This window comes from Pelophylax lessonae (assembly GCF_965119305.1).
Source record: "Pelophylax lessonae genome assembly, chromosome: 9".
Classification (NCBI taxonomy): domain Eukaryota; kingdom Metazoa; phylum Chordata; class Amphibia; order Anura; family Ranidae; genus Pelophylax; species Pelophylax lessonae.
In genome coordinates this window covers 99,988,637-100,060,725 of record NC_138776.1, presented here as the reverse complement: position 1 = coordinate 100,060,725, position 72,089 = coordinate 99,988,637, and the positions used below count along the sequence as shown (strand labels likewise).

The following is a 72,089-nucleotide window of genomic DNA, read 5'->3' as shown; positions in this document are numbered from 1 at the left end:
TCGGTACGGCGTTGCATGACCACGCAATTGTCAGTTAAATTTGCACAGTGCCGAATCGCAAAAAGTGGCCCAGACGTAAAGCAGGAAAATCATCCGGTGGTAAAGTGGTTAATATGTAAAGTCTGGAGGAAAGAAGGGAAGAGGGAGACTGAAACCTTTAAATACATCAAGGGGGTGAAAATGGTTCAAGAGGGCAGGATATTTAGTATGAAACCAAAATCAACACAGGCACATGACCTCAAACTAAACGGAGGAAAGTTCAAAATCTAGAATCTTAGAAAATATTATTTTAAAGAAAGAGTAGTTGATGCTTAGAATAAACTTCCAGCAAAAGTAGTGGGTCAATCAACAGTAAGTGACTTCAAACATGCTTGGGACAAACATAGATCTATACTAAAAAAAGTTAACCAAAAATAACATTTCTATGTTTACCAAGGGGTTAAAACACATTTTCACCCTTACCAACCCACATTTCCGAATAGAAAAGCCCTTTCGGGTCTCCACATCCTTGGCTCTCTTAATACTAAGGCTGATGATCCTTTGGTATGAGCACAGGACTATGGCATGTGGGTTACTAATTAAGCTAAAGAATATCATGGGGTGTTAAGACATCATGCTCTTGGGTCCCATCACCAAATGTAAATGTCCCTGATGAAATATCATAAATGGAGCATACTTGTAAAATATTAAAGCCAAACTTTACCCAACCCTGTCTGTACTCCCCACTGCAAAGTTTATCTGCTCATTTAGGTCTAAGGAAGAGTAAAAGCACATTTAACCAGAACCTCTGTTCTCCCAGGAAACAGCAGTGGACTGACACCTCATGTTCAATGCAGGGCTTTGGATCCTATATTTGGTTTGATGACACCAGGACCTTAGACCATAAGAGCATAGGGTAGAAGATGCTATGGGGACCAGGATAGCAGTGCAGTGGAGGATCTTGTGTGGAAATCTACTTTGTCTGGTCCCCTAGACCACTGTTTCACAACCTTTTTTTCAGTCAAGGCACCCTTTAAAATTATGGACAGTCTCGAGGCACCTCATTCTAAAATGTAAATAATGTAATTCTAATAGTTTTACATAATGCAGCAACATCTACATATGTAGGATACCCAACATTAGAGGTGTTGTTTTATTCCAAAGCAAATTTTCTTTTGCACACTGGTACTGACTAGTTTTCCTATGGTTCTTTTCCCCTCAATTTCTCTCCATCAGTCAGTTAATGTGACCCCGGTGCTGTAGGAGAGAGGCAGAGGAGGGTCAAACAAGGATGCTGTGAAGGCAACAGACATCCTCCTTATCAACTGATGACATCATTGATTGTTAGGATGCCAGTGTCTAGAAAGTTGTAATGGTGCATAATGAAAACATGTGGCTTTGTGAAACTAAAAGGCAGGATTCATCTACTTGCTGGCTTGCATACAATTATCGATCAATTTTTAGGCATTTTGTCAAGGCACCCCTGAAGAAGCCTCAAGGCACCCCGGTTGAAAAAGAATAACCAAATAATAGATGAAAAAAACGCACATTCACCTACCAATTCTTGGAGTGAGTATTTGCACTATATCACATTTGATTTTTGTGATTTTTATACTGATTTTATTATTTTGATTTACATAATCATTTACTGGTTGAAAAAGGCTGCCCTAGACCTAAACAAGCAGTAAACCCATTGCATGCAGAAGCAGCCCCAATGCAAGGGAGAATTTTTAAATTACTTGGAATTGTGATTTAACCCTTATCATATTGATCTTATTGATGTTTATACTAAACAAAGTTTTAGATTAAGTTCAGAGTAGAAAAGTTTTAGATGAAGAGTTAAGAAGAAGCTCTGACAGTGTTATCATTGCTTTTTGTGTCTAATAGGGAAGATTTTCTTAATTTCCTGTTACAGTGGTTACCAAGAACAAAAACATTAATCTAAATGTACTGTACTAGTCAATAGCCATAAAAGGTATAGGTCCACTTTATGTGCACTAAATGTCTTTGGTAACCCAGTTATAACCTGATAAAAGTAGTGGTGGCATTTTCACTGGGCTGCATGTAGCCTGTAGATCAGAGCTGTGAGACCCTACTACATGCTGCCTGCATAAAACTAGAGATGTACTGTATACAAGACCAGTCAGCATTCACATGGAAAGAGATCACTAGTAACTGTTTTTTCACAGATTCACACAGAAGCTTTGAGCCATGCAACATAAAATTTTAGCATATTTCCAAGACTGGGTGCCAAAGGTGCCGCATACAGCCTCTCAAAGAAATCAATGACTGTATGTGGTTATACACTGGTACTATCGATGTACGATCCTGGATGTAGTCAGTCTGCTTCAAATGTGGTACTGTATGCATTCTCATATTTATGCAAATAACAGTGTATACCCAAGTACAGCCATGTACAACCATTGATTGCTATGATTGGCTGTACGCACCACCTGAGGCTCGTGGGAAGGGAATATGCCCAAATTTTAAGTTGCATGGCACCAGGCGCTTGTATGCACACATAATAACAAAAAAAAGTTTCTTTCATCTTTTGTTCATCCTGAAAGAGCAGATCACTTGATCACTTTTCTGGCTCAGCGCATCACAGACCTACAGATGGGCGTGTCCACATTGATGGGCATGTGTGTCACTACTGGAGGTGACATTTGCCACTGAGCATTCTTTTTTCCAAGGTAAACAAACACAAGTGCATACCAGGCTGCAAATGCCACTTCCGCAAATATGATGTACATGCCCATAGATGTGGCTGGGGAAGCCACTGTCAATAAGGGAGGGGGAATGGGTGAGGAGCATGGCTACACATTGAGCACAAAAGGTACAGGCACGCTGTGCGCTTTTACAGCCTGTCAGTATCTAAAAAGAGATAACATGAGATGCAAATTGACAACGCTAATACGGATCGGCTTTCATGCTAGTGTTCTGGACATTTTATAGATAGGCCACTCCTATCCTCATATTAATTAAATGTTCCAAATTAATAATAACTACTGCAATAGGTAACAGACACAAAAAGATACACTCCATATATTTCCAAAATAACTGTTCTGTTTTATTTGACGCAACCGAAGGCTTTTTATACACATGATTATGTAGGTATCACATTATTATTACAATTTTACTTTTATGGTAACAAGGGTCGTAACATAGGCAGGCTTATTCTGTTTAGGACTCGAAAGAATGCAAACATGTAATGAAAACATTATTAGTGTCTTGTGCAAAATTAGTGCAGTGTGCAATACATACAAAATAAAATACAATATTATACAGGATGTACAAATTTCCTTTACAATCTCCCCTCTTTTGATCAATATTTTGATCACTAACCATACCTGTTATCATCTTTAACCTGGAACCACACACTTAGGTGGAGGTAGTCCTGGCCAAAGAGGCAAACTCCATTGTGGAGAATAATAGCTGAGAGCAGCTTTTTCATTACAAAATGACTTTTCATTGTAAAAAACGATTGATAAAAAATATTTGCAGAGTTATTGGCTGTACACTCCTGTGGCCAGAATGGCCTTCTAACACTTAACTGTGGACATGCTTGCTGACTTATTAGCATAGGTAAACACAGACAATTCTACATAAAATGGAAGAGGCATAGAAGACAATATGACTTAAACATGACTGAACTACTTTTTAAATCTATAAAAATATTAAAAATATATATATATATATTCCTTACAATTAAAGCATTTGAATAAATAGTACCCCAAACTGTAATTCCAAGAGGAAAGCAAATCAAACATAGAAATACTTTCATTTAGTCATTTTTGCAGCGTTGGTTGTGGATCCAGGTAACTTTTCCTTCAAGTTGTGTAAATTGTTTTGCTTTTTTTTTAACTTTTTTTTTTTTTTTAAAGAAATTTTTATTGATTTTCAAAATAGTGCAAGTAACAAGTTAACACAGTAGGCGTACTTACAGGAATAACCCGAGCGAACATAAGACATGGGATAGAGCAGGGGCTGTAAATACTACCATAAAAATGTCTACAAAGCTAAAATGGGACATTGGGGAGGGGAAGAGGGGGAGAGGAAGAATAGGGGGGAGAGAAGAGGCGGAGGAGAGGAGGAAGGAAGAAGAAGGCAAAGGAAAAAGGAAAAAAGGAAAAATGAAGGGGGGGGGGGGGAGGGTGAGAGAGTCATGGAGTACGCTTGGCGAACCCATGGTCAAGGTAGGGCGATTGATTCAGGACCCCTCTCGGATGGGGAGAATGGGACATAGGTGAGGGGGGACACCCCAAGATAAATGCGTGATAGTTATGGCAGGAGCTCAGTGGTGAGCAGCCTGGATAAGAAGAGGAAAAGGAGGGGGGGAAGAGGGGGGAGTAAGTGGAAGGAAAAGGGTGAGGGAGGGAAGAGGAGAGGAGGGGAGGGGGAGGAGGATACCGAGTGATCTAGTATACATAACCGTACATGTTAGCAAGCATCTGAACTAGGCAAAATACATGGCAAATAACCTGAATAATCATGGCAATACAGTAGGGAGAGGCAAGGCAGGCGACAGTTGTGGAGGTGAAGAGTTTCCTTTGTTGGAGGAGGATGGAGTAGAGTTGCTCAGGCTGCGAGGAATGTGTGGTCAGCTTTTAATCAGGAAGTAGGGAACTGGCAGGATCAACTGGTTAATATAGAAATAGCACAAGCCCAAATAACATATTTATATAAAAATTGCAGGTAAAATCTTTAAAAAGACAGATGTATTACATTTTATTTTTAGGTTTACAAACAAAAAAAGGGTAAGATTCCTCTCATGATCTATCCCAATGAGAGTGTTTGCTAGGACAGGAAATGAGGAGAAGTTTCCTTGACAAAGACACAAACAACAATAATAACTCAATAGAAGTCCTAAACCTTTCCCATGCTATCGACAGCTAGAAAAAAAATTTTACACTTTACACCTGTCCACCAAAGGATATAAGAATGAGGGTGTGCTCGAGACAAGTTAAATATATGTATCAAAGGGCATTTTCATTTTTTTATTTAAAGATTTTGTGCAATTTTAACTCTGGAAGATAAAAGGCAGAATATGTGGTGGGATGTTGTTTGTCTAAATGACCACTTTTCTTCTGAGGAAACACACTTTAGTTTGTTTTTTTTTGTGTTTTTTATTTTTTTTTGAAAAAGCTTTTAATATATCTTAAGAAATTTATTTTTATGAAATTCCAAATATCAGCACTTCTATTAAATTGTCAGAGTTAAAATAAATAATATTAGTCTATGTTCTTTAGGGGAGCATAACAATGCTTCCTTTTGCAAGAAAATGATTTAGATACACTTTTTAACCACTTTGAGCTTATATTGTTTGATGACTTGAGCTGGTCATAGACGTGAGATGACATTCACAAAGTCATGCAGTTTTTCTTTAAAATACATGACCCGGTCACTATTGTCCCCCTGACAAGCTGGAACTGACACCATCCTCCAGCACCTCCCCCTGCATGGAAATAAAACAATTCAAACTAAAGAAGCCGAGCCATGCTTGTATTTAAAAACCCCATGGGAAACCCAGGTGTCAGAGTTGGTTATTTAAACCATGTGCACCCAACCACACTTATATGTACATGGGCTTATGGTATTCGCTTAATCTATCCAAATGCCTGATAATGGTCTAATGTTAAGAAACCATACCAGTTCTTTGCACCAACAGCCTCATAAGCATGCATGCTCAAGCAAACAAGCATGTCTTCTACAGGTACATACTCACCTGTTTCTGGAGCACTTCAAGTATATTTGTTATTCGCAGGGAAAGATAGGTTTTGATAGGAAAATATCAAATCACCTTTTCTCCCAGTTAAAGCCTGTGGATCTCCCTGCTACTCAGAAGAATTTTAGATCATCTAATGTCTTTAGGCATTTAAAGCGGAGTTCCACCCTGGATTTTTTTTTTTTTTTAAATACCCCCGGGACAGTCAGGGCTAGTGCATTCCACAATGGCTAGCCTCTGATCTGTCCCGGGTTGCACTTACTCAGATGTGGGCAGCTTGAAGCCAGCGCGAGCCTTCTTCGGTCCCACGATGCCCTGCGCCGGCCCCGCTGTCAGTTCCGGGCGCGCGCGTCATCCCTCCACAGCTTCTGGGCATGCCCAGAAGCTGTTTAGAAGGGGATGACGCGCGCGCCCCGGAACTGACGTCGGGGCGGGTGCAGGCGCAATGATTCCTGGGAGCTATGACGTTCAGCTCCCAGGAATCATTGCAGAGCCAGGAAGTGACAACGGGCCGCGGTCGAGGAAGGAGGAAGAAGGAAGTAAGGTAAGTATATTTTCTTCGCTACGAGGTAAGTAAAAAAAAAAAAATGCGATTAGCCATTTGTTTTTCAGGTGACCCGGAGCGAGAAGATGGAGGTAAGTATACAATTAGGGTGGAACTCCACTTTAAAGTCCAGTCAATCCAAAACTTTATTTTGATGGGTTCTGTTGGGTTGTATCACTTTATGTCCTCTTTTATCCTTGAACGACACCAGTGGGTGGATCTCCCTACCAAGGCAATTACCTAAGTATCACTTTTATGCAGTCATTTTTTTAACTAATTTAGCAGCAAAATTCTGTCAAGGTTTATAATGGTTCATAATTGTCATGGCTGTGGAACATCACAGGGCCTTTTGTGAATGGATCTTGCTGTTGGAATCCTCTGAACCTGATTCACGTTAGTAGGAACCTGACATTTTTTATTTACTAGATTTGGCTTTAAACTTGGCAGCTGATTTGGCAAAGCCTTAGACCTGGCCAATTTTAAGACAATTTAAAGTGAACTTACCATCAGATATATTTTTCAAATTAAGTTCATGCTAAATATTGTGTAAATGTAAAACTTACAACTATTTAGTAACACTTACAACTATGTATTAACTCAATCAGAGATCATGATACTTTCCCTGTCAATTCATCTGCTTTATCTGCAAAGCCATCTTTGTTCAGGTATCATTCAGGGTTATTATATACAGTATTTTCTGGTTTGAGATCCTGGCTCTAAGATGACACAGTTGTCCAAATCCTGGTACCTGTACACTCCTTGGTTGAGTTCACAAATTTCTGACACATATAGCCCCTCCTGCAGTCTTTTACTTTGTGTATTGCTACACAGTTACAGTGTTGCAAGTTGATCACTGGGGAAGACTGAAGAAATGCTCCTCCTGCTTGCAGAAAATTTATTACATCATCTCAGTTTAGGCAAAATCACTTGCTTGGAACTCAAGAATACTTTATAATCATAAAAGGTTCAGCTTTACGCAAATTATACCATTGCTGTATATGAAATGCCAGTAATTTAATAATGAAATTACAAATTTATAAGAGGCGTAATTGTGCTAATAGAGAGGCACCCCATCCATTTACAAACATTCCCAAAAAACAAACCTTATTATGTAGGACTTTACTAGTACCAGAGAGGAATGGCCACATTACATTGTATAAAAATATATATGTATAGTAAATAAATTACAAACTTAATCCATTCTTAACACAGCTGTCCTTATTTAAACCTCAGTAGTTCCTACCATTTAGCCTTTAGCCTGTAGCCTGAAATTCTGCTCATTGGGTTTTGTTTTAATATTTGATAAAAAAAATATATGTTTCTAAGTATTTTAATAAACCTTTTGAAAGCTGTGAAAAAATAAAAATGATTTACTCAATTAGAGGGTTCGTTTTCTAATGCTCTCATTTTATTCTGTAAAACATTCTATGCCATAAGTAAAATTGTAAAGTATTGATTTTCAAAAGCTGAAAAATAATGTAAAAGTTAGCTACATTTCTTCTTTTTTGTCTGTCCCGTCTAAATCCAGAAATAGCATAACAACCACGAAAGCCATAACAATATCTAAAGAGCTGGTATTTCTGTTAAAGACGCACTTGAAACCTGAAGAGCATTTGCAGAATGGAAGTCAATTAACACCATTTGGGGAATTTTTAATTGCTCTATAAAGTATAGAGTAAATAATTAGCCCCAGCTCATCCGATCCCTTGAATTTCACTTGACAGCTGTAATTTATGACTGGCAAAGTGTTTCCTATACCTCTTTATTCAGCTTCTCAACTTATTGCAGTAATTACTTAACAATAATCTTATCTTCTAATGAGTTTAGCAGTAAATGACTCATTATGTCATTTAACTGTTAATTACTAATAATTGTATTTTAAACAGCTTTAATGGTAACCAAAAGTCTACTCTCCAAAGTACAAAAACAATGCAAAAACAAGAACATTACAATAAAAGTGTAGTAACATTTTCTGAAATTAAATAATGTATTCCTTCTTTAAAAGAGAAGACTGAAATAATTAGACATTGCAAATTGGAAACTATTTAATTTAGGCAGCTTAAAAGGAATCTATTTTGGTAAATGTATATATATATATATATATATATATATATATATATATATATATATATATATATATATACACACACACAGTATCTCACAAAATTGAGTACACTCCTCACATTTTTGTAACATTTTTTATATATCTTTTCATTTGAAAACACTAAAGAAATGGCACATTGCTACAATGTAAAGTAGTGAGTGTACAGCTTGTATAACAGTGTATATTTGCTGTTCCCTCAAAATAACTGAACGCACAGCCATTAATGTCTAAACCACTGGCAACAAAAATGAGTACACCCCTAAGTGGAAATGTCCAAATAGGGCCCACTTAGCCATTTTCCCTCCCCGGAGTCATGTGACTCATTAGTGTTACAAGGTCTCAGGTGAATGGGGAGCAGGTGTGTTAAATTTGGTGTTATCGCTCTCATTCTCTCATACTGGTCACTGGAAGTTCAACATGGCACATTATGGCAAAGAACTCTCTGAGGATCTGAAAAAAAGAATTGTTCCTCTACATAAAGATGGCCTAGGCTATAAGAAGATTGGCAAGATCCTGAAACTGAGCTGTAGCACAGTGGCCAAGACCATACAGTGGTTTAACAGGACAGGTTCCACTCAGAACAGGCCTCGCCATGGTCAACAAAAGAAGTTGAGTGCACGTGATAACCACGTCATAAGCGTCATAACCAGAAGTTGTCTTTAGGAAATAGACATATAAGTGCTGCCAGCATTGCTGCAGAGGTTAAAGGGGTGAGGGGTCAGCTTGTCAGTGCTCAAACCATAGGCCACACACTGCATCAAATTGGTCTGCATGGCTGTCATCCCATAAGGAAGCCTCTTCTAAAGATGATGCACAAGAAAGCCTGCAAACAGTTTGCTGAAGACAAGCAGAGTAAGGACATGGATTACTGGAACCATGTCCTGTGATCTGATGAGACTAAGATAAACTTATTTGGTTCAGATGGTATCAAGCGTGTGTGGCGGCAACCAGGTGAGGAGTACAAAGACAATTGTGTCTTGCCTACAGTCAAGCATGGTGGTGGGAGTGTCATGGTCTGGGGCTGCATGAGTGCTGCCAGCACTGGGGAGCTACAGTTCATTGAGGAAATCATGAACGCCAACATGTACTGTGACATACTGAAGTAGAGCTCTCCCTTCAGAGACTGTGCCATGGGCAATATTCCAACATGATAACGACCCCAAACACACCTTCAAGACGACCACTGCTTGCTAAAGAAGCTGAGGGTAAAGGTGATGGACTGGCCAAGCAGGTCTCCAGACCTAAACACTATTGACCACATGTGGGGCATCCTCAAATGGAAAGTGGAGGAGCACAAGGTCTCTAACATCCACCAGCTCCATAATGTGGTCATGGAGGAGTGGAGGAGGACTCAAGTGGCAACCTGTGAAGCTCTGGTGAACTCCATGCTAAAAATGCTTAAGGCAGTGCTGGAAAATAATGGTGGCCACACAAAATATTGATTTTTTTCACTTAGTACTCAGTTTTGTTTTCCAGCGGTTTACATAGTAATGGCTGTGTGTTGGGTTATTTTGAAGGGACAGCAAATTGACATTGTTATACAAGCTTTACACACATTACTTTACAGTGTAGCAAAGTTAATTTCTTCAGTGTTGTCACATAAAAAGATATAATAAAATATTTACAAAAATGTAGCCTGTACAGAACAAAATAGATTTTTGTGTGCTTAATTCTTTAGCCATCTAAGCTATCCAGAGTTGTATAAAGTACTCGAAACCCATACTTGAGTAAAAGTACAAGTGCTCGATCAAAAAGTGACTTGAGTAGAAGTGGAAGTGCTCGATCAAAAAGTGACTTGAGTAGAAGTACTAAAGTATTCAACATTTTTTGTACTTAAGTATTGCAAGTAGTTTTTTTTAAAAATTTTGCTACTCAAGTACTGAAAGTAAAAGTACCAGTAGTTTTGAAAAAAAATTGCTACTCAAGTACTGAAAGTAAAAGTACAAGTACTGTGTTATGTAGTTATTAAAGAAAGAAGTCAAAAGTTTGAACATCATATTGTTTTTTATTATTTCAAATGCAGCTTTTATTTATACATACAGTAGCATTTATTTTCGTATGCGCTGATAATACACATGTTTTGAGCTTCATGAAACCTGCCATCTACTGTTCTGGCAGTGGTAATTTTTATAATTGTAACTAGTAACTATGCAGCACAAAAAAAAAAAATATTGGAGTAGAAGTATTGAAATCATTGAAAAAATGTAGTGAAGTAAAAGTGGAAGTAGGAGAAAAAAATTCTACTCTAGGAAAGTGCAGATACCGCCTTTCGGTACTTAAGTACAGTAGTGAAGTAGTTCTACTTAGTTACTATACATCTCTGAAGCTATCTAACTCTGTAAACAGATGTTCTTTTCTATAAAAACAGTTTAATGTGTATGTACCACCCCCCCACCCCCCACCACCACCACTTACCTAAATCGCAGGGTACTTATCCCAGCAGCTTTCTGCTTTGGTTACATTTGGCTTTGTACTTTCATATATAGTACCTGCCTTGTTCCCCTTACCTAAATAACCCATTCCAGATCCATGCTTACCTGAATCTTAAAGTTGCAGTCTACTTTAATATGGATGCCTCTTGATCAAATAAATTCTTCTTTCCCTTGGTCATAACTGCACAAGTGATCCCTTATAGACTTCTTTGGGATCATCTTCCAAGCATCTCCAGGTGGCCCCAAAGAAGTCTGTGAAGCCATCACTTGGCATCAAGGAGATTCCAGTAGTGGGATGTCAACATTGCAGCAGGACATGGCTGTAGGTTCAGAGATTATATTGGATGGCTTAATGACTGATGTGATGCTTGGCAAGCTGTGCAGCTCAATGCTGCCCATTAAAGCAAACCTGTCTTGAGCAAGACATTGAGTCTGCTATCACTGACCTGTCCTGAAAATGCTAGTTGTCATGCTGACCCTCGTACTTCAATACAATGAGTTGCTGAGCCAAAAAAATATGCAGACATAAACATCTGAATGTCCTCCGATTTTGTTGATCTACTTACCTTTTCTGGGTCATTGACTCAGAAACTAAAGTCAGTAGCTTAGCTTAACTGCCAATCAGCCAGCATTTCCAGAAGAAGGTCGCCAATGGTAACCTCTATAATTTTCTCTCATGACTAGTTTACTTTAAAGTATACATCCCTTTTATACTTTTAAGCATGTTCTTACAGAATAGTGGAGGTAGGATTGGTGGCTATTAATATTTAAAGTGCACTTATCCTTTAAAAAGGGGTTTGTAGTGACCAGTAGCCCTGTAAAGATTTTGTTACCAGACCCAGTTATATATAGTTACACCCCGGTCTGCCTATAAGAGCTTACATCAAATTTAATGTAACATTTAGCACTAAGCCTTTTTCCTCAGACACTATCCATATCATGCATTCATGTAATTTTAGATGTATTCACATAATATTCAATGAAATGGCCAATTGACCCTAGGTGCTGTTAGGCAATAGATCCATCTCTTCCAATAAAATTCTACAATTTCACAGGGTTAATTCATGGCTCCAAGAGATCACAGAAAAAGATGAAGACGTTACCTTTGAACACCATTTCACATCAAGCTCTTGCTTTTCACATAAGTAATTGCCTTTTATTCACAGCTATTTTGCAAAACACAGACAGGCAGTTGGTTTTATTAAGCGAATATCAGGCAGGTTACACAATCTGCGTCTGGTGAGTGAGATTTATGGAAGTTCTAATAAATATTTATAGGCTTTCCCTTGCAAAGAGCATCTGCCTTAGGACTTATTGTTGTTCTTTAAAGCCTCTTTGCCACCATGAAATGCAGCAAGTACATCTAATTTAATTACTGTTATTGTGAATGCACGACCTGCACTGCACCAGTCAGCATTAATGGACAAAGAGCGCCTCTCATTCCTCCAGGCTCTGCCTTAGGCTAGACTGGTTTTTCTTTTTTGCTTGACTGTGTGTTCTGTCCTCTAACAAATTAAATTTGTCCCATCGAAACCAAGACAATTTAGCACCAATGAGCCCCAATTGGACAGGGACTGTGTGATTAATGTGAGTCGTAATAGATTTGACACCAGGAGAAAAAAAAAAAATCGAATTCAGCTGCTCTACTACATCAGGTGCTGAATGTTATTTTTTTCCTTTTTACTATGTTTTTTTTTTCTATGCTGCCTCAAAGAAAAGGAGATTGATGACTTTTACGTGTTTTATTAGTTCCCTATCTAATTTGCTTCCTATTTTTTCACTCTGCTGCTGTTTGGTGCTTCTTGTGCTGAATGATTTTGTGATGTCAAAGAAATATATTGAAAAAAATACAAGTATTGCGTAGCATAGCTTCTTGTTCGTTCTCAGGTGAGTTGCAGGGAGCTCTGCTGCAAATACTAAAGTAAAATGATAGTGTATTATCATTAAATCTTCTTTTTTAGTTTAAAGTTTAACTTAGAATTAGTTCTGGTATAGGTTTCCTTGTTGTTGGCTTGTTGTACCACATCATTGTTCATGATTGTTTATGTCAGACATTACAGGCAACATCCCTGCTGGGATAAAATCACCTAACTGATAAGCCATTTAGCAACTTTATTTCTTCATTTTGTGTAAATCTCTTTTTAATAAAAAAAACATTGGAAAAGAAAATAATTCAATAGACAACCAATAAAGTACTAAATTGTACAAATAAATGTCAAACAACGATGTTACAATGGGGATTATCAAAGCCATCGTATTCTGTTCATACCACAACTAAACAATACTAAAGTGACTGTCCACGACTATCTCCACCTGGAGGGGAAAGATGGAGACATTCGAAATGCATGAAGTGCAGTGGTTGAGATGGTCCATTCATTATAGGTATAGTATGATACCGCAATTCGGGATTATTATTCATATATGGTTCCAAAATGAGAAGAAAATAAAAGCAGCAGTGGATCCTATAAAATGGCTTCTGAAAAATTAAACAAAAATTGCCAAATCTAAACTGAAGAACACCGTGTTTCCATTCTTAAACTAGGCTAAAGGTAGTTCTGTAGCCCACATCAAAGCGGTCAGAAGAAAATCAGATAAAAGTTAGAAAGTGGAGAAAAAGGTGGGAAAAAAGGGGAATGAGAGAGAAAAGAAGGAAGAAGATATACAGCCAATCACCACATTCCAGACTGCCGACCCCTCTCCATCCCACCCCTTGACTGGAGCTATCTAATCCATGGGTTTCAAACCTTTTCAAACCGATGTTGTTGGTCACGAAGGATGCTAGCCAATTTGTCATTAATCATGATCCAGGAGGATTTTGTTTTTTCTGTAATGCTAAATTTATCACTGGGGTTGTCCATGCTCGTGCTATGGTTAGCTGCCAGAAAAATAAAAAGGTGAGAAACCTGAGATTTTTAGGTAATTTATTCAATAGATCAGATCAGAAAAATATGTAGTCTTAAAGTTTTTTGGGAATATTCAATCCGGTCACCAAATATACCAAATTAAATATCCTTGTCCAAAACTGTTGTATTTTTTGGCATGTCCACCAATGTTAATTGAATTCTTATGTCTCTACTGTGACCGGTACCATGCTCGGAGACGAGGGGAAAAAAAAAAAGTTATTTGGTCAGAAACAGTCTGTGTAGTTTGAAGCTGTGCTTTCTCCTCCATAGCCTGCTTGAACCGCTACTGCAACCCAAGTATTCCTGTTTAGTAGTAAAGCTAAACTAAATCACATCAAAGTTGGCCATATCAGCATTCTATTACGTCTAAGTGAGCTAGTGACTTGCACTGAGATAATGAGGTATTCATCACTGAGACATTTATGCTACCTATTGTGTTATTGTACAGCAAAACTATTTATTTTTCAAAGCAAATATATTCACCTGTTATGTGGCAGATTGTTATTTATTTCACGCCCAATAGAGGCCAATCTTTTCCAGCAGTTTGCCAGCAATGGATTTCAGGCTATCCCAAAATGGCTACTGCAATTTCTTTTTCTATTGGATATCTCCTGAAAAGGGGAGACCCATGTGCCCACCTGCAGAGTGTGTGATATCAGAAGGAGCAATGTTCTGCAACACAGTCTGAGAAGAAGGAGATTGGCAAGAACATTTCTGAAAGAAGGCAGCCAAGGGAGGCTTTAGAAAGACATCTTGCTGGATCCTGTTTGTTCAGTGTCTAGAAGACAGCACAGAGAAGATGGGGCAGATTCCACCTGTTTTTCTGGCTACCTAGGAGGAATGGGGAGAGAGGTCTGGATTGTAAGTGCAATATGGTTCTTCACATGCAAATTGCTTGTACTACAGTGACTGCTATGATTAAAGCCCTATAGGTTTTAAACGTGTTAGCTGGTTTCTCTCTTGTGTTTTAGGTTGACAGAACAACAGAAGTAGAGTAGCTGCAAGAGTTCTGGAAACTTTTTATGCAATATTCAAACAGTAGGACAATGAAGTGCCAATCTAGAAAATTCCTGTCCTCTTTGTGGCTTATGTCTTTTGTTCATAGTAATTTTAAGGACCGGGCACTTTGTTGAGAAGTATTTTGAACGATCAACTTGGACCTGTAAAAAATGACATCCACTACAGAAACAGCAACATTTGCAAATGACACAATGCATCCACTGCTGCCATACCATATTAGTAGACTGCTACTCTGATGGTAGACAGCATTCAAAACCAACTTGTACTTAAAGTAGAACTAAACTCTCTAAATCAACATTAACAATTTTTAAAGCGGAGTTCCAGCCTGGGGGAAAAAAGATCCCCGCAGCTACAAATGCTGAAAAATTAACTAAATAGCATTTTTTGGTGCTCAGGTGCAGTTTAGTTTTGCTTTAGTACAGGTTCACTTAAGTAATGTTCCGGCTCATACCTTTATCAGAATCTACGTGTCTGGAAAAAAATGGCTTTGGGTTAGGCCATTTGATGCACACAAAAGTAAAGAGTCCTCAGGAAGGAGCCAAAGTACAGTAAACAGTAAAAAAAGGTCCTTGAAGCTTTTTGCCCTGAATGGTGCCTAATCTGAGGTGCACATGACACTCCCCCTATAATTCAGAGCTTGGCACCTCATCAGCCAGTTACCATGCTCAAGCACTGCTATGTCAGAGATGAGGGGCATGCTTATCCCCATGCATATTCTGCCTTGCATACAGTTTTCAGGGAACAACAGTAGTAGATTTGGAAGACGCAGGAGTATTGTAGATGTAGGTACAGTATCTCACAAAAGTGAGTACACCCCTCACATTTTTGTAAACATTTTATTATATCTTTTCATGTGACGGCGCTGAAGAAATTACACATTTTGCTACAATGTAAAGTAGTGAGTTTACAGCATGTATAACAGTGTAAATTTGCTGTCCCTTCAAAATAACTCAACACACAGCTATTAATGTCTGAACCACTGGCAACAAATGTTAATACACCCCTAAGTGAAAATGTGCAAATTGGGCCCAAAGTGTCAATATTTTGTGTGGCCAACATTATTTTCCAGCACTGCCTTAACCTTCTTGGGCATGGAGTTCACCAGTGCTTCACGGGTTGAACTGGAGTCCTCCTCCACTCCTCCATGATGACATCACGAAGCTGGGGGATGTTAGAGTCCTTGCAGTCCTCCACCTTCCATTTGAGGATGCCCCGCAAATGCTCAAAAGGATTTAGGTCTGAAGACATGCCTGACCAGTCCATCACCTTTACCCTCAGTTTCTTTAGCAAGGCAGTGGTCGTCTTGGAAGGGGGTTTGGGGTCGTTATCATGTTGGAATACTGCCCTGCAACCCAGCCTCCAAAAGGAGGGGATCATGCTCTGCTTCAGTATGTCACATTACAGGTTGGCATTCATGGTTCCCTCAATGAATTGTAGCTCCACAGTGCTGGCAGCACTCATGCAGCCCAAGACAATGACACTCCCACCACCATGCTTGACTGTAGGTAAGACAAACTTGTCTTTGTACTCCTCACCTGGTTGCTGCCACAAACACTTGACACCATCTGAACCAAATAAGTTAATCTTAGTCTCATCCGACCACAGGACATGGTTCCAGTAATCCATGTCCTTAGTCTGCTTGTCTTTAGCAAACTGTTTGCAGGCTTTCTTGTGCATCATCTTTAGAAGAGGCTTCCTTCTGGGAAGTCAGCCATGCAGACCAATTTGATGCAGTGTGCGGCGTATGGTCTGAGCACAGGCTGCCCCCCACCCCTTCAACCTCTGCAGCAATGCTGGCAGCACTCATACATCTATTTTCCAAAGACAACCTCTGGATTTGACTATGAGCATGTGCCCTCAACTTCTTTGGTTAACCATGGCCAGGCCAGTTCTGAGTGGAACCTGTCCTGTTAAACCGCTGTATGGTCTCTGCCACCGCGCTGCAGCTCAGTTTCAGGGTATTGGCAATCTTCTTATAGTCTAGGCCATCTTTATGTAGAATTCTTTTTTAACAATTCTTTTTTTCAGATCCTCAGAGAGTTCTTTGAGGTGCCATGTTGAACTTCCTTCCAGTGACCAGTATGAGAGTGAGAGCGATAACACCAAATTTAACACACCTGCTTCCCATTCACAACTGAGACCTTGTAACACTAACCAGTCACATGACACCTGAGAGGGAAAATGGCAAATTGGGCCCAATTTGGACATTTTCACTTAGGAGTGTACTCACTTTTGTTGCTAGCGGCTTAGGCATTAATGGCTGTGCCTTGAGTTATTTTGAGGAGATAGCAAATTTAGACTGTTATACAAGCTGTACACTCACTACTTTACATTGTAGCAAAGTGTCATTCTTCAGTGTTGTCACATGAAAAAATATAATAAAATATTTACAGAAATGTGAGGGGTGTACTCACTTTTGTGAGATACTGTCTTCTACAAAGCTTGAAAATGAAGTTATCTTGAATTTCATGGTATAAATGCTAAAAAAAGCTGTTGTTTCGACTGCTTAACCACTTTACCTCCGCTCACATGGAGGCTACTGCGGCAAAGTGCCTCGATCCCGTCCAGCGACGTAGACCTACGTCGCTGGACTCCGTTCATTCACAGCGGGAGTCGGGCCAGCGGAGGAGCAGCGGCGATTGCCGCTGCTCTGCCCCGATCGTCGGGGATCGAGTCTGGAGATCCGCCCGCTGTGTGTAAACACAGCGGGCGGATCTCCATAGTGACAGGGACTGACAGATCGGAGTGTTCAGCATAGCTGGACATCCGATCTGTCCTTCTGTCACACAGTCACCTCCCCCCCCACACGTCAGTAAGCACCAGGCGTACATTAACCCCTCCCTCTCCAATAAAATTAACCCCTTCCCTGCCAGTGTCATTTTTACAGTAACAGTGCATATATATAGCACTGATTACTGTAGAAATGTCACTGGTACCCCCAAAAGTGTCAAAAATGTCAGTCAAGGGTCCGATCTGTCCGCCGCAATGTCGCAGTCCCGCAAAAAAAAATCGCAGATCACCGCGTTAAAAAAAAAACACCAAAAATGACAAAAATCTTTCCCTTTGTTAGTAAACGCAATAACTTTTGCGCAAACCAATCAAAATACGCTTATTGCGATTTTTTTTACTAAACATAAGTAGCAGAAAACAAATTGGCCAAAAATTTAAAAAAATTTGATTTTTAAATTTTTTTGGGGGGGAATTTCATATAAAAAAATGTGAAAAATATTGTTATTTTTTCAAAATAAACGCTCTTTTTTTGTTTATAGCGCAAAAAGTAAAAATCGCACAGGTGATCAAATACCACCAAAAGAAAGCTCTGTTTGTGGGAAAAAAAGGACGTAAATTTCGTTTGGGTATGGCGTCGCACGACCGCGCAATTGTCAGTTAAAGTCGCACAGCGCCGAATTGCAAAAAGCGGCCTGGACGGAAGACAGCAAAATCCTCCGGTGGTAAAGTGGTTAAAGTTCACCTTCAGCTAAAATGTATTTATTTTTTTTAAAGCGGAGTTCCGGGCACAGATCTCATTTTTTGATGAACATACCCCGGGACAGTCAGGGCTAGCACATTCCACAATGGCTAGCCTCTGATCTGTCCCGGTTCGCACTTACCTGCAAGAAGAAATACTTACTTTGAAAATTTCTTCCACAGCGTTTCCATCTCTCTTGTGGGCAGCTGAAGCCGGCGCGGTCCTCTTCGGTGTCTTCTTCTCCCAGAATGCGCCGCACCGCCCCTCTCGTCACTTCCGGTGTGGCGACGTCGCATTGATTCCTGGGAGCGATGACGTTCAGCTCCCAGGAATCATCGCGAGGCAGGAAGTGACGGGGTGAGCCGCGGCGCTGGAGGAGGAAGTACCCTGAGGTGAGTATTTACGATCTTCGATTACAAGGTGAGTGTACAAAAAAAAAAAAAAATAACTATCCAATTCCTTTTCAGGTTATGTGTAGCTAGCGGAGGGGCACAAAAAAAAAATAACGATTTTGTGCCCGGAACTCCGCTTTAAAGAAAGGGTCAAGCTCCATGCACACTAACTTAAAAAAAACTGCTCCTAGAGGGAGTTTAACGTTTTGTCTGTAGAAGCAACTAATGTTATCCTATGTGTCCATGCACATTAAATAGTCTAGGGGCGTTTTTAAGCTCAGCGTTTAGAGGCAGAAAAAAACCCTTCTGTTTTGAATTTTTGAGAGCATTTTGCTTGCAAAAAAAAAAATGCTAAATGCTCCTAAACTCTAGTACAAAAACTGCGCAAAATGAATGTTATTTTCTGCCACGAGCACTGGTGTTTTATTAAGCTAGTGTGCATGGAGCCTCAGAGTCTCTGTTTTTTTTTTAGTTTTTGTTTTTATATTGCATCTGTGTCCTTTTGGGGAGATTTTCCTTTGCTTACTGTCTTGAACAAAAACAAAAATACAGTTTTAATAGAGTAGAGTGGGAAACGGTTCAAATTTCTGATAATGTTTTTGTTGTCTGTGCTTTCCTTTCTTATGTAAAAAGAAAGGAAACAGGAGAGCGCCTCTAAGTGTAGTATTAAATGGATCACAAGCATTTAGCACATTTAAAACTAAAATATGAATTGAATGAGAACGATGAGACTCATCACGGGTGAGACTGCTGCAGCGACGGAGAGAACCCGGCATCCAAGCTGTGTTATAGAGCGCCTTTCTTCCTTCAGCGTAGTGTCTCTGCGAGGAGACAGACAAGTTCTGGCTCTCAGCTGTGCGGGCCACTGGTTAAAGCCCAGCGCCGACTGGCGTGTGACGTCTCCGTGGAGCAGGGGAACACAACGTGTTTCCGATCATGTGCAAAGCTGTCACAGAGCATGCGCGCTCCTTTTTCAAGTGTTTTCAAAAATGCTAAATGCTCCTAAACTCTAGTACAAAAACTGCTCAAAATTAGTGTTTTTTTCTGCCACGAGCACTGGTGTTTCTTTAAGCTTGTGTGCATGGAGCCTCAGAGTCTCTGATTTTTTTTTTTATTGCATCTGTGTCCTTTCGGGGAGATTGTCCTTTTGCTTACTGTCTTAATCTTGAACAAAAGCAAAAATACAGTTTTAGTAGAGTAGAATAGAAAAGGGTTCAAATTTCTGCTGTCTGTGCTTTCCTTAATTATGTGACTGCTAAATCCTCTAGTTTTTTATATGCAGGAATTTCAGTGACAAAACTGCAGGGTAAACCCTATCCAGTAGGGTCATATACAAAAATAAAAGCTTAACAGTAATTTTACTTCTCTATTTTATCCAAAACTATAAAAAAAAAAAACAATTTGGCTAAAATTAGGCTCTAAGTCCCCCTGGCACTGTTTAATTTAATCCCAAACACTGACCATTTTGAACAGCTTTAATATATAGGCATGTGAAAAAAAAAAATTCATATGCTGAAAACTATACTGAAAACGAACATTTCTGATATTAAACATACAGCCTTCCTAGATGACGTCAGCGAGACTAAACCGGTCGAGAGCGTGACCACGTCATTTCCGTCTACCAAACCCGAGGCTTGGAACGCACATCCGGAGGTTGAGACGCACGCGACCCGTCAGCGTGCACCGCGAAAGAGGAGGTTGCGGCTCCTATGCCAGACGGGCATACATATGGTTTTTAGACTATGTGAGTACTTGTCTTTTATCTAAATAAAGCCGTTTTATAAAACTATTTTACACTATTGGAGGCTCCTTCCCTTTTCTCCCATATACCCAGTTACTGTACTGGACTTCTATATACACTTACTGAGCTGACATCTGTACACCACTAAGGAGAGGAACCGAGATCGGGGACATCCTGATTTGCCAGTGTGTGGGAGCGATCCCCTAATAATCGACCCGCTGTTTACCCCTGTAGGGGTAAGGGAATCTGGTAAGCGCAGGACCCCAGGCTCAGGGGAACACTTCTTCCTTCTGCCCACCCACCATACTTTGGGCATAGATAAAAGAGCACTTTCTACCACCATATACGGACTATATTTATTTAGGACTCTTTTCTGGATTCAAAGTCACGAGACTGCACATGCGTTTGGACCTATTTGCTTGATAATTTATACGGACACTTCTATTTTTATATTTTTTATATCTTTTATACTGCCATTTTTTGCACGGCTATATATTAGAAGGATTTTTTCACCTTTGCACCTTTGCACTTATATATTCATTGGCAGCTATATATATATATTATTATTCATTTTTGCACTTATATTTATTGTTATATTTATGATCACACTTACCGATTGTTATTTTATGGGTGTTTATTTATTTTTGGACATTATTTATTGAGATCTACTATTGTATTGTATATTTTTTATCACTTCACTTCCGGTATTCACCTTTGCACCTTTTTGCACCATTGCACATATGGTATATATTTGCTGATATATTGTAAATAAGTTTTTACTTTATGTTTATAATTTGTACATAGACCTGTCCTGATCTTATACAGGTTTGTCATTTGACACACCAAATTATTTTAGCATATTGCACACAGGTCCCAATAGGAATATTTTATATACTACTCTATATAACACCCTACCAGCAGTATATCAAGATCATATTCCGCAACAGCTGGAGGGCCGTAGTTTGAGGATCCCTGCTCTAGGTTATGTATCATGGATGGAGATATTTGCACCTTCTAAACCAAACTGGCAATGTCAGTTCCCGTTGTCTGGCAAACATGTATGTAGTGCAAACAGGGCTGAACAGATGTATAAATCCTTTGGCATATACGGTAAGTTTACATCTAGCTGTTTGCCTTGTGGTTCAGCTTTACTGCCTAATAATTATTATTATTATTATTATTATTTTAATATATCGTTATACAGCTATATATTATTGATTATGAATTAATAAGATTAAATATAATAATAGTGATAATTGGCCTATAATAATTTTATATACAGGTAGGCATTTTACATTTTTAACAGGAATGAGCCTTTTATTTGGAAATCAACAAATTCAGGAGGTATTGGCAATAGCTAAACACAATTTAGGAATATGTAATAGAAGAATTGGATTCCAGGAAAACTGCAGTGATTTACACTTACATTGGGTTGAATTATACAGTATATAAATGTAGAGATATACTCAGAGGCACAGCTTGACTGTAGATTGTTGCTAAATAACAACTTGAATTAAATAATAATAATATCGTTTCTTACACAGCACGAATGATTCAACTTTTTCATTGTCTTGTCCTATTGTCCTACCTTTATGGCAAATGTGAAATTCTTGCTTTAGGTTACAAATAAGTAGCATTCCCTTGTATTTGAACATTTTTTGGTAGCTTAACACTTAAGTTAGAACCACTACAAAGTTATTAGAATATTAATAGCTGCCAGAACCACTGCAGGCAATTATAGTAAAAACGTGGCTTCCTTATTATTAATCCTCTGGTCAGGAGACAGGGACCATAGAGCACATGTCATCTATTGCCTGCATCACTTCATCAGCTGCTGGAAGGATTTCACGGTCTCAGCTATTCACATACATTATGTCTTCATCCTTTTGTTCTATTAGATGTTTTGACATCACACAGTTTAGTACTTTGGGAGCATGTGATCTTTGTTTTGTTGCATCAAACAAAACCCTATGAACAGAAAGATGAGCGATAACAGACTAATTGCTACAACAGTGCTTTTTACACAAAAAACATACATTTCATAAAGTGATGGCAAACAGCAATCATAATGCATAAGGCATTGTAACTCCGCAACCAATCATATTTTATCTTTTATTGGGTCAGAGCAGTCAGAACAATTAAAGATGTTTTGGTGTTATAGTTCTACTGAACTTAGCATATTCATCTTTGTTTTATTGAAGTACAGCCGTGATCAAAAGTTTTGAGAGTGACTGAAATCTTTTTTTTTTCAATAATATTTTATTAAAGTGGAGTTCTACCCACATTTACAACTTAACGGATTTCAGTAGTGATCTATTTTTTAAACAAGAATTGGGCTATAATTTTTTTTTTTTGATTACTTACCTTATTTTAGAAGATTGTTTGTCCGACTTCCTCCTTCTGCGGCCAAGGCGTAATTTCCGGTTTTGCATTGAGTCCTGGGAGATGTGTGTCATCAATCCCAGGAGGCAATGGGCATGGCCGGCTGCTCCTCTGATTGCCGATCGCAATCTACAGCGCATGCGCGAGATTGAGATCGGCATTCTGGGTAGCCAGAAACCAGGAAGAGGGACACAGCGGCTTCAGACGCCCACACCGGAGATGGCCGTGCTCTGCAATTAATTTTAAAGGTAAGAAATTATCAACAATTAAAAACTGTACTGTACTGTAATCTAAGGATAGTGTTAATGTTATTGGCCATTTGTATGTATTCAGGGGGTATTTTTAGTTAAAAAAAAGTGTTTTCGGCCGGAACTCCGCTTTAATTTTCAATTCAATTCTATAAACAACAGAAAGAAAAAAAAATGTCTTCAGGATTACAAACTCATCTTATTCCCTCTGTATCCCTCCACCCCCAATCCCTCAATCCCCCTACATTCCACTCCCTTCCTCTGTTGCGCTCCACCCCTCCATTCTATACAGTTTCACATACCCCAGTCTTTAGTCTCCCCCCTAATCTTTCCATATTTCTATGTAATATCTGGTCTTTTTCAAATCTATCCATTTTCTCCATTTATTGGAGAAGCTATCTACTTGTTCTTCATCTCTGCTGCACAGGTATTCCATAATATAGATATATTCAACTCCACACCACTCCCTTATGGTAGGGCATTCGGTATCATCAAGCCATCTTTTTGGAATTGTCCCTTTTGCTGTGTTTAGCAGGTGTGGAACTATTGAATTTCTATATTGCTTTAGGGATCTATTTGTTCTATGATATAAGCATGTCCAGGGTCATCCATAATATTCTCACACGTGATTTTATTAATAAGTTGTTATATCCTTAACCAATATTCCCGGATCTTGGGACATTCTCCCCCCAGATATGATGAGAATGACAGAAATATTAATTTTCACAAAGTCTGCTGCTTCAGTGTTTTTAGATCTTTTTGTCAGACCTTACTATGATATACTGAAGTATAATTGCAAGCATTTCATAAGTATCAAATGCTTTTATTGATATTTACATTACGTTTATGCAGAGTCAATATTTGCAGTGTTGATCCTTCTTATTCAAGACCTCTGCTGTTCGCCCTGGCATGCTGTCAATCAACTTCTGGGCCACATTTTACACCCGCCTCTTGAGAATTGACCACAAGTTCTCAATAGGATTAAGGTCAGGGGAGTTTCCTGGCCAGGGAGCCAAAATGTTGTTGTTTTGTTCCCCAAGCCACTTAATTATCACTTTTGCCTTATGGCAAGATGCGCCATCATGCTGTAAAAGGAATTGTTCATCACCAAACTGTTCTTGGATGGTTGGGAGAAGAGGATGTTTTTTTACCATTCTTTCTTGATAGTTGTGTTTTTAGGCAAAATTGTGAGTGAGCCCACTTCCTTGGCTGAGAAGCAACTCACACATGAATGGTCTCAGGATGCTTTTACTGTTGGCATGACACAGGACTGATGGTAGTGCTCACCTTTTTCTTCTCAGGACAAGATTTTTTCTGGATGCCTCATTGTGCGTGCAGATGACCTCACACCTGTCTGCTGCCATTCCTGAGCAAGCTATGCACTGGTGGTGCCCTGACTTTCTTGGGCACCCTGAAGCCTTCTTCACAACAATTGAACCTCTCTCCTTGAAGTTTTTGATGATCCAATAAATGGGTGATTTAGGTGCATTCTTAGTAGCAGCAATACCCTGGCCTGTGAATCCCTTTTTGTGCAAAGCAATTATGACTGCAAGTGTTTTCTTGCAGGTAACCATGGTTAACAGAGGAAGAACAATGATTTCAAGCACCACTCTCTTTTAAAAGCTTGCAGTCTGTTATTCTAACTCAATCAGCATTACAGAGTGATTTCCAGCCTTGTCCTCGTCAACACTGACACCTGTGTTAATGAGAGAATCACTGACATGATGTCAGCTGGTCTTTTTGTGGCAGGGCTGAAATGCAGTGGAAATGTTTTTTTTTTTTTTTTTTGGGGGGGGGGGGGGACTTTATGATTATATTTATATTCAATTCCTCCAATCATTCTTCATAACATTTTGGAGTACAGTATAGGCAAATTGCCATCATAAAAACTAAGGCAGCAGACTTTGTGAAAATTAATATTTGTGTCATTCTCAAAACTTTTGGCCATGGCTGTAGAAGCAGATTCAAATTGAATGGCATTTTGTTTGCTAACACAATGTGTATGTAGGCAGTCACAGTCTATTTCCTCCCCTGCAGGTGGTGCTCAACCGCAGTGGCAGTGCAGAGATAGAGGAAGTCAGGAGGAACATGGTTTCTCTAGGGTTTCCTGGGTCACTGGGGCAGCGATCTGGTTGGATGCTGACAGCTCATGTGACTCTGGGATCTTGGGTCAAGCAAGGTCTATTTAGGACCCTGATTCCTGAGTTTGGCATGCATTTAGTGTGTGGGTAGTGTAGGGACAGGTCACCCTTCTGTTAGGGAAAGTAATAAGGGCAGGGAAAGGTTCCAGATGAGTAAGAAAAGTCTGGGGAAGTGATGGCGAATCTTGACCCACAGATGTTTTGGAACTACATTTCCTGTGATTCTAATGACCCTGCAGTGTAGTTGAGCGTCATGGGAAATGTAGTTCTAAAACATCTGGGGTGCCAAGGTTTGCCATCACTGGTCTATGGATTTGCCACTTCTCCTGGAAACTCCCCCGATTGGGCTGGGACCAGCCAAGCTGCGTTCCGCCTTTTGAGACAGATGCTTTCAGTTCAGCTGAGACCTGATCTGCTATAATCTGCTGTTCATCTGTGAGTGTTTTTCCGGTTGGGCTGTTTTCCCCTGGGGTTATGGTGAACTGTCCATGGGTGCTTAACCTGTGGCCTTCTAGCTGTTGTTGAACTACAAATTCCATGTAGAATTGCAAGGCTGACAGTTACAAGCATGACTCCCAAGAGGTATGATGGGACTTGTAGTTCTGCAAAAGCTGGAGAGCCACAAGTTGAGCACCCATATGCTATACCTTGATTACAACATAAGTTCTTTCTATTGCAGCTGGACTGTGTGTGAATTACTGTCTCCACACCACACTGCACCCCCCCCCACATGTATCATAAACAATTACCACTTTTTTTAAAATGAAATATTTGTTTTCACAGTTGATATTCCTTGTTGCATCTAAAGTCATGGCTGCTCAGGATGGGTTTACACAATAGTGGACCACGCCTATGTAATGTTGAAACAAACATCTGCATGGAAGCCTTTTTGACAGGGTGGCAAACCAGATGAAATATTGGGAAACAGGGAAAGAAAGTGGTCACCTCATAACAGGAAGCGCCTGGTCGAGGTTTTTTTTTTTTTTTGCAGGATCACTACATATGATTTCAATGACAGCTGAGGATATAAGAAAACATATATAATCAACCACTGGCCACAGGTGTTGCATAACTAGTGGCATCCATTACTCCCCACAGTATTCAGATGCAAACAAACCAGCTGAATTGCCACAGATTTTTTAGAATATCCAAACAGCATCTGGTTGAATGCCAGCACTGTTCGGCTGTCAATTTTCCATCTGGTTACTTTGAATAATGTAGATTGTTCAGTCAACTTTTTTTAATCCGGGTGTTGTTGACAAAGGCACCCACAGCTTGAATTTTAGCTGATTTAGTATGAATCAGTTGAAATTTGAGCTGTGTATGGCAGCCTTTATTCATAAAGGTGACATACTGCAGCGTGGTATATATATATATATATATATATATATATATATATATATATATATATATATATATATATATATATATATATATATATATATAATGATCAACAATGAACAATTCAACTGTTTTACCTGCCAAATGATCTAAAATTCTGTACAGCCAGTCTGCCACTGATCATCACTAAAATCTATTTATCATTAAAAAGAGACAAGTATAGACAGTAATGTTTGAAACGCAATTCCATCTTCTTAAAAAATAATAATAATGTAGATGTTGACTTTTAATATAAGGACACCTACCTGTCCAGGGATCCCACGATGTTGGCCCCCAAAGCTGATTTGTTCATAGGCTCGGGTGCACGTGCTGGCATTTCAACTAAAGTAAACCAGCAGTGAAGCCTTCAGGTTTCAAAGCCAGCTTCCCACTGCACATGCACGAGTCACTCTGAATGGCCCCATTGTTTTCTGGGACACACAGGTCCCAGAAGGCAGCGGGGGGCAGGAGGAGGGGCAGAGCTAAATCCAGAGATGATGTACCTCGCCGCGGCGGTCTAGGACAGAAGCTTTGCTGGAAAAACAAAACAAAGGTACAAAACGCCCCCCCCCCCAATAAAAAAGGATATCAAAATATAGGGGGGGGGGGTGCTTGAATGGATTACACCTACTTTAATTTTAGCCTGGAACTCCGCTTTAATTCATTCTAGAAGTTGTACGGTGCTCTGACTTTACATATAGTAGGTTAAGAGCAGCAGTAGACAAATATTGGCAAATCTATTTTACTGGCATTTCAGCAGTATTACAGCATACAGCAGTACAGGGGGCATTTCATTCTCACTTATGGATTGCCTGTGTATGAGTTACTGGTATGGAATGGACATCCCACCTTTACTAATGGCAGTGATCACAGTGGATTGTGAGGCTACCTTAGTACTTTGCTATTCGGATAATGACGTCACATGGAATCCTACCCCACAATCCACTACATTCTCTGCCAATAGGTAGAAAGTGAGGACCCCACTGCATCCTGTTCATCCTGCACATGTACTTCAGAGACCAATCATGAACAAGGGTACAAAGCCAACGGTGGTACCAACCCAACAACATACTGTATATAGAGAGAGCATGAACTCCTTTTGCAATTTTTATTTACTTGATTCAAAATTTGATGTCTATTCAAAATTTCAACATTTCAAGGACACACAGATTCTCTTTATGAAGGTAACAGCTGGATACAAAGGGCTGCACACCCTCAAAATATTAATTTTCTATGCACTATTTCATGTAATTAAAAATTTTTAACGAGTGCCAACTTTCTCTTTACCCACTGGATGCTGATTGCTTACAGATCTTATTTTGCCTGGTAGATCCTGTGATCTGTGGTGAAAATAGGTCCAGCACAGCACTTCTTAACCTTGGAAAATCCCTTCACTTAGCATGAGATCTGCTGGTAGTATCTGTATTTACTGCACATATCTTTTTATCTAGAGTTGAACCACAGGTGTCTTCAAGGAATTCAGTTCCTGCTCTGAACCATTGGTATAATTGACTTTATAATGTAAATTCAGGGTCTAAAACTAGCCTTACTCTGATCGGCAGAAAACATTTCTTTTCCTGTAAGAAATAAGGGTTTGTCTTGAAGGTAATGTGGGCTTGTATTATGGTTGCATGGTCCAGTACGAATCATCACACGTTTTCTGTTCCGGTAGCTGAGAACAAGGAAACAACAAGGATCACACTGAACACCTGAGATTCAATTATGCAGAAAAACAAAAAGAAGCATGAAAATCAACACACTTAAAACACGCGTTATATGGTTTCAAAGGTTTAACAAGAGTGAGATCATCCGTAATATTGATATATTTGGAGCTTCTAACTATTGATTTTTAGTACTGTGTGAAAATTTAGAAACATTTCTCTCTCATCATTTAAATAAGCCATACTGAAAGGTAAATATGTAATGTTTCAGGAGATTCTCAGAAATGAACATATCTAATATGAAGTGATTCATCAAAGAATATTCATAAGCCTCATTTTTTCACAAAAAGGCATCTAACTAGAGGCCAAATATCTTATTATCAGTACAGATATGGGTATCTTTATAGTACAAACTTCTTTGTGGATGCACATTTAAGTTTAACGTAATTTAAAAAAAATATTGCTTTAGGTAGATATGTCCTCATATACTATATATACCATATATACTAGGAAATAAGTCTCAGATCAGGTGAAACCCACATTCTGAAGTTGTGTCCTTGGCCAAGTTGGGCGCTGTTTCTCTCCTTGGATTTTACTGTGTATTGCTCTTTACCATAGTCTTCAAAAGAGACCTCAACGCTAGAACCTGAAAATCATCTTTTTTGGACTGTGTTACAGTATTTAGGGGTCATGGGAAGTGCAAAGGTTGACATTTAGAAAATGGGTGCACTTACCTTTTAAAATGTTTAAATCTGTTACTGTCATGCTGCCAATTAGATCACACCTGTAATTTTTACAGTATACGTTTAAAAATGAAGGGGCAAATTTGGCTGGTTGCTGTGAGCAATAACTTCTTTCAGAAATCCTCTTTCTGTTCTTTCTTTTGCTAAACTAACCTCATTTAAAAGCAAAGCTGTTTGCACTAATTTATATTATCTACTAAGAGTGTAAACTAATTCTTATTGGGATTTGTTGTAGGAGCAGTTATTAAAAAAACAGCACAAATGGCAGACTTACAGCTCGCAAGAAAATGATAAATTGTTGCAATAAGTCTTTTAAAGGACAAAGCCCAAAAAGTCCCTTTTTATCCGGGCAAAGGAGAATATTAGAACAATTCATCAATTACACCCTTCATGCCTTTATTGAGGTTACTTCTTCCCTTATGTCAATTAGTAATTCATAAAGGCACAATAACTGGTATACACGGACAAACATTATCCATGTAACAAATGAGCTTTAAATAACCAGAATGATAAAAATAAAAATGCAAACCATCCATAGCACACCTTTCAAAAATTAAGTTGATTCAGCACCATATCAATCTAAAACAAAGACAACATAATGATGTCATCATGTGATGTAAGACAACACGATGATGTCATCTTGTGACATTAAGCTCCATGGGAGCCTACATATGTTATCCTGTATGTTTGGAGAAACAGCACATTCTCCAGTGCTTACAACATAAACCGATTGTCCAATGGCGCAAATCAACCCTATTGTTTACTGCCTCTGACTCTGGAAAGAAATTGATGTGATGTTAAAGGGCAAGGTTTGTGCAAGTATCTTAAGAGCATTGTATAGAGCAAACTTTCTCAAAGCTTTTAGTGAGCTTTTTTTTAAAACTCTGAAAAGCCTTTCTCTGAACTCCCCATATCCTTGTTATTTAATCACTACGACCCATTCGCAGCCTTTTTTTTTAATAACCTTTCCAAAAATAAATGTTCATGTCTCTCACTGAAGGGAAGACTGGTAATCTAGCTCTGCAGGCTGGACCCACCACCAACCAGTTTTGTTGCTAAATGAAAGATGAATCCATCCTACATACAAATTGCTTGTGGTCAATACTAAAAGACGTCACCCCCTGGTAAGGACAGTCGGTGTGGTGTGCCTGAACCGACGTAAGGGGGGTAGCCTGTAAATAAAGAGGGCACCCCCAAGGGGAAGAGGTAGAGAAAAAAGGGTGAAGGAGGGTGGGGTGACGATCCGAGGCAGCAGGCCGGTCAAGGGGAGGGGCGGCGCTATAAAGCCCGCTAGCTCCTCCCACAAATACCGGCCTGCGGCCGCACACTTGTGGTCAATACTAAAAGACGTCACCCCCTGGTAAGGACAGTCGGTGTGGTGTGCCTGAACCGACGTAAGGGGGGTAGCCTGTAAATAAAGAGGGCAAAAAGAGTAAGCAAAACAACACACTTTATTCAAAAAATCTAGGACACAAGCTTGCGAAAAGCCAATCTCAATTCCCTCTCTGGGTGCGGTATATACACTTGGAAGGCGTCCGACTCCCACCTACCAAGCCTTTTAATGATATGGCCTGGCGTATTATTCCCTGAAGCAGCCGTAGCCGCTCCTATCCGGAAGGAATGGCCAGAGTGCGCTGCCGGGTCCCACCCCAGTCTGATGCAAAGAGAACGTATGTAGAAAATGAATTTGGACGTAGTGAGGGGAACATCCAGGAGCGCAAAGAGCGGTGCATGGCTGGGGCTGCTCCGGGTCTGAGCCACGAAAACATCCAACACCCTGACCGGGCACCAAAGATTCCCTGATGGGTAAAACGGGATGGTAACGGGGTGGCCCACCTGCCTGGTCTTGGTGCTCCGCAGAGTCAAAACATAATGATCCCCCCATTTGACGAGATCTCGCTTGAGGAGACACAACCGCCCCTCAGCTGCGGAAGCTACCGAAAACTCCCCGGGTCTGAGAAAACCGTAGAAAGCCAGATACATCGCCGCTTTGACCACGGCATTCGTGTATGGCTCAAAGGGCGATGTGTCCAGTAAGTTGGAGAGGGCCCTAAATTTCACCCCATCTATCGGCAGCCGCCTGATGGGGGAACGGTGATCCAACCTGCCAATGCCCTTCAGGAGGCTCTTCAGAGGATATGCCCGGAGGAAAGGCAAGGAGTTTGGATGGTGCGTCAGAAAGTGGTGTTGAACACCCGCCAGATATAGTTTAATAGTACTGACAGATAGCTTGAGTTGGAGGTGGCAAAAAGCAGCGAAGGCGACCATGGTCTGCACTGACTGATCAACCAATCCAAAATCCACTAGAAACCTTCGGAAGATGGTCAAGGCTCGGTCATAAGCCTTCCTGGTGTTGGATGACAGAGCCAAACGGGCCAACTCCCGTCCATGCGCCATGATGCGGGCTAGTCCAGGAGCAGATCCTTGAACTCTGGGGTCCGCGTGGGACATCTGTCGGCCGTCGGGTGGAGAGTGAAGAAAACCTGCAATTTGGAGCGGGAAAGAGCGTCAGCGGCTAAGTTGGTATGACCCGGAATGTGCTCACAGAAAAGAAAAAACTGGTAAGTGGCGGCTACCAAGGTCAGCCTGCGGACCAGTCTCATAATAGTCAGGGACGATGAACGGCCTTTGTTGATGATATCACAAGCAGCCATGTTATCACTGAAACATTTGACTGCCTTCCCTGACCAGTACCTACCCCAGGTGACAGCAGCTGCCACAATAGGGTATAATTCAAACAGCGCTGAGGTCTCCCGGAAAGCAGGTAAGGCTAGAGACTCAACCGGCCAACTATCCCTGAACCATGAATCCCCGAAGATGGCTGCGAACCCGGTACTGGCGGCCGCATCCGTCCAAAACACAGGGGACTGGGCAGAAATGGGCGGGATGAACATGGAGATACCGTTCCAGCTTCCCAAGAACTCAACCCACATACCCAGGTCCGCCCTGGCAGGGGGATCCAGGTGGGAGATGACACCCTCCGGAAGACCTGGCAACAGCCGCAGCAACCGAGAGATAAAGGACCTGCCCTGGGGGATGATACGCATGGCAAAATTTAATGACCCGATCAAGGACTGCAACTCCTTCCTGGAGAAAGTCCCTAGTTCCAGGAACCTGCCTACCACCCCACGAATACGTTCAAGTTTGTCCACAGGGAGGCTGGACTGCATGGAGACAGAATCCAGGGTAATCCCCAAGAAATCCAGCCTGGTGACCGGGCCGACCGTTTTGCCTGGTGACAGGGGAACCCCTAAGGTGGAAAATAAGGCCAAAGTACTATTTAGACTGACCGGCGTGCAGTTGCTATCCTCAACCAACAAAAAATCATCAAGGTAGTGCAACACCGAGGGGCACCTGGAGACATTCAGAAGGAGCCAGCAGAGCGTCTCAGCAAAGGTATCAAAAATCTTGGGGCTGCTTTTAGACCCAAAAGTCAGCCTGCAAGCGAAATAATATTTCTCCCTCCACTTTACACCGTGGATGTGCCATAAGGAGGGGTGAATAGGCAGCAGTTTGAAGGCATTGGCAATATCTGTTTTACTGAGCCAGGCAGCCCTGCCAGCCCCCAAAATGGCCTGGATGGCATTGTCCACGGTAGCATAGTGGAGTGAGAACTCGGCCGAAGGAATAAGGGAATTAAGGCTGGGGTTGGTGGAAGAATGAGGAGCCGACATGTCGATAATCAAACGTTTTTTATTGGTGAATTTGCTTGTGGCAATACCGATCGGGTTGGTACGCCAAGAGGAGAAGGGGGGGGCCGGGAAGGGGCCTAACATGAACCCCTCCTGCACTTCCTTCTCAAGAAGTAGATCTACCGACTCCGGGTCCTCCGTGGCCGATAGTAAATTGGGACATTCCAGGGTCCCCGTGGGAAGAGACACCAGCCCCGTGTGGAACCCACCCAAGAACCCCTGAATCAGATACTCCACCAGGTGTGGAGACGGATGAGCCTGCAGGTAGAACTCCAGTACCTCGACCTTGACCCCGGTTAGTCATTGTTTGGGGTACATCTTGGATGGACACATGGATTTGGTGTGAGCCCTGAAACAGATGGAGCAGACATGGAGCAGCCTGCAAGCACTGAAGCTGCACGCCCCCCCATTGAAATTATTGCAAACCTGGGCTTTACCTAAGAACACTATGGGACGACCCAGCTTATCCCTAAGGCCACGCTGCTCTGACCTGCCAGCCCCCCACCCTGGGACCCCGGCCGGGGAGGACACAGCCTCCATGGGGCAAAGGCTGGCAGAATGTGAAGTGGAGGAGCATGTGGCACAGGAGGGAGGTGCCAAGCCTGCGAAGTGCCTGCAGAAGAGCTCGGTATCCAGTAGACTCCAATCCACACGAACATTGAATTGAGCCAAGGCTGCCGCCGCCTTGGCCGAGACTGATTTATGAAAGTCGAAGAAGGTAAAACCCCCGTATTTGTGCCCTAAATCCACTATCTTATGCAAGTAGAGATCTAACTCTTCCCGCCGCTGCGGGTAAACGGAACATAAAACGTCCCTGTAGATGCCGAAGGCCAGGACAAACTCGGGGATAGTGAGCTTCTTATTAAGCCGGGGGTCCCTGGCCTTCATGACTACGGACAAATCACCGTAATTGTAGACCTTGCTTTCGACCATGTCCTTGGAGGCAATGAGGAGAGCCACTAGGTTGACATCCTTCCCCTCCAAGATATCCTTGCGGAGAGCCGCGGGGACCAAGTGGGCCGGGGTGATAATAGGAGAAACCGTGGAAGAAGGCAAGATGGGAACTGGGGGCCTACCCTGATCACCAGCAGGAACTGGGGTTGGGACCGGCAAGGAAGGAGGGGGGCCCCCTTGGGCCGGACTGGCGTCCTCCAGCTTAGTCAGTCTATCGCCGATGGACTGTAGGGAGGATAGGATGGAGTCCAGGGTTCCCTGTATGGCAGATGAACAGCCCTGAGAGCTGGTGCCCAGTCCCGGATCTTCTGGATGTTCCATCATCAATTTGAACAGCTCCGCTTTTCTTGCAGTGGCCGGGAACGAGATACCCTTCTGGCGTAGGACCGCCGAGATTTTCGGAATAGTCCAAGACCCGTAAGAGCCCAGCGGAGAAGGAACCCGACGACCCCTGGGGGTACCGGACCTGACAGGGGTGCTGATCCTGGCTGGCGTGGAGGGGGAGGAAAATCCATCTTCCAGGGTGGCTCCTTGAGGCCCGCTGTAGAAGGAAACAGAAAAAGTAGAACGCCCAAGACCGATTAGCGACCGTAACGTATAGGAGAACCACTGGCTGGCTAGCTAGAGCCCAGAGGCGAAAAACTTAACTACCCCGTGACAGGTGAGGCCCTGCTAGATGCCAAGCGGCCGGTGAGAGGCTCTACCTATGATTTGGGCGAGGGGCGTGAGCCACAGACGTGGTGGCGGGAAAGATGGCCTCTCGGTGACAGTAAAAGAATCAAAACGTGTGGCCGTGACAGGTGAGGCCCTAACTATAAACCCCATGAGAAGGGTGGAGCGAGGCGCTAGCTTTGGTTTGGCCCGTGGGGCGAAATAATCTCCGACGAGATTGGGAGGTTGGCCTCGCGGGACCGGCTACGAAGGGGGGGGGTCTAAGGCCAGCGCCTGAACCCTAACAGCCAGTTGACTTGCCCTACAAGGGGGGGGGGGGGCAATATATGACAGAACCATACAGCTGAAAAGACACAGAAAAAAAAACAGTGACGACAAGAAAGACGGACAACATGAAAATGTGGTATGTGCGTGGAGGTGATGAAGCCGTGATGGAGCACGGAACCAAAGCAACCGCAGGTGAAGCACATGAGGAGTGTAAGAGCCTGAAAAACCTGGAAGGGGCTGACCACCGGGCAACCAGACAAAGATGACAAAGTGTGGTGGGGGCAAATGACAGAATGCCTACCAGTGTCTATGGGCGACGCCAGGGTAGCGTCTGTGAAGACTAAAAAAAAAAAAAAAAAAAATGAGTGGAGCCGTGAGGTACACAAGGAACCTGAACCTGAAGTAGTACCTGATGCCGGTATTGAAGGACATGGTGAGAACCTGAAGGAAAAAGGAAAATGGTCAACAAATAGGGGGGGGTCACCCAGACCCCCCACTGGAGAACATCATGAGGAACCTAACAGAACATGCACACCCTGCGAGCCATGAGACCCCCCGCCCCCCCCCTCCCACCAACCCTCACATGCCAACCCCCCCCCCCTCCCTCTGGTAAGACCGGGCCACCCCCCCCAAAGCAATGACAGCCGTGACAACCAGGAACAAAACAGGGAACATGATATGGGGGAGACAAGCTGACGGAGGCTGAAATGAGCGTAGAGACACGTAAATGTGAAGTAGCCGTGGCCTAGTGGAAAGGCAGGCAGTGTGTGCATGAGACTGTGTATGGAGGTAGCCGTGGCCTTGCAGGAAGGCAGGCAGTGTGTGCAGGACCGTATGTGGAGAAAGAATAGCCGTGGCCTACAGGGAGGCAGGCAGTGTGTGCAGGAAGATGCCAACCCCCCCCCCCCTCCCCCCCATACCCTGCCGTACCTGACCTCCTGCTGAACAGCGGGGAGAAAGCAGCGGAGTGGCCGACAGAAACAGCAGAGCAGACGGTGGCCAAACGCAGGGGAGCCTGACAGGATACCAGCGGAGGGAGAGCCAGGCAACTTGACAGAGGCTGTGCTGTGGAAGAGGAGCTCGGGGAGCAGCGCTTCCTGCTGCACGACCCGACCGGACGTCCGGTCCACGAGGAGGAACAGCGAGATCCGACGTCAGGTGATCACTGGAAACACCTGACCAGTGACGATCCGAGGCAGCAGGCCGGTCAAGGGGAGGGGCGGCGCTATAAAGCCCGCTAGCTCCTCCCACAAATACCGGCCTGCGGCCGCACACTTATCGCCAAACTTCCAGTGTGCACAACCTGCGGTAGTGCTGCTAGAGACTCGGCTTGAAGAAAGGCCAGCACTCTGAGTAAGATATCCTTTTTTTTTTTTACTGTTACCATCAATCACCCATGAATATTTTGAAGACAGGTCCTCTTGTGTCTAGTTGGATGACACCCAGTACAGGCAGTCACAACCATACTTCCTGTAGTGAAGTTATACTGGAGTCTGGCAGTGACAGCACACGTCACATAGATATGTCATATGTGTGCAACACTTTTCTCCACCCATTGGCCTGCACTAGATAGGTAAGCAGAAGAAATACATGACTTCCAATTTGATGCAAGGGCTTAAAACTATTGAGAAATGCCATTACGGTATGCAAAGGAAATTGAGCAACTGTTTTTTCTCTGATCATGGAATTGGGCTGTAATGCACACTCCAGTTCAAGGCTGGGGGTGATGAATATGAATCTTAAAAGATGTGTTGGCTGAAGAAATAGTTAAACAAACTGGGGTTGATGTTCTAATATGTGGAGACTGTTCACTCAGAAGTCCCTACAGCTTTTGTAAACCAACCTCATTGTCCCTGGGAATGATAATCCGCAGAGGGAGAGGTTTGCTGTCCAGCAAAAGAAAACAGAAAAGGCACATGCATATAGGCAGGCCACTGGATGCTTTCGGCATGCTTTCAGAATATAATTTGGTCCCACTTTAGTTTTAGTGAAAAAAAAAAATGTATTATGCCCATATGTAACTTGCCTACAAATAGATCTCTGGCACTAGATGTGGATTATTGGGTGCAGTTTTTGGCTTCATGGATTTTGGCAAACTAACATATCAGCCTTATGTTGGTACTATGTTCGCCATCATATACTTTTTGATAATATTCTTTTCATTGTAATAGTTTAGAGGTTATGTTATATGTACAGATTGGTTTTCCAGTTTAGGACCTTTACAATATGTATAGAACACAGCCTGGAGGAGCCAGTCTAGGGAAGCTTCCTGCATGTGCTCCTGCTGGAAGTCAGTTTGAAGTCCCCCTCAGCGAGCAGATGCTCAGTGGACCTGTTTTTTGCATTTATCAATTAAATTTTTTTATCTACAATGCTACATTTTCAGAATATTTGGCTTACAAAACTGTCTCACTGCTGCTTTAAACCCATTTGCGAAAATCACCCATAATTTTTAAAGCGCATGTAAACCCTAACAAAGAACCTCTATTTCTTGTTTCCTTTTTGGTCTGCTAAATATAAAAACTGAGAGCATCTGTTCTATAAGTGTAAAAATACCTGTTGATTATGTCAGAAATGATGTCTGTGCACAAGGAGGGATCATGGAGATGAGGAGAGGTATGTGCTCTTTGCAATCCATCAGAAATTAACTAGACAGGACTGACACCACATGCGTAGAAATTCAGAGCTATTTTGTCTACTCAAAGAGGAAGTTAGATTCTTGTAATTGTAGAATGTATAGAGGCATCAAACATGTGCATTCATTCAAGAGGTGTGCTGACTATGTTTTTATTTTGCCTTAACATACATTTTAACATATTAATGTATTTTCTTTTTTTTTTTTTTTTTTAGAACTGGAGCTTTAATCAAAAAAATACCTGGAGAACCTGCTATGTAGTTCCTTGTTTGGGCAGGTCTTATAATATGGTGACAACACTTGGTTTTTGTCTTCGAGTTGTGCTCTCCTACCCACCCGGTGGAGGCTATAAGCATCCATACCCAGGCTCATTGTACAAGCATGTTCCACTTTTTTCCTTATCAGGAACCTTGCTCTGAGCAATGACATGCAGATGCCACTGAAGCAAACACATGGGGGAGATTTACTAAACCTGGAGAACTCAGAATCCGGTGCAGCTGTACGTGGTAACCAATCAGCTTCTAATGCCCCGTACACACGTTCAGATAATCAGACGACTTATCGTTCGCATTTTGTTGCATGATACTAATATCGAATTCAACAATGCATATAAACCTAGGATTTTTTTTCGTACAATTCTGGAAAAGCTTCCTGGTTGCGTAGCTACGTATCAGATGGTGCAAAACAAAAACAATGGCAGCCAGGCTCTTTCCGTGCTATTTTAGTGTTTCTGATCATGCGCGGTCTTTGTCGATCGATTTTTAGCGGACTCATACTGTACTGATTAAACGATTGTCGTTTGCTAGGCTATCGTACAACAGAAGTTTTCCTGTTTGTCCCTTTGGATTTTGTTGGACCAACTGTCGTGATCGGCTGTCGATAGCTGTGTACTAACGATCAGATTATTGTGCGATCAGGTCAAAAGCGAGTTTTATCGTACGATTATCTGAACGTGTGTACGAGGCATTACTTCAGCTTGTTTAATTAAGCTTTGATAATAAAACCTGGAAGCTGGTTTATTTCTATGCAGAGCTGCAACAGATTTTGCACGCTAAAGTTTTATTAAATTTCCCCTTGGCTGCAAAGAAGATAGGGGAGATCAGCAGCACTGTGATGACAGAAAAATGAAAACTACATTTTCCAAAAGAAATAATTAAACTGCCAGTTATTTATGATATATGGTGCTTTCAAAATCAATTAGAGTTTACAACAACTCTAAAATGTACTACAGCAATACACTGACATATTTATGGGACTGCTGATGGAAAGGATGGTGGATGGTTCAAGTTTTTAGTGTCCTTTATTGCTGGCAAGGTGGAAAGCATTCACTGATATATGCCTATAGGAGGAGATGGGATACTCATTGTACATGTTGGAGACATTGACCTTTTGTAGACTAGGTTCAATGTGGCACTGTGGCAGGCATGAGTGTTGGCATAATGTGGTTTTTCAGGGGGGCACAGAAAAAAGGGTGCAGCATTAGACCTGACATGCTTGTAATATGGTTGCATTCTGCTGATAATAATATGCAAATGTTTGGTTTTTTTTGTTATGAAATCTATCACCACACCTCTAGAGAGTTTTGAAAGCCAAAAATATTCATTAGCGAAATACTTGTTATGAATCTTAGTCCTTGGCTCCTAATATTCCCATTTACAAAGGATTGTATGAAATATACTTTAATATTTTAAGCATTAAAAAAAAAACAAAAAAAACTAAGTGCAGTGGATGTGCCGCTGTTGTCCTATGCAGGCATGTTGACCATGATAACGATAGCATTTTTATAAATGAAGCTGTACGAGAGTGGAGACCTGCCACCGGGTGGGACATGTCACTATTATTGCCCTGGGAAAATTGCCCACACTTTGCAAATGGATGGCTTGATCCTCTTCATCCTCAAGTGGAACGGTACATAAATATTTGTATGAGACCGACTGGAAGATTCAGAAATATTCGTTGCTGTCACATCTAAGGAAAGAACCCAAAGAGTCAAAAGCTTTTGTTGAATTATGTATGTCGGTATATAACTAATTTGGATGATAGACTTAAGGCTTCTAATCTGTGAGAAATGCAGAGGAAATCATTAATAAAGATCAACAAAGTGATTTCAGTGTTCTGCAATATATTGTCAACAAGAAATTAAAGTGAACCTGACTTCCGTTTTAAGTAAAAGGGCCATCAAAGTGCAAGCATCGCCAGATCCTTGTTATTACCCTTATTGGCCAGAACAGCTTTCTGAAAGCACCCATCTAAACCTGGCTTCACTTATTTTATTATTTGTTTTTTTTTTACTAAGCTCTTAAACTGGCCATAAACATGTAGATTTTTTAGCATAAAAAAATGAACCAGTTCTTCCATCAATGCTAAATAATGTGGGTGTTGGATCTCCTGCTGCAGCTTTTGCATTCTGACAGCCGGTGCCACCAGCTGTCAAAATACTCTAACTGTTCCTGCATCTGAATGCAGGCACTGTTTGGCTGACAATTTTATACCCAGCTCCTTCGATTTTTCAATGTTCACGTGCTCACTCGTGTTCATCAGGGACCAGCCATTATGCACTCCTTGCATGGCTAGCTTTAGTAACTTATAATAGCAGTTCTAGAGAGGTGCATGGAGGAAGATTCTTTGACTAATAAAGGTAATCTCAGTCACCCTCTGACACTCTTTAGTTGAATAAATTGTTTAGTCTTGGGCAGAGTTGTATAAAGTACTCGAAACCCATACTTGAGTAAAAGTACAAGTGCTCGATCAAAAAGTGACTTGAGTAGAAGTGGAAGTGCTCAATCAAAAAGTGACTTGAGTAGAAGTACTAAAGTATTCAACATTTTTTGTACTTAAGTATTGCAAGTAGTTTTTTTTAATATTTTGCTACTCAAGTACTGAAAGTAAAAGTACAAGTACTGTGTTATGTAGTTATTAAAGAAAGAAGTCAAAAGTTTGAACATCATATTGTTTTTTATTATTTCAAATGCAGCTTTTATTTATACATACAGTAGCATTTATTTTCGTATGCGCTGATAATACACGTTTTGAGCTTCATGAAACCTGCCATCTACTGTTCTGGCAGTGGTAATTTTTATAATAGTAACGAGTAACTATGCAGCACAAAAAAAAAATATTGGAGTAGAAGTATTAAATTCATCGAAAAAAATGTAGTGAAGTAAAAGTGGAAGTAGGAGAAAAAAATTCTACTCTAGGAAAGTACAGATACCGCCTTTCGGTACTTAAGTACAGTAGTGAAGTAGTTCTACTTGGTTACTATACATCTCTGGTCTTGGGGGTACGTAGAGCAGAGGAATACTTCCTTATTCTGTGCTCCCACAACCTTCCCACCTGCCATACGACCAGAAGCCACTTCCCAGTAGTAGCATCTCTGAAATTTATCACATACAATGACCATCGCACAGTGGAGTGGGAATGTGATACTAATATTTCAGTAATGACTAGAGCTCAGCTCAAAATCGGCTGAAAAGGTTACTTTAATTGCATGCTACTGAACAATTTAGAGATGTTTAGTGTGATCCTAAGGATCCACTTCTGGTAAGTATGCATTATGAACAGTCAACATTGTGGGTATTTCAATTTAGCAATTACATTTAAAACTGGAAGTTCCGGGCTTTCAAAAGAGTGAAGAGATGTTTTAAGGTGATTATTATGCAGTGGACAGGTACCATTTGATCATCTGTCAGATTTTTTTACACAAACAATAACTGCGCTTGATAAGATTGTTTCTCATCACTTGTCAGATGACATCTTTTATCTTCAATCTTGTGTCCTTTACCATCATATTTCTACACTGAGTACACCAAATGTGATTTATTACAATACTTTAAAGACCTAAGCAGGTACAAGAACATAAGTTGTGTAATCTTGTACAAATAACTTATTAACTCTTAACATTCAAGACCGTGGGGTTGATTCACTAAAACTGGAGCGTGCAAAATCTGGTGCAGCTCTGCAAAGAAACCAATCAACTTCCAGGTTTTTTGGTAAAGCCTAATTGAACAAGCTAAAGTTAGAAGCTGATTGACTACCATGCACAGCTTTTTCACTCTCTGGTTATAGTAAATCCACCCCATTGTATATCATTAGTTTATTTACTATAGCTTTAAAAATAACAGATGAAGCGAATAATAATACTGCAAGATCCATAATTTTTGCAACACTATAGAATAAGAAGAGCCTAAAAATGCAAAGTGCAGTAACAATCAGAATTTAAAGCGGAGCTCCACCCAGAAGGGGAAGCTCCACTTATCTGCCCCCCCCCCCCATCAAGGTGCCACATTTGGCGAGTACCTGGTTTTGACAGGTACCCGATCCCATTTCCAGGGGCGAGATCATGATGTTCGCCCCCCCTCCCCCTTCCTTCCCCTGCCCTGCCATTCACAAAGTGCAGTGCGCTTCATGCATGCACAGTGGGGAACTAGCAGTGAAGCCGGTTTCCCTTACAAGCAATGGCGGCAGCACCTGAGAGCCGATTGCAAGATTGGCGGGGGTGAAGACACCGCAGGATCCCTGGACAGATAAGTGTCCTAATATTAAAAGTCAGCAGCTACAGTATTTGTGACTGCTGAATTAAAATTTTTCTTATGGAGCCTGGACCTCTTCTTTAAGAATTTGAACTAATGTAAAGTAATGTCTGGCTAATATAAGTTAAAGTAGATGTAAACCTAATCACTAAATCCTCAAGTAAGCTTCGACGTGTTAATGATATTTGAAAAGGTTGTTTTAACCTTTTTAAATCTACTGCTTTCATTTAACCGGTCCTTCAGTTGTTTTTGAAAACATCAAAAGTCAGCAACTATAAATACTGTCCAAGGATCCATCACTGTCCTCGCCCAGGCTGGTTCTTCACCAGTCTTCGGGTTCCAGGACCCAGCATGTTTACTGTGGGAACCCAGCTGTGACTCCTTGTGGCTTCACAGCCTGCTCCACAGTGTGTAACCACAAGCCACACTGCGCTGTGTGTATGGTCCCACAGCCTCTTGGGACCTGTGCATGTCCCAGGAGGTTGTGGGTGGTGGAGGGGAGTTAGGAACTTCTGGTGGAATCGTCAAGGTGATTCCAGAGAAGCGGTAGTGGGTACCTTACAAAACTAGGTTCCTGCTTTCCAAAAAAAAAGAAGTTATGAAACCTTTAAAGGAAGGGGAAGGGAGGAGGACGTAAAGTGAAACTTCCCTTTTTAGGTGAAGTTTGACTTTAAACACATACCTGGTGATCCGGCTAAGAAGGTCCTTGTTTAGGTACTTGCTGTTATGCAGTGAAAACCCTCTGTCTTTATCAGTTACACTCCAGCATGCTATACTGTAACATGCACTTCCAATGAAGAATGCACATAATGAATAGGCAAGGTCCACAATTGTTGCTTTCTGGAATTCATGATGTGGAGCTACTGCTGGAGCGATTGCATGTAGATGGGAATTTGCTAGAGGAGACCAGTAGCACTGAGATGCAAGAAAGTTAAAAGACGCAAAATATGACTTTCTATAAAAAAAAAAAATACAAAAAAGCCACATTTTTAAGATAAATATCAGTCAAGTAGAGCTTACATTGGCTTTAAAGTGGAACTGAAAATGTTTGAATAAAACAGAAAAGGATCAGAACTTCTATTAGGTGTCTATTGCTGTTTGATTCCCTTTGAGAAATATTTCTCCTCCTATAGTATTACAGAGACAAGAAGTGACAAGAAATGTCTCCAATGTAGAGACATCTTTATAAAATTGATAAGCATCTGAATACAATATAAATTTTACAGCACCAGAATGCCATAGAATGTTTTGAGGACAGAGGACCAGCATGACAGCCAGGTAACCAATATCTTCAGGAGAAGGTCAGTAGAGGTAGCCTGCCTACTTGTTTGTCTTATGTGGCTCCATTATTGGGAAGTCCTGGATCCTGAATGTCTCTTAAAGTAAATTTATGACAGGAAGTACACTATCCCTGGGGTGACTGCTCTGAATAAATGAAAGGGCTATACGGGGGGGATTAAATCCACAGAAAGAACTAATGAAGCACCACACGGTTTGTTGTCCCAAACAAAATATCTATTTTCTAGAATATTCTAACCAGATGCATAAGATAATATCAAAATAATATAGTAATAAAAAAAAAAAAAAAAAAAAAAATATATATATATATATATATATATATATATATATATATATACAGTGGGTACGGAAAGTATTCAGACCCCCTTAAATTTTTCACTCTTTGTTATATTGCAGCCATTTGCTAAAATCATTTAAGTTCATTCTTCTTCCTCATGAATGTACACATAGCACCCCATACTGACAGAAAAACACAGAATTGTTGACATTGTTGCAGATTTATTAAAAAAGAAAAACTGAAATATCACATGGTCCTAAGTATTCAGACCCTTTGCTGTGACACTCATATTTAACTCAGGTGCTTTCCATTTCTTCTGATCATCCTTGAGATGGTTCTACACCTTCATTTGAGTCCAGCTGTGTTTGATTATACTGATTGGACTTGATTAGGAAAGCCACACACCTGTCTATATAAGACCTTCCAGATCACAATGCATGTCAGAGCAAATGAGAATCATGAGGTCAAAGGAACTGCCTGAAGAGCTCAGAGACAGAATTGTGGCAAGGCACAGATCTGGCCATGGTTACAAAAAGATTTCTGCTGCACTTAAGGTTCCTAAGAGCACAGTGGCCTCCATAATCCTCAAATGGAAGACGTTTGGGACGACCAGAACCCTTCCTAGAGCTGGCCGTCCGGCCAAACTGAGCTATCGGGGGAGAAGAGCCTTGGTGAGAGGTAAAGAAGAACCCAAAGATCACTGTGGCTGAGCTCCAGAGATGCAGTCAGGAGATGGGAGAAAGTTGTAGAAAGTCAACCATCACTGCAGCCCTCCACCAGTCGGGGCTTTATGGCAGAGTGGCCCCAGCGGAAGCCTCTCCTCAGTGTAAGACACATGAAAGCCCACATGGAGTTTGCTAAAAAACACCTGAAGGACTCCAAGATGGTGAGAAATAAGATTCTCTGGTCTGATGAGACCAAAATAGAACTTTTTGGCCTTAATTCTAAGCGGTATGTGTGGAGAAAACCAGGCACTGCTCATCACCTGTCCAATACAGTCCCAACAGTGAAGCATGGTGGCGGCAGCATTATGCTGTGGGGGTGTTTTTCAGCTGCAGGGACAGGACGACTGGTTGCAATCGAGGGAAAGATGAATGCGGCCAAGTACAGGGATATCCTGGACAAAAACCTTCTCCAGAGTGCTCTGGACCTCAGACTGGGCCGAAGGTTTACCTTCCAACAAGACAATGACCCTAAGCACACAGCTAAAATAACGAAGGAGTGGCTTCACAACAACTCCGTGACTGTTCTTGAATGGCCCAGCCAGAGCCCCGACTTAAACCCAATTGAGCATCTCTGGAGAGACCTAAAAATGGCTGTCCACCAACGTTTACCATCCAACCTGACAGAACTGGAGAGGATCTGCAAGGAGGAATGGCAGAGGATCCCCAAATCCAGGTGTGAAAGACTTGTTGCATCTTTCCCAAAAAGACTCCTGGCTGTATTAGATCAAAAGGGGGCTTCTACTAAATACTGAGCAAAGGGTCTGAATACTTAGGACCATGTGATATTTCAGTTTTTCTTTTTTAATAAATCTGCAACAATGGCAACAATTCTGTGTTTTTCTGTCAGTATGGGGTGCTATGTGTACATTCATGAGGAAGAAGAATGAACTTAAATGATTTTAGCAAATGGCTGCAATATAACAAAGAGTGAAAAATTTAAGGGGGTCTGAATACTTTCCGTACCCACTGTATATATATATACACATACTAAATCAGCTAGTGTAGAATAAATATATATGTCAATGATATTCAGTGATTTTCTTTTATATAGCAATAGGGAATTTAATAATGAGTTTTCATATTCAATGCCAATAGTTTTATCTGAATTACTATTATGTATTTATACTCACACTATCTGTTTTATATAAACTGCACAATTATTTATCTACATTTTTTTAACATATTATTTTATCCCTGATTATTGGGGTATGTGAAACCCCCAAAACAGGAGATAAATAAAGAGGAGGTAAATATTCTGTTTTGGACTCATGACAAATGATGTGCTGCTCCATTCTTTTCTGTGTGCATATATGTCTTACGTTTTATTTTTATTTAAAAGTGTATATTATTTTAGCTCTGATAAGGGACATATGTTAAAGCCCCTAAAACATGTTAAATTATGTAAAAAAAAAAAAAAAAAAAAAAACTAAATATAAAATCGGAATAAAGGAAATAAATATTCTGTTTTAGACTCATAACAAACAATGTGCCACTCTGTTCCTTGTTTCTGTCTGCTTATATGTATTAACTTTTAACTGTATTTTTAAAATGTATTTTATTTTAGTCCTGATGAAGGGGATATATGAATGCCCCCAAAACACATTCAATTATAAAATAGGAAATATAGGAAATTAATATCCTGTTTTGGACTCATAACTAATAATTTCTAACTCCATTCTTCTTTTCAGCGTGCTTAAATGTTTAATGACAGGTTTCCTTAAAAACTTAAAAGAAAACAAAATATAATAATGTTTTTTTTGTGTATCTCAGTATTACAAAGGGTAAATTAGTAGTTTCTCATTATTAGAGCTCCGAGCTTCCCATTAGACCTATATACCTGACCAATAGAACATTCTGTTGACTCATAAAAAAAAATAACTCCAGAAAGATTTAATTATCAGCACCTGCTGGCCCAGTACATAATGGAACTAAGGGATCTGACTTGTTTTACTTGGTCAGCTTATTTTCCCATTGCCCCTTTCACCTTAGCCTTTCATTACCGCTGGCCCTGAGTTTAAATGAGCCTTCTCAGTCGTAACAAAAACACAGCCAAATACCATTATGTTAAGCTTTTGATTAGGCTTGTTTGGTAAACTACAGAATCAAACAAACTGACATATTTACAAGAGCCATTCAACACTCACATGTAATTGGTTTATTTGGAAGAGAGAGGCAGTCTTTAAACACTAACCAACTACGCATTGATGGTGACTACACAGCCTGATTAATGGAAACAATATATAACTGATCTGAGCATTGCTTGTGACATTAGGGCTTGACCTAAGGCTGGCTATACATTTTACAATTTTCTTTTTCAGTTTTCCGATAGAGTTACCAAAACCATATAATTTAAGGTCAAACCTAAACACTTTCAATTTGTATGATATCAGGCAGGCCCTTGCACTACATAGTTAAAGGTAAATCTAAAGGAAATTGAATAAGAAAATTGTATAATGTATGGCCAGCTTAAGTATTGAGAAACGAGCACAGCCTATATATTAGATAAAATGTAATTCCTTCTTTTGTTTTAATAAATTGTTTTAAAAGGCTGGCCTATATAGCATGATATCTGTGAATATAGCAAACAATTCAAGCATCCTTTGTGTCAAGTGGGTCATATTGGGTTAAAGCTTACACCTTCAGTTTAAATCCACTATATACATTTTTTTTATTTCTAAAGCAGCCTGTTCTGTCACCAGTTGAAGAGTGGGACACCTGTTCTCTGTAGGCAAACAGTGGTCTCTTTGCATAGCTTTGACATGCTTCCTACTGTGTGAGACCTATAAGGTTCCTTTCACACGGGCTGTCCGATCATGTCCCTCTGTCAGTTTTTCAGATGGACCTGATTAGACCCTCAAGTCTCCTCCATGGATCAACGCATATCAGCGGACACATGTCCCCTGCCATCTGATTCAATCCTGCCCGCAAAAACCAGATGGATAGTGGCCCTATTTTCCATCCATCTGGCGGATCAAATCAGATGGAAACAGACAGATTTCCCAATATAAAACTGTGTCTGTGTATACTCTGCACAGTGAGCGGACACGGACCTCTCATCTGCCCACTCAGCAGGAATGAGCGGAGCAATCCACAGCGGAGCAAGCGGAAGCCATAACACAGAGGTGCCAGTGCAAAAGGACCCCTAAGCTGGGTTCACATGGGCCAAATGTCGGGAGACAACAGGCTGTTCAAAAAAAAAAAAAAAAAGCCAACATTTGGCCCTTGTCTATGTCAGTCTGTCCGCTGGAAAAATAGCAGCCGATCAACTCCTGATCAGGACTCTCAGCCAATGACTGAGAGCGCTGATCAGAGTGTTCTGGTGGGCGGGCGTCTCGCATGGTTAGCTTTCAGTTTTTTTTTTGTGAAACCCAAAAAATGTTTGTGTGTACCAGGCTTTACTCTGCAATCCAGCAAAGCTCATACTTCTTGGTGATTGGAGAGCTCCAGCACTAACTCCACAAATTGTATGTCTAAAGCCTCATACACACGATCATATTATCGGACAAATTTTCTTTAGTTTGTTGCTGCATGCTAGTCTCGTCTGGAAAGTGAAGAGGTTACTTTCGTACGAAAATTCTCGTATGACAGAATTCAACTTCAGAAGTGATGTCATGTGTTGATGTTGAATTGTCTTGTGAGTATTCTTTAGTTTCCGAGCATGCCTAGTCTTGCTCTTATGATTTTTTTTTCAAACGAAAACTGTACTAATTAAAGAAAATCAGATGTGTTCACGTACAATAAAATTATAGCCTGCACATCCAGTTTTTGTTGTACGAAAATCTGTAATCAGCTGTCGAAAGCACTATACTAACGATCCGAAAAATAGGCAGATCATTAGTTGGACGAAATTTTACTTCCGATTTTCTTATCATGTATACAACGAAATTTTACTTCCGATTTTCTTATCATGTGTACATGTGTTAAGAGATAGGTTCTTCCACACACAGAAAAAGTCCCACTCTGCATCATACTGTCAAGGAAAGGTTTGTCTACTCTGCACACCTTTTTTGATTTGTATGCGCCCGGAATATATTTAAATAGTTTAAACTGAAAAACAGTTGGGCTTTAAATCCTAAACAAGTGCATGCACTTGTAAAGATAAAATGTGTTTGTTGTTTTCTACAAAGAATACATGGTGATCATTCCACATCTTTAAAAAAAAAACTGATGGAAAGATCTCTTCACCTTGAATTTAAAACATACATAAATTGGCTGAATTAGGGATTAGGAATGAGTGAAACTGAGTTTTGCCTTCTAAAAATGTTGGTATATTTTGAGTAATTGTAGAAATTTAATTTAAATAAATTTAAAGGGATTAAAAGGCAGAAGGTTTTTTTTTTTTTTTTATCCTAATGCATTCTAAAACCAACTATACAGTGCAGGTAAGTATAACATGTTTGTTATTAGTAAACAAAAAAAAACAAAACAAGACTTTATAATCACTTTAATGAAAAAGTGAAATTAGGGTGGTTTATAAGGTGAAATGTGATTTAAAAGACTCCTCATTCTGGTGTCAGCCATTGTGGTCTGCTGTGGAAGGCCAAACCCAATTGAATAAGGTCAAATGTAGGAGATCAACTGTGGGTCAAATGCACCTGGTAATAAATTCTCAATGATCTGAGAAGCATCTCAAACTTATGTCAAATTATTGTCACTGATACATGCCTAATGTCTGTCAAATAATTACATAAAAGCATGTTAAAAAAATAACTAACATAAAAAATACAATTATTACATTAATAACATTTTATTATATTAACCACATTTAGTTGTCAGAAAACAATATCTCTATTTGCTATAGTTGTCCTTTATTGTGAAGCCACCTTTATATTGCTGCCAGTGTGCGGATCTGATGATGTGAATTCAGATGGATTAACCTGCCATTGTATTTCCGACTGTCTTAATTTCAATCAGTAAAATGTTTCAAAAAGGAGTTGATGTGAATCATCCCTTTACTAGTAACAATGCTTCATTGAGTAAAATGTGATGTATTGTGCAGCTTTGTGAATGTGCCATTTTCTCCCTGCTTGGGTACTGGAGTGGAATGTTTTAACTCAGTTCTGTCAACACTGTAATTGAAAAATGAGCTTTGTGTATTTGAGATGCATTGAATGCCAAAGATGCATTTCTAAAGTTGACAGCAAGGACTTCACTGCTTCAATTCACTTCTGGAAGATGATGACTTAACTATATACTTGTAACTTTTATGCACTTCGCAAGAAAAGTTATTTCAAGTTATAAATATCAAAACTGCACTGCCAGAAAAAGTTCTGGTGCATTGTTTTGTGTGCTGAGATGCAGGGCCACTGATAAGGCAGTACAACCAGTCCTGTTGTACTGGGCCCAGGCCCCATCATGTAAACAGGGGGGGCCCAGGGCCCATCAACTAAAAAGGGGGGAGGGCCCAGGGCAGCTTTATTATTCATTTCTGCCTAAATGAATAAATGGATTTTACTAGTCCACACCCTCACTCCTACTTGCTTACCAGGGCTTTAATTACATTTCCCCTGGCCCCATCAGGAGGGGCCCAGGAGGTGGGACCAGAGGAGGGACTTTTTTCAATTTTTAAGGTGTAGGCAGATAAAGTCCGCACTGTTTTTCCACTGCACCCGGGGGGGGGGGGATGTAGGCAGGGTTGGGGGGGGCCCTATCAGGAGGGCTGTATGCAGCTCTTTATCAGGAGGGCTATATGGGGCCCCATGATTTCTAACAGCGGCCCTGCTGAGAGGTGCTGCCATCCCATTTTAATTATTGTGCTTCATCCCAATAAAAAGTTGTGCATTAAAGCATGCACAAGTGTAAAAAGGCCGTAAAAACTAGCAATGTTTAATGCGATTGGTCACAATATCATATTCATTCATTTCAGATTGTTTACCTTAACCACTTCTCGACTGCCTAACGCAGATCTACGTCGGCAGTCAGCCCCTCACAGGCAAAGCGACGTAGGTCTACGTCGCTAGCTTGTGAGGGTCTAGGGAGCGAGCGCGCGCCGCCGGAGGCGTGCTCCCACGCGGTCACGCACCCCCCCGCGCGTGTGACCGGCGGACCCGATGTCCGCCGGTCACTCTGCGATCGTCGGGGGAGAGGGAGAAAGTCAGGCGGCTTGTGTAAACAAGCCGCCTGTCATTCTCCCCTGTGTATGAAGGATGATCATACGGTTCTACTATGTAGAACCGTTGATCACTGTTCATACATCTGAAGCCACAGCCAATCACAGTAGAAAGCACGCCCCTAGGGACACACATAGCCCCTCCCTTTAAAAAAAAGTTAACCCTTTCACTGCCAGTGTATTTTTACAGTAACAGTGCATATGTATAGCACTGATTACTGTAGAAATGTCACTGGTAACCCCAAAAGTGTCAAAAATGTCAGTCAAGGGTCCGATCTGTCCGCCGCAATGTCGCAGTACCGCAAAAAAAATCGCAGATCGCCGCCATTACGCGTTAAAAAAAACCCACCAAAAATGACAAAAATCTTTCCCTTTGTTAGTAAACGCGATAACGTTTGCGCAAACCAATCAAAATACGCTTTTTGCAATTTTTTTTTACCAAACATAGGTAGCATAAAACAAATTGGCTGAAAATGTTAAAAAATTTTGATTTTTACATTTTTTTGGGGGGGAATTTCATATAAAAAAATGTGAAAAAATGTGAAAAATATTGCTATTTTGCAAAATTTACACTCTTTTTTTGTTTATAGCGCAAAAAGTAAAAATCGCACAGGTGATCAAATACCACCAAAAGAAAGCTCTGTTTGTGGGAAAAAAATGACGCCAAATTCGTTTAGATACAGCGTCCCACGACCGCGCAATTGTCCATTAAAGTCACGCAGTGCCGAATCGCAAAATACCCCCTGGTCAGGAAGGGGGTAAAATCTTCCGGGGCTTAAGTGGTTAAAGGGGAGCTCCAGTCTCTTAAGTAAGAATTAAAATTAAGCAGCTACAAAAACTGTAGCTGCTGACTTTTAATAAACAGCCACTCACCTGTTTCACGATCCAGCAATCTGCTCCCCCCAGCCATTTTCTCCCTGTGTCCTTTCTCGCCGGCGTCGGCATCTTTACCTGGGCAACCCGCTGTGACAGCTTGCGGCTTCACAGCCGGATGCCTGCTGTGCATGCGTGAGCAGTGCTGAGCGCTATGAATGGTCCCGCAGTATTCTGGGATCTGTCTTGTGTCCCAGAAGACTTTGGGAGGGAGGGGGGAAGGAGAACTTCCACTTCCGATCGCCTAGGTGGTCAGAGCGGAAGTGGGAACCTGTCAAAATCGGGTACTTGCTCCCCTCTCCTCCCCAAAAGCTCAATTTCATAAACAGGAGTGGGGTAGAAACCCTTAAAGCAGAACTTCCCCTTTTGGGTGGAACTCTGCTTTAAAGGATAAGTCCACCCTAACACTAAGATCGTGGAGATCTATAGATGCAGGGATTTAACACTAACCTGTCTAGCCCTGTAAAGAAGAAATCAGTATACTTAACCCTTTTTGAAGCCAATCTGACCCGATCCCACGCTGAGCTGTCATCCATGGCTTCTCTGTGGAGGCGGGTGTAGAGGACACAGCCAACACTGGAAGCCCCATAGTAACTCTATGGGTGAGGTCACATCCCATTCATTTCACAGTCGTTGTCGGCCGTGTCCTCTACAGAGTTTCTGCCACTGGAGATTCGGTCAAATTGGCTTAAAAAAAGGTATGTATACTGGTTTCTTCTTTACAAGGCTCGATAGGTCAGTGTTAGATCGTGGAAATCTATAGATGCAGGGATTTTAGTTTTAGGGTGGACTTATCCTTTAAGGCTACATTTTGAGCAGATATAAAAAAAAAAGTAATACAGTAAAACCTTGGATTGCGAGCGTAATTCGTTCCGGAAACATGCTTGTAATCCAAAGCACTCTTGCATCAAAGCCAGTTTCCCCATAAAAAATAATGAAAACCAAAATGATTAGTTCCACAACCATTTATTCATAAGTCCTTCAGTTTATAGTCCATATAAAAAGATTATAGCAATGTGATAGGTTGTGTAACCATAAAATGTCCATCCACAAATGGCATCCTCCACAAGGGGATAAGAAGAAAAATCCAGCAGGTGCCTCTAAGTGTAGCAATATGGTTACGTTTAATGAAGGTACAACATTTAGCAACTTACATGGTTAATGATTAAAAGAGGCACGTCTAAGAATGCAGACATCCGGGGAAAAGCTGTCCACATAGACCATCCTCCTCGCCGCCGGCTCTCACCGGAGCGCATTAAGGAGGGGATGACGTTGATAGCAGTGCGGAGGATTTTTTTTTTGTCAAAAAGCCAATTAGGAATGCGAGTCCCCGGAGAGGCAAGGCTCTCATGGACACTGCTGGATTGAGAGGGGGCTTAGGTAAGTATTAGGGGGGGGGGCTGCTGCTGCACACAGAAGGTTTTTTACCTTCATGCATGAAAAACCTTGTGCCTTTACAACCACTTTTAGCAGAAATATCTAAAAAGCCAAATTCAGTTCTATAACTTATGAAAGGTTATATAGGTTTTTATGACATTTAGTATTCTCCAGTTTCCTGGTTAGTGTTAAACTCTATTGTCTAAATTGTAAAACTAGCCAGTAAGAGGAGGAATCTAAAGACAAAACTTGAAGTCTCCTCTAATGCACTTGCCATACCTTTGCTTTCAATGAAGTGCTGAATAGTGTGAAGCAGAGAGGGGTCTTAGTCATGGAGTAAATCCCAGTGGGGCAGTGATGTTATTGCTACATTAACTCATTATGAGATCAGCTTACAAACGTTAGGTTAGAAGCTTCTTCGAAAGGAGTGAGCCCTAATTAGTGCTAAAACCTGCCACTGTCTGTCTCATGGTAATCAGCACCTATAAGTCAACCCCTCAGTATGGCCAGCAGTCTTGCCAGGCCGCTTTTGGTGATGCAAATTTTCAGACACATTCCTTAAATTGGTGGATTTGTGTTTGCCTAATAAGATTGGATCATTAGGAGAATAGGTGGCGTGTGATTTACAGAAATTGATTAAACAATAAAATTAGGTCTTGTATTATGGAAGCTGTGTCTGTTACCACTGACACCTCCATCCACACAGCCACTTTTTAGGCAACAGCAAGACCCTTTTGCTTCAAATAATTGCAAAGATTTGCCATTAAAGGCATCTGGTGAACTCACAGTGGATTTATAGTATGTGCTACTATCAAGGAATATTTTGAAGTCCAGCTCTAGGCCTCACTAAGGTTCCTTTCACACTTGTGCGATTTGGGATCCGACTTGTGAGACCCCAAGTTGCAGAATATGTGAAATTCAATGTATTTCTATGAGAGCCATTTCTACTGTCACTACAGAAGTTGCTGCAACTTCAGAAAAGGTTCCTACACTACTTTGGTCTAACCTTTGATACGACTTTGGTCCGTTTGGGAACGTAAAGTCACACCAAAAGTCTTATTAACCTTCCTAGCGGTATTCCTGAGTGTGGCTCGGGGTTAAACTTCAGTGCCAAAAGCAGTAACCCCGAGCCACACTCGGGGTACCGCTAGGAAGATCGCTGGATCCTGGTAGAGGGGTTACTTACCTTGTCACCAGGATCCAGCGATGTATCCCAGGGGTGTGTGGCGGCGGATCTTCCTCCCGATCCTCTGTGTGCCCCGGCTTCTGTCTCCTGCGACGTGACGTTCGCAGGGGGGTGGAACCGGCGGCAAATTCAAATATAAAGCACACCAAACACACTGATACATTGCAAAATAAAATAAATTCACATTAGTTTGCCCCCCAGTGCCCTTTCCTGCAGTTTTACTGTACTTTTTATGTATATATATATATATATATATATATATATATATACAGTATATATATGTGTATATGTATGTATATATACATACTTTAACTTATTTATAATTTTTTATTATGAATTATTAATGAATGAATAATTAATGAAATGCAAAACATTTTTGTATAGATATACAGTAAAAAAAAAAAAACAACAACATTATAAATACCTTTTTTTCCCCTTTCTTATAAGTGATTACATTCCCATGTTCTCAGCTCCATAAGAGCTGTGGGGAGAAGAAGAAGCGGCAGCACACTAATCTTCCCAGTGACAGGCTGTGCAGTGGGGGTGTGTCAGGACAAGTCTGATCATTGGAGGAGAGCAGGCTGAGTTCCAGCATAGCTAGAGGAACTGACCATGCTGTACTCTCCTGCTCAGTGTGGTCAGTTTTTAATAGGAAAGCAGGGGGAATAGCAGGAACACCAGAGATATCACACAAAGGAAGCAATACTTAGAGAACAGGATACTTTCTTATCCAATGCTATTTTATTTTATGTTTGTCAGGAATTTAGCTAAAAAGATATAATATAGCAAGCACTTATTTTTTAGTTGTTCTTTTAGTTTGTATTGCTCTATTAAACTTAGCATACCTTTTGACGTGACTTTCACTTTTTTAAATGCTTGATCCTCCATAATTTGTTATTGCAATAAATGTAGAGGTTTATTGAGTAATTAGTAGAAGAAGCTCTGTATTTAATTTATTCAACCTTCCAAAACACACACATAAGATATCAGCCACACAGGGATTGCATTGTTTTGAATGAGTCAGCTAACTCATAGGGGTTAATTTAGTAAAGGCAAATGCGCTGTTAATTTTGCAAGGGAATTTTCCTTTAGCTTAGTAAATGTGGTGATGCTCTGATGACTTCCATCGTTCAATCACATGCTAGCAAAAATATTTTTTTTGTTGTTGTTTTTTTGTTGTTTTTTACTTTTTTTGCATGTGATTGGGTATTTTTTGCAAAAATAATTTTCACAACATTCTTTAAGCTAAGGGAATGTTCCCTTCCAAAGGGAAAATTCCTTTGCAACGTGAACAGCCTTTTGGTATTGAGTACATCAACCACAAAGATTTGATTTAGGAGCAGTAAATCAAAAGCATTATGTAGCACATTAAAGTATGGAGCAGAGAGCATTTAAGGAGCAAATATACATTTTTTATGTTTTAAAAAAAACATTAGCCTACATTGTAACATTATTTCTATAAAGCCGTTTATTCTTTTACTCACGTTTCTATTATATCTTCGAAAAAACATTTTTAAAAAGGGAAACCATACACACATTATATATATTTATAAGAGCACAGCAGTAACATCAACCATGCAAAACAGCACAGCATTACATATATAAAAATAACATACAGCTCCCTGCTTTGAGGTTTGCTCTGTCTAATTGGCACTTCAGGTGAGTCATTCTTATGACTTTTTCACTTGTGTATGTAAATTTAGCTTGAGCTATTGAGTTCTGTAAATCAATTTTTGTATTACAATAAACAGTAAGGAGAAAGTAGAAAAAAGAAACACATGTTTTAAATGTGTTTTCTTTTTGTCATGACCATAATAAATATATACAAAGCCTGGCCATGATTGTTTGCCAAACTAATAATGTATACAATCTGACACCCCGACTGCACAACCTATTAGTCAGGTCATTAAATTGATACCTAAAAGTTTTACTGCCATACTATACTTGTACATAGAATTCACAACTTTTTTTTGCATTGTAACTGGTATGGAGTTCCGTCTTTGCAATCCTATTGACATTTTGGATCAGTTATTAGGAGCATTTCCTGCTAAAGAAAAGCAAAAAAAAGAGTCTGGTTATTTTCAGCTGACAAACATTTTGTAGAAGAATCTCATGAATGTTTTTCTAGACAAAAAAAATTACATGCTCTCAGGTCTAGCCAGCCTGAGGCTTATCATGCAGTAGACTAAAGCAGGAAGGAGGGCAAGTGATACCTTGCAAGACCTTTCAATATTATTTGCAAATGAACAAAAATGAAGATCTCTGTAGATCTGTAGTTCAGAAGACCTGAACAAAATATTGGGGTGGGCAACTACATGGCAAATGAGGGTTAAAGCGGAGTTCCGGCCACAAAATGGACATAATCGATTTTGTGGCCATCCGCTTCCTATTTATCACCTGAAAAATAAATGGATAGTTACGATTTTTTTTTTTTACTTACCTTGTTATTGTAGAAAAATATACTCATCTTTCTTCCACTTCCTCCCTCGGCGGCCACGGGCCGCGCCGTCACTTCCGGTTTGCAATGATTCCTGGGAGCTGAACGCCATCGCTCCCAGGAATCAATGCGCCTGCCCCGGCCCCGCTCGTCACTTCAGGTGCGGCGCCGCATTCCCTGCTAAACAGCTTCTGGGCATGCCCAGAAGCTGTGGAGGAATGACGCGCCGCACTGGAAGTGACGAGAGGGGCCGGTGCAGGGCATTCTGGGAGAAGAAGACACGGAAGAGGACGCAGAAGAGGATCGCGCTGGCTTCAGCTGTCCACATCCGAGATGGCAACGCTGGAGAAGAAATTTTAAAGGTAAGTATTTCTTCTTGCAGGTAAGTGCGAACCGGGACAGATCAGAGGCTATCCATTGTGGAATGTACTAGCCCTGACTGTCCCGGGGGTATTTTTATTGAAAAATTTTTTTTAGTGGCCGGAACTCCGCTTTAATGTTGAAAAATGTTAGGTAATGCACTTGGGTGCCAGAAATACGAATGCAAGTTACTCGCTAGGGGGGGAACCTCTGGGGCAATCTAGGATGGAAAAGGACCTGGGGGTCCTAGTAGACGACAAGCTCAGCAATGGCATGCAATGCCAAGCTGCTTCAAGCAAAGCCAACAGAATACTGGCATGTATAAAAAAGGGGGTTCACTCCAGAGATAAAACGATTATTCCCCCACTCTACAAGACTGGTCCAGCCGCCTCTCTTGTTGCCATCCAGTTCTGGGCACCGATCTTCAGGAAGGATGTGCTGGAACTGGAGAGAGTCCAGAGAAGGGCAAGAAAGCTAATAAAGGGTATGGGTGACTTCAGCTATGAGGGAAGACTACAAGCATTGAACCTATTATCTCTGGAGAAGAGACGCTGGAGAGAGGATATGATATCAATGTACAAATACCGTACTGGTGACCCTAGCATAGGGAACAAACTTTTCAGCGAAAGGGAATTTAAAAAGACACATGGCCATTCACTAAAATTAGAAGAGAAGTGGTTTAACCTTAAACAGAGTAAAGGGTTCTCTACTGTCAGAGCGGTAAGGATGTGTTCTTGTGGAAGAATTCTCTTCCACAAGCAGTGGTAACAGCAGGGAGAATTGATAGTTTCAAAAAACTATTAGATGGGCACCTTAACAACCACAACATACAGGGGTATACAATGTACTATTAACACTCATCATAGGTTGAACTTGATGGACCTTTCCTTCATGCAGAGAAACATTTTTCTCTGCATCAAGGAAACCTTCCATGAAAGGTCCACTTTGCGCACAATACCCCCTCCCCAACTAAATAAAAATGGTTTAACAAAGCTTACAAAGCTTTAAAGAATATAGAACAAACATGTAAAAAAAAAAAAAACCTTTTCCAGCTTCTAACACTTACAAGAGGTGTGGTGTGATGGCACTGGGCATCCCTGCTGCCTCCTGGGGGAGTTGTGCATTTGACAATGTGCTCAAGTCTATTGCACTGTGAGATCACCATGCTACCTGGGACAACTTGACGCTCACGTTATTGTTGAAAGCCAGGTATTTGTTTTATTTTGTTTTGTACTAACTGTATTTTTTAAGCTTTAGAATGAAAGCGGTATTAAACACATACAAATTTATTTGATTGCAGCTTACCAATTCTTAGATGTAATGGCTTCATTAGTTTTATTTTTTAGGCTCCACTCCTTTATTTGTTACCTGCTGATCCTGCCAGTAAGTCTGTTGTTTTTCAACAAAAGATGCTGTCCTGCAGATGTAGCTCTACCACTGACGGTGGGACTTACAATGATCAGCTTTATTCCTTAAGAAAAACAACTACTACTGAAACTGCTTAAAATTTTTAGCTGAAGTTTGACTTCATTTTCTTAGTGTATCTACAGTATCTCACAAAAGTGAGTACACCCCTCACATTTTTGTAAATATTTTATTATATCTTTTCATGGGACAACACTAAAGAAATGACACTTTGCTATGAAGTAAAGTAGTGAGTGTACAGCTTGTTTTGTAAATTTGCTTTCCCCTCAAAATAACTCATCATACAGCCATTAATGTCTAAAACATTGGCAGCAAAAGTGAGTACATCCCTAAGTGAACATGTCCAAATTTGGCTCAATTAGCCATTTTCCTCCCTGGTGTCCTGTGACTCATTAGTGTTATAAGGTCTCAGGTGTGAATGGGGAGCAGGTGTGTTAAATTTGGTGTTATCGCTCTTACTCTCTCATACTAGTCATTGGAAATTAAACATGGCACCTCATAGCAAAGAACTCTCTGAGCTTCTGAAAAAAAGAATTGTTGCTCTACATAAAAATGGCCTAGGCTATAAGAAGATTGCCAAGACCCTGAAACTGAGCTGCAGTACCGTGGCCAAGACCATACAGTGGTTTAACAGGACAGGTTCCACTCGGAACAGGCCTCACCATGGTCGACCAAAGAAGTTGAGTGCACATGCTCAGAGTCAAATCCAGAGGTTGACTTTGGGGAATAGAGGTACTAGTGCTGCCAGCATTGCTGCAGAGGTTGAAGGGATTGGGGGGGGGGCAGCCTCTCAGTGCTCAGATCACACGCCACACACTGTATCAAATTTGTTTGCATGGCTCTGGTGCCAGAAGGAAGTCTCTTCTAAAGGTGATGCACAAGAAAGCCCGCAAACAGTTTGCTGAAGACAAGCAGACTAAGGACATGTATTACTGGAAGCGTGTCCTGTGGTCTGAAGACACCAAGATAAACATATTTGGTTTAGATGGTGTCAAGCATGTGTGGCGGCAACCAGGTGAGGAATACAAAGACAAGTGTATCTTGCCTACAGTCAAGCATGGTGGTGGGAGCGTCATGGTCTAGGGCTGCATGAATGCTGCTGGCACTGGGGAGCTACAGTTCATTGAGGGAACCATGAATGCAAACATGTACTGTGACATACTGAAGCAGAGCATGATCCCCTCCCTTCGGAGACTGGGCTGCAGGGCAGTATTCCAACATGATAACGACCCCAAACACACCTCCCAGATGACCACTGCCTTGCTAAAGAAGCTGAGGGTAAAGGTGATGGACTGGCCAAGCATGTCTCCAAACCTAAAACCTATTGAGCATCTGTGGGGCATCCTTAAACGGAAGGTGGAGGAGCTCAAGGTCTCTAACATCCACCAGCCCTGTGATTTCATCATGGAGGAGTCGAAGAGGACTCCAGTGGCAACCTGTGAAGCGCTGGTGAACTCCATGCCCAAGAGCATTAAGGCAGTGCTGGAAAATAATGGTGGCCACACAAAATATTGACACTTTGGGCCCAATTTGGACATTGTCACTCAGGGGTGTACTCACTTTGGTTGTCAGCGGTTTATACATTAATGGCTGTGTGTTGAGGTATTTTGAGGGGACAGCAAATTTACACTGTTATACAAGCTGTACACTCACTACTTTACATTGTAGCAAAGTTTTTTTTGCATTGCATTTTTTCAGTGTTGTCACATGAAAAGATATAATAAAATATTTACAAAAATGTGAGGGGTGTACTCACTTTTGTGAGATACTGTACATCTGCTAGTACAGTACATCTAACTCTACCCTCTCCCCCAGGCTGACAATGCTGCTGTCCAAAGGTGTCTTTGTTGCTCCTTCATTCAGAGTGTGGGCTCCCTAAATCAGTAAGGGTGAATACAGAATGAAAAATCCTAAACAACAAAAGTAATGCAGCCACCACATCTAAGGATTGGAAAGTTGCAATATATTATACTTTTAGTCTTGTGTTTAATATTGCTTTAAGCAATTTGTATTTGGAGGGTGTGAAGATGTGAGTAAAACAGACGCAGAAGGCCCACTTTAATCTGGATCTACGTGCATGCATATATTCATTTAAAGTATAGCATTAACTTTCTATTTACTTTTGGATAGAGCAGAGAAGAGATAAAATGTCCCGTGTCAGTTTTTTTTTTGCCCGTGTCCCTTATGGACATTTTCCTTCACTCTAGAAATCTGTACATAGTGAGAGGAACTACACAATTGTCACTGGAGCAGGTGTCTCCATTGGAAGATTTCCCCTCACTTCCCGTTCTAGTGACAATTCTAAATTTTTGAATTTTCCATCCTTTTCCGTCTCGGTGACAATGGTCACCAAGTAGATGGGTAAATTTTCCTAGTGAAGACACAAGCAGTAATAAAAAAAGGCAGGGGTTATAATCCCTCCATACTCTATCCAAATCTCAAAAAAACATTTTGGCTATACATGATCTTTTAACTCAATTCCAACTAATTAAAAAAATTCAATTCCTTTACCTCCTTGAGCATATATCCTGCTACCTAGCCATCTACTTAAATATAAACTTTCATCCAAGCGGTACTCTGGTGACCTCCAACCTCCTCAAAGCTTTCTATTTAGGGGATGATGTATATTTAATGATGTGTATGTATTTGTCTGGCTAGCTGATGGCTACACCTTCTGTTTCTACAGGACTACAGGGGAAGGAAGGGACTTCCAGGCTGAGTGAGGTTGGGCATCATGCAAGTCTGAAGTGGAGTGGCAGCGACAGGTTCCAGTTTAGGAGAGTATCAACGAGAAGGTGAATATCGCAGCGAAAACGCAATTTTGTAATTTTAGAGGAGTTAGAAAATGTACAATTTATGTACATCCAAAAGCTGTTGTTAGAGTTTAACTAACAATCTTAATGAGATAGTTAAATATAAGTTTACATTTTTACAATACTTTGACAAAATTCAGATCTAGGTCTCCTTTTAATGCTGACCACATGTGAGAAGAGCTATGCACTTGGTCCTGTGATTACTACTAAAAGGCAAGACCAGCCAATCTGAACTCTAATTCTTTCCTTCATAAGAGATTACTTGACAAAATATCTAGGCCTTTAAAATGTTGCCAAAAGGAAAAGTTGCTTAGCACATTATTTTCTCCAATAAAGGAATATACTGCATTTAAAAGAGAAGTGTGGCTTGTATACTCACCTAGGTGAATACAGCATCGATCTCTTACTGGCTCTGCCCTGAGAATTGAGTGATCAAACACTGCTGATCCAGCAGAGAGCAGTGAATGTCAGTAACTGGCTATCTGCTCTGCCCCTTCAGTGCTCACTGAAGCACTAGGCTGTGGAGGGGGCGGGAGTGCTTGGCTCAGGCTTTCAGCAGCTCCCTGGTAAGGTGAGCCAGGTCCCAGCCCAGGCTCCTTGGTGTATCCTGACTTTAAAGTTGGGATCTTTCCCAAACCTGGACCAGCTAAGCGTCATCAGGCTGAAAATGGGAACGAATGAAATGCACTCCTGTAAACCACAGGAGGAGTATAGCTAAAATAGCTTTGGCTATACTTCTCCTTTAATTCCTTCTATTATTCTATAACTATTTTTTTAAAATGATAATATTGATTTATTTTAACATGCATATGGGATTAATAGCAAAATACTTCATAATTCATGCAGTTTCGAACACAGATGTGCAATAATGAAATTCTACTTCCTAAAATGATATTTAAAAAAATATTAGTTTCGCCAAACATTTTCCTGCTTTACTTGGAAGAACATGTAAACCCAATAATGAACACTTTCTTCTAGGTCATGCTGAATTTTGATACCTGATTGGAAAAGGAAAGGCTCCTATTACATTATGGTTGTTCAGCTCTTTTTCTGGATCACATCTGCTCATCTGTCATATGCTGCGAGGTCACATTTAAATGTGTGCACATTAATAAGGCGGTATGCAGAGTCTTCAATAGTTAAAGGGAATGCATGGCGGTTTTCTACATGTTTCCTATCTTTTTATGGACTCAAAAAAATTGTTAAAAATATTTTACTTTTTCACACCTTTACTACAAAAACAACTAACCCCTCCCCCCACCTAGCTCCCTAAACTAAATTTAACCTAGAACCCCCCCCCCCCCCCCCACACCAAATAATTTCTTCATGGCCACATGGGCCTCCTGCAGTCTTTACAAACTGGGTGCTCCTGTGCAGTAATTCCCCATAGATATGAATGGAGATGTATTCCGAAAGGAGAGAATCTAGGATTATTCAAATCTGTGGGGAGTTGGCTGGTTTCATTCAAGTCTATGGGGAGTTACTGCACAGGCCTAACCAACGCTGAGGGATTTTTCCAAGGATGTACGCACTGAGGGAGAACGCCACCGCCACCGCCACATAAACAGTTCATATTATTAGTTATGCTACCAAAATTAGTGTGTGTTGTAAGTTGCCTGCAGCATTGTTTCTTCTTGCTGGAGGCTGCCATTTTGATGAAAACCAAAACCCCTGAGCAGCAGTAAATCTTAAGTCTGTCAATAGACCGGCCTCTAGCTTTTTGGCACAGTGCCAAAAAATTGAGAGCAACTGAGCATGTGCAGAGCTGGGTGAGACAGTGTATTACTGGATTTTAAACAGTATGCGCACTTCTTTTTTTTCTTGTTCAAATAGTTTATTGATAACAAGAATCAAGAGTACAGAAAATGCATGCCGCTTTTGAAACAAATGGCATACAAAGAGTTTACAACCAGTCAAATAGAAAAATGGCTTAAAGCGATTTTTTTTTTTTAAATAACAAACTTATTATACTTACCTCCTCTGTGCGGTTGGATTTGCACAGAGCAGCCTGGATCCTCCTCTTCTTGGGTCACTCGTTTCTGCTCCTGGCCTCTCTCTCCTGTCAAGTGCCCCCACAGCAAGCAGCTTGCTATGGGGACACCTGAGCTGAGCTGCAGCTCCGTGTGCCCATTCAGACACCGAGCTGCCGTATGGCCCCCGCTCCCCCACTCTTCTGATTGGCTAACTGACTTTGACAGCTGCGGGAGCCAATGGTGCCACAGCTGTGTCTTGGCTAATCATGAGGGAGAGTCCTGGATGGCCGAGGGACTCAAGGACATCGCTGGACAGAGAGCGACCTCAGGTAAGTATTAGGGGGTGCTGGGGAGGCTGCTACACACAGAAGGTTTTTTATCTTAATGCATAGAATTCATTAAGATAACAAACCTTCTGACTTTACAGCTCCTTTAAAGGATAAGCATAACATGAAATAATGGTCAGGTATCCAAGGCTGAAACAGTGTTATTACCAAAATTGAACTAGAAGAAGTTTCTGACATTAGATTAAAAATCAGCAGTAACAGGGGGTATGCTTTATACAACCATATGGGGGAGTGAGGTCTGCCATTAGAATGCAGAAGATGTTTCCCATAAAAGTACTTAAGCAGGTAAAGACCATAAAGTCAGGCCGCTATGGTGTAGGGTCCTGCTAGGATAATTGGGTTAAGCAATTGGGACTATGGTTGTAGAGAAGCTGAAAGGGACATGAAATTGATAGTGGGAAACATAGGTGGAAGATAAGATAAGAAAGAAGGGGGGAACCAAGATTGGAAAAAAGAGGAGTGAAGAAAAGAAGGGGGGAGGGGGAAAGCCCCTCGAGGGAGGGCCTGGAGAGGGAAAGAAGGGGTAAGAGGTTTCCCGGGTGGAGACTGGAGTTTCCAGGAGATGTTGTCATGCATATACAGTGCGTATGTATCAGTGTTTAAGGGAGTAACAGTGTGGTATCAAAGTTAGGAAGCAAAAAGTTTGTCACCCATGGATCCCAGAGTTTCTCATATTTGGCCACTTTATCTAAGGCACCTATTTTTAATGTTTTTCATAGCCATACCTGCAAAAGGAGCCAGCCTGAAATGATCTAGCAGGACCTAATTTTCTCACTAAAGTTCCAGTTTAGTCGGAAATGTAGAGAGAGAAGTTCAGAGGCCAGTGATCAATAAACAGAAACTAATCAGAGAGGGTCATCAGATTTTAGAACCTGTATTGATATTATGTAATACGGCTATTTTAGGCACTGGTGTTCCATGGTGAAATTTATTTATCAAAGCATTCAGCAGGGTTGTAGTTTGCAATAAATGTCTTTCAGAGTAACTGACTGACAGTTTAACTGTCACAAGTAACAGAGAAGGGCAATATACTGATGGAATTCATATTAGAAAGCATTCTCCATAATGCACTCATGCTATGGAGTTCTTGTCACACTGATAGGAAAGATTGAAAAACTATTTTAAAGAATGGAGGTCTACATTGGTTCATGCCCATTAATTACACCCCTGACACTTTCCCATCATTTTGAAGCCCATCAGGATGATGGAGCATATTTGTTAAAGAGATATATCCATGTCTCGAGGTAACCACATGCATATGTACGCGAACAATTAATTGCCCTCGGAAGACAAGTTTATGCTTGCTTCAACTACATGGAAAGATCCTTGTATTCTGCCAGATATTGATGACTGTACCATTCAGCTACCTTAAGGGGAAATTTGGTCAGTTTTAGATATTCATTTTTTTTTTACATTTGTTCATTTTCAAGCTTATAATTATGTCATAAGTATGAAAATATATTAAATTATGTTTTTAAGTAATTAAATCTGTATTAAAAAATATTTTTTTATATATCTGCTTGGTATTAGGGCTTGATGAAGCCTGCCATCCTACAATCAGGAACTGAGGCAGGCTCTATTTGCCTTGCTGCAGCTTCTAATGAAGACTGTGAGAAGATCACAGTGTGCAGAAACATAAGAGTGAGCCAAGTATAGGCTTTGTGCTGGAGCTCTCCTCTCCCATGACCTAAATTAGTTGGAATTGGCACAACCTGTCAGAAATTACTTGGATAGCAGAGGAATGAGGCAACAGAGAGAACTCACACTAGGTGTTTTGAATAAAGGCTAGTACACACTATAGGACACAAAAACCGTGCAGCACTGTGATATTATCAAAACAATTAAACCAATAATCATATAAAATCATAAAAAATCATCCCAAAATCCAATGAAGGTGATAGTCCCACAACCCTTGTGCTAGGCAGAAGATCCTGATGTAGACCCAGAGACGCACTCAAATCCTGCTTACCAGATCTCGTGTGACCCCCCCTATAAAATGTGGTCAACAGAAGCCTGTGTGTATACCGGCTCACCAGCCACAATGGTAAGGGAAGATCAGTTTCAGATGTAACCAGTAAGTAGTTCCATGAGATGTATACAACTCCAGCAAGATCGTGACATTAAAAATAAAGAATTGCCAACATAGATTGATACCGTATAAACTAATATTTTTTTAAAACAATAGTAGGTACACTCACATAATCGGCATGTAAACAGACATTGATTGGTGTCTCAAACGCTAAAATGCCTCGACATTCAGAGGGTAAAATGGCCAACTCGCAACTGCTCATGCGTAGTGGTGTGCAACACATTCGACCAAATTTGGAAAATTCAAATTGATTTGAATTTGAATAAACGAAACTAATTCCGAAAATTAATTTAAATAAACAAATTTATGTAAAGGAAACACAACAAATTTTTTTCGTTCTGCACATGTCTAAACATGACTAGCATATAGTGCATCTTAAAACCTAAATATACTGTAAAGGGGTTGATTTACTAAAGGCAAATGGACTGTTCACTTTGCAAGGGAATTTGCCCCAGAGCTTAGTGAATGAGATGAATCTACAAGGAAAAGCATTTTGCTTGCACGTGATTGGATATTGAAATTCAGCATTTTCTTTGCACTTGATTGGGTATTCTTTACAAAGTTAAACTTTAAGTTTAACTTTTAAGTTCTGTGGCAAATTTCCTATGCAAAGTGAACAGCCTGCTTGGCTTTAGTAATTCAACCCCAAGGTATCCTAACAATGGAAAACACTAAGGGCATAGGCTCTGACATCGCACATACATCATTTTTCTGCAAAAATGTTGTAACAAACAAGGTTGTTAAAAAAAGCCAAAATATACTATACATAACAGTAGTATACATAACATAAAATAGAAGAAATGCAGCGTTACAAACTCATATGTGTTCACATAAACCAGGAAATCCTAGAGAAAGTGACACAAAACAAAAAAATGAACATTTATAAAAAAGTCCATATATCATAGGGGACACCCAGGGTACATGGCAGACTGAACTGCAGGTGAACTGATAATCCTCCACCGACACCACCACACACCAGGCCTCTAACCCCAAGATATGGACCACTAGATTATAGGTGATCACACAAGCATTCCAGCAATCCTCTGACGTGTCTTTGGCTCATTGATAGTAAAAAACGAATAGATCCTGTAGGCCCCTCTAAGATAAATCTCTCCAAAGGTCACATAAGTTAAAATGAGAAAGAACAACAACTCATGGTGCAGTATTTAAAAACGGTCAGAAAATTTATTGCAGACAAATCCAGAATACTCACATAAAACCATGTAAAACAAGTGTGTCATACAGTGGAAAAATTATCGATTTCCAACCATCAAGATGGCTGTGGCTGTGGTCACCGGTATACGAGGTGCAACTGGGACCAAGTATATTCAATCTTTTTTGTTTAAAATACCTCAAAGGAACCCTTGCTCTACTATCACCTGTAACTCTTTCTTATACCCTAGTGTCGGATTGCTACCCAGGGGTATGTCTCTCTATCAGACAGAATCCTATTAATCTCAGTGATGTAAGCATCATGGTCTTAGGTGACAATACCCTCCCCCTTATCAGCAGGATGGACAATAATATCATCTAATTTTTTATGGGCTTCCAACCCCTTTTTAAAAGTCAAATCTATTTTCTGTATTTTAATAACCATTTTATCCAATTAATTGAGAACTAAATCTCTAAAAACTACAACCGAAGGAGCTGAACTAACAGGAGGATTAAATAGTGATGCATTGGATAATGTAATATGTTGGAATTCAGATGAGGCAATAGCCCTATTATGGACAGGGTTGGAGATAATATATCTTTAGACATTAAGTTTACGGATATACTTATGAATATACATAAAAGTATAAAATTTATTAAGGGGGCGTGGTGGGGCGAAATTCAAACCATGATTAAGGACAACTTTCTCCTCATGGCAGAGTGTAGCTGTACTCAAAGCGGAGTTTCATCCGTTTCTGTGTTTAATTAAAGTCATCAGCTACAAAAAGTGTGGCTGCGGATCTTTAATAAACACATACTTACCTGTCCCACGATCCAGCGAAGCAGTCTCCCAAAGCCTTGGTTCTCTCCCTCGGCTCTCTCCGGCACCGGCATCAATAGTGTGGGCACCCGGCTGTGGCAGCTTGCGGCTTCACAGCTGGGTGTGCACTGCGCATGCGCGAGTTGCGCTGCTAGTCCTGAATGGCCCGGCAATCTTCTGAGACCTGTGATGTATCCCAGAAGATTGCAGGGAGGGAGGGGGAGAAGAGAACTTCTGCTCTAGCTGCCTAGGTGGCCCGAGCGGGAGTGAGAGCGGGTACCTATAAAAACGAGGTCCCCGCTCCCCCCCCCCCAAAAAAATGACATGCCAAATGTGGCATGTCAGGGGGTCAGGAGGACCTAAAGCGGAACTTCCACTTTTGGGTGGCACTCCGCTTTAAATTGAATAAGCACAAATCCACTATACCCGCCTTCTTTTCAGACCTTGTTCTCTCCCCCCCCCCCCTCTGGTCCCTTGTTTGATTCTATTCCTCTTTTTAGGCTTCCCACATACCCGGGAAAAAAACCAGGAGAATAGAATAGAATCGTTTTTACCTCCCTGAGGGGGAGGATAAGTATTCTTCTCCCTCCAGTGGCCACCACCACCCACTAGAGGAAACATTTTTCAGAATGTTCCAATATTGACCAGATTGGGCCCGAGAGGATGCAGCCTGGGGATGTTGGACAATATATCTATAATTTCCTCCAAAGGTCTCCACGTCCCTAAACAAAGGTTCAAACCTGCTATAGGTTGTTGATGAGGAAAATGCCCCCCCCCTTCTCTTACCCCTTTTTAGGACCTCCCCTACCTCTGAAGTTAGTAACGTGAGATGATTGTCCACTGTAGTATCTAGGTGAATTCACAGTCCCTGTATGAGAATTGGGGGGTGGATGGGGGCGGATGGGTCCCATGAGGAGGTGGTGGATTTGTCACAACAGATGACTGTTGGTTGGCCTCCATGTGGACAGTCACACTAGGTTGTTCCTTACACTGCCAATTAAATTCTCTCGTGTTTTTATAATCCTCAATATCCCTAACATATTTCTTTCTTTTTTCTTTTTTTTGTTCCGCTTTCTCCTTCTCTAGATGTTTTTTAGGAATATCTGATTTTTTCTTCTAGTCCTCCTGCTCCTTAAGACGATCTAATTTCTCCTTGAGTTTAACAATCTCTCCATCAATCTTTAGTAACTTCCGTTTCTTACAAGTGATGAGAAAATCCAGCAGGGATAGGGCTGCCTTGTTGAAACATTGGAACAACTCAACAATATCAGTGTCTTCCTTATGTGGGGCCAATTCCAACCTAAGGCTCCTGGGTACAATTTTAGCTGAGATGTATCTTTCAAAAAAAGCCACATCCCAGTTAATATGCAACTCCATGGTAAGCAAGTTCTTGACTCTCAGGAAGGACCCACTTAAGTTGTTTGGTGGTTCAACCGACTCATTAAAAATGCACTCAGTGTCAATGACATGTGTAGTCCTAAATTCAAAAATATCCATAGTAAATACCCAGCAGCAGAGAGATAAATACCAAAGTAAACAAATAAGAAAAAGTGATATCACACAGGCTCTATAAAGTGCAAATCTTCAGTGTAACATACACCTAAGGGTGTGCAAGCCACTCACCTTATTGCTGTAAGGTAACAGCATAAGAGGAATTTCTTGGTTGTGGGCAATCTCTATATGTTCAGAGTGTGTTTGATTCCTTTGGGATATCTCTCTTTTTAATCTCTGGTTTGCTCCAAAATGTGGAAATAGAAAAACTCCATGGTGCAGTATGTTTTAAGATGGTTTATTAAGAAAGGTAACAAGGGTACTCACTTTTAAAATCGAGTAGACAGGAAATACATCCACGAGCGCTGAGCTTGTATGTAACTCACTTCTGGTATCGCCGGGCCCTACGTGTTGCGTCACAACACGTGACTTCATCAGAGGATACTGGGGAGTGTGACAGCAGGATTTAAATAGGATTGTAATTGTCTCCAATTTGGCGGCCACTTTTGTCTGATTTTTTATCTATCTCTAAGGACATTGCCACCACTTTCAAACTCTGGGTAAAAAAAGTGATGTTTTTGTATAATTACACATAGGAGCTGTCCAAAAGGTGGAGTTACAGCTGACATGACTACTTAATGTCCTGGATGCATAGAACGTCTAGGCCAGGGGTTTCCAAACTGCAGCCCAGAGGCTGGATGTGGCCCTTTCCTTGCCTTTATCCGGCCCTTGGGGCACTTTCCCTCCGAAAAACTCCAACAATAGGGCATAATTCCTGCTACTGACATCAACAACAGGGCACTATTCCTCCCACTGACACCAATAATTGGGGCACTATTCCTCCCACTGGCACTAATAATAGGGCACTATTTCTCCCACTGACACCAACTATGGGGCACTAGTCTTCCCACTGACACCAACTATGGGGCACTAGTCTTCCCACTGACACCAATGATGGGACACTATTACTCCCATTGACACCAACGCTGGGGCAATATTCCTCCCACTGATACCAATAATAGGGCACCATTCCTCCCACTGATACCAATGATAGGGTACTATTCCTCCCACTGACACCAATGATGGAGCACTTTTCCTCCCACTGACACTGACATAAACGATATGGCACTATTCCTCCCCCTGACACAAATGATAGGATACTTATTCCTCCCACTGACACCAATGAGGGGGCACTGTTCCTCTCACTGACATCAATGATAGGACACTATTCTAATTTTTTTCTCCCACTGACCACAGTCTGGCCCCGCTAAAGTCTAGAGGACCATAAACTGGTCCTTTATTCAGAAAGTTTAGAGAACTCTGCTCTAGATGTACAATTGTAGCTCTTAGGAATAGCACACTGCAGTGGTTGACACAGCAGCACTGCACATTATAAAAGCATGATCATTTGGTGTTAATGTAATCAAGGATCTTAGTCTAGCGCATCTGATCAGAGCAAAGGCTTGCAACTTGACAAGCAATATAAAAAAACAACAATGTTAGAAAACATACAAATTCAAAGACACATTACATACAAAATTGTATTTTTCTTGCCCATAGATACAATTTATGAATGAACTGATCCATTGAAGAAAACACTTGTTGGTCCTGCCAGAAAATCCATGAGCTCATAACTTCTAGTGCACTTTTCAGTATTTTCAGGCCTGCCCATTTGTTATCAGTAAACTACAGAACGCCTTTCCCTATATAATGGAGACAAGGAAAATAGCATTTGACTTGTAGTCCTAACACTCTCCTTGTCTGAGGATAACACTGGTGAAACTCTATAGATAAAGTACAGCTAGTGTAGATACAGTACAGCTAGTGAGAGTTGTCACCCTAGCACAAAAAAAATAAAAAATACTGTATGGTGAAAAAAAAAATAAAAATAGTTATTGGCTTTGGAACAAAGACTAATATACTAGGTGGGCACATGTAGCCCAATGAAATTAGGTGACCTTATATTCTTAAACATCAATTGCAGTAATTTGGCTCTGTAGGGGTTACTCAGCATTAGGATAGTTAAATCTGCCCAGTGTGACTCCTGTACCCCAAACAAGCAATCTGGAAGATAACATGGCAGCATTTTGCCTGGGATGTTGTATATGCACTGAAGGGCATAGGGAAGAATGAGGCAAATGATAAGGAGGGGGAACAGGTGACTACATTGTCACCGATGTACAAAACATGTGGTGGTGCCACCAGGTTCAGGGGTGTGTCCCATCCTGCATTCTTCCCAGGTGCTAGCAGATCAACAGAGTTCGCCATGAATGATGGTATCCCTATCCATACTTGCTAGACCATATTTGCATGGTCATATCTACTATCAACACAAGCACCTTACATTCCACATGCTGGTGGAGGGCAGGCGTGGCTTTCTGAGAAACATAGTGGCTAAATACCTGCCAGTGTGGTGTACTTAAGACCATATACTCGTGGAAAGTTATTGATTCCATGAACTTTAATGGGATCAGCTGAAAAGCCAGCAGCTTTGACAAACTGGCTTTCGAGCACCAGGCATGGGAGATTTGGGGACATTTATTTCTTCTGCTCCAGCAACTATGAGAAAGATACCTGCCTTGGGAAGGATGCTGCTTGATATGGTGGGGTGATTGTAGGCAGGGCTGGTGCTAGACTAGTTTTCTCCCTAGGCAAGACCAGCTACTTGCACCCTCCCCCCCCCGATGAGGGGGTGAGGGGCTGATCAGGCTGTATTGGGGGGTGTAGGTTTAGGCAGTATTGGGGGTGGGTGAGGCAGTATTGGGAGTTAGGTGAGGCAGTAGGGGGGGTGAGTAAGGCAGTATGAGGGGTAGGTAGGGTGGTATGGGGGGTAGGTGGCGCAGTATAGGGGAAAGTATGTGCGGCAGTATTGGTGGGGGGTGAGGCAGTATGAATGGTAGGTGAGGAAGCATGGAGGGGGTGGGTGAGGCCATATTGGGGATAGGTGGGTCGGTATGAAGGGTGTGTGAGGTGTGAACATATTTTTACAGGTACCAGCAACAAGATATTTAGCTCACCTGAGTGCCTCAGTGCCATCGGTTAGCCATCTGTGGCATTAGTTAGACATCTGTGCAGAGCCCGTCCTGAGTCCCAGTTTCCTGCCTGCAGTGATGTCATTCCCTGACCGGGTAGGTCTGATGGAGGAAGTTCTGTCCTTTGTCATCTTCCTTCTCTGAATGTCGGGGCCTGGGGGCAGTGCAAGCGCATGATTGGTTGACGGAAACGCTAATGTCCTAGCAACCAATCATGTGCTTGCCCCAACCCCAGTCCCCAACTACCCAGCTATTTCTGTAAATAATCTGGCTGTTTAGCACAGCCACTCTGGGATAGAAAGGCAGACATATTGGGCCTCTAGATTGATCTTTCTCAACCAAAGTTCTGTTGAACCCTAGGATTCCTCCAGCTATTGCTGGGGGTTCAACTTTCAAATAAATATTTACTGGCACCAATGATCTTTTTAGATATCTGCAAGGGTTCATTATTCTTACTGACCACCAATGTAAGGTACAATCTTCCCATTGAAAAATCACTGAAAGCAGCATTTTCTTATTGACTTTTAGTGTAATGGGGGCCTTTTTGCACTGACCACCAGTGAAGGGAACCCTTATCCTAATGACTACAAATGTAAGGGATACTTCTCCCACTAACCCCTAATCAACGAGAACCCTTCTCCTCTGAGCACCTATAAAAGGGAACATTTCCCTGACCACAATTGTAAGGGGT

At 41.2% G+C, this 72,089-nt stretch overlaps 1 protein-coding gene across 1 annotated transcript; it reads right to left on the bottom strand.

The window, feature by feature from the left end:
• Nucleotides 1-32,856: 32,856 nt before the first annotated feature.
• On the bottom strand, nucleotides 32,857-66,949 carry LOC309564241 (uncharacterized protein; the record flags this gene model as incomplete). Its single annotated transcript, XM_082268867.1, has 4 exons — nucleotides 32,857-33,633; nucleotides 36,293-36,335; nucleotides 42,296-42,528; nucleotides 66,878-66,949. 4 exons carry the CDS (start codon nucleotides 66,947-66,949, stop codon nucleotides 32,857-32,859), a joined length of 1,125 nt encoding a protein of 374 aa, XP_082124993.1.
• Nucleotides 66,950-72,089: the final 5,140 nt, after the last annotated feature.